This window comes from Molossus molossus, unplaced genomic scaffold (assembly GCF_014108415.1).
Source record: "Molossus molossus isolate mMolMol1 unplaced genomic scaffold, mMolMol1.p scaffold_m16_p_2, whole genome shotgun sequence".
NCBI classification, from domain to species: domain Eukaryota; kingdom Metazoa; phylum Chordata; class Mammalia; order Chiroptera; family Molossidae; genus Molossus; species Molossus molossus.
Window position 1 is genome coordinate 33,211,718 of NW_023425355.1, and position 72,089 is coordinate 33,283,806.

Consider the following 72,089-nt stretch of genomic DNA (forward strand, 5'->3'; position numbering starts at 1 on the left):
ATTTCCATTTGCCTGGAAAAAATTTTTCTACCCCCTCACTTTCATCCTGTGTGAGTCTTTTGTTGTGAGGTGGGTCTCTTGTAGACAGCATATATGGGTCATGTTTCCTTTCCAATCAGCTATCCTGCATCTTATTAGTTGCCATTTTTATTCTATGCCTGTGTTTCTCTCTCTCTCTCTCTCTCTCTCTCTCTCTCTCTCTCTCTCTTCATCTTCTTACATCAGTCCCTTTAGCATTTATTGCAGTTCTTGTTTTGGAATGATAAATTCCTTTATCTTTTTTTTTTTTTTTTTGTCTGTGAAGCTCTTTATTTCACCTTCAATTTTCAACAATAGCCTTGCTGGATAGAGTAGTCTTGAATTCAGACCCGTGCTTTGTATTACTTTGTATACTTCATGCCACTCCCTTCTGGCCTGCAGTGTTTTTATTGAGAAATCAGCTGACAGTGTAATGCCAGCTCCCATGTAGGTAACTTTCTCTCTCTCTCTTGTTTTCCTTAAGATTCTTTGTTTGTCTTTAGTATTTGCCATTTTAATGATTATGTGTCTAGCTGTGGGTTGTTTTGGGTTTATCTTACTTGGAACTCTTTGTGTTTCCTGGACTTATGTGACTTTGTCCTTCACCAAATTAGGGAAGTTGTCTGTCATTATTTCTTCAAACAGGTTCTCTGTTTCTTTCTCTGATTCTTCTCCTTCTGGTACCCCTATGATGCAAATGTTGTTATGTTTCACATTGTCCCAAAGCTCCCTTAAACTCTCCTCCTGCTTTTTAATTTTTTCCCCCATTTTTGGTCTATTTAGACGTTTTGTTCTACGTTGTCTTCTAAGTCACTGATTCAGTCTTCGGCTTCTTCTAATCTACTATTGAATCCTTCTAGGTATTGTTTATATCAGCTATGTCATTCTTTATTTCCTCTTGATTTTTATCCACAGCTTCTACCTCTTTTTCTAAGTTGATGTGGTTCCCACTGAGCTCTTTATAATTCTCATTGAGCTGCTTGCAGTTGTCACAAAATTGTTTGAGGACGCTTAAAATCATTGCCTTGAATTCTTCTTTTGTGTGTGTGTGTGTGCATATCTTCTGTTTTTAATGATTAAATTCTTTATATATTTGTACCTTTTTTCTCTAATTTTTATTAATTTATTTTGTTACCGATGTTTCTCCTTCCCCCCCCCCAAACCTGCTCTATGCCACCCTCAACCCCTAGCATTGTTGTCTATATCCATTGGTTATGCATATATGCATATAAATTATTTGGTTCATCTTATCCACCTCCCCTCCTTACCCCTACTCTGAGGTTTTTTTTTTCAGTCTGAACCATACTCCTTTCTATGTCTCTAGGTCTATTTCATTCATCAGCCCACCTTGTTCATTTTATTCCATAAATAACTGAGATCATGTGGTACTTGTTTTTCTCTGATTGGCTTATTTCACTTAGCATAATACTCTCGAGGTCCCTCCAGGTTGTCTCAAAGGATAAGAGATCTTTATTTCTTAAAGCTGCATAGTATTCCATTGTATATATGTACCACAGCTTTTTTATCCACGCATCTATTGATGGACAATCTGGCTTGTTTCCATATTTTAGATTGTAAATAGAACAGCCATGAACATAGGGGTATATATATATATATATATATATATATATTTTTTTTTTTTTTTCTAATTGGTCTTTCAGGCTTCTTAGAATGTATTCCTACAAGTTGGATCATTGGGTCAAATGGCAATTCAATTTTTAGTTCTTTGAGGAAACACCATAGTCTTTTTCATAGTGTCTGCACCAGTCTGCATTTCCACCAGCAGTGTAGTAGAGTCCCCTTTTGTTCACACCCTTGCCAGCACTTCTTGTTTGATGATTTGTTGATAGCAGCTATTCTGGCAAGTGTGAGGTGATAACTCATAGTTGTTTCAATTTGCATCTCTCTGATGATTAGTGATGTTGAGCATTTCTTCATATGTCTCTTGGCCATTTGTATGTCCTATTTGGACAGGTGTCTCTTTAACTCCTTTATCCATTTTTTAAATTAGGTTCTTTTTCTTCCTTTTGTTGAGTTGTATGAGTACTCTATATATTTAGGAAATTAACCCATTATCTGATGTAGCATCTGTGATTTTGCTCTCCCATACAGTGGGTTGCCTTTCCATTTTGATGATTGTTTCTTTTGCTGTGCAGAATCTTTTTAGCTTGATGTAGTCCCATGTGTTCATTTTATCCTTTGTTTCTGTTGTCTTAGGTGATGTATCAGTGAAAATTCTGCTGCGTATGATGTCTGAAAATTTGTTGCCTATATTTTCCTTTAAGATTTTTATGGATTCCTGAGTCACATTTAAATCTTTCATCCATTTTGAGTTTATTTTTATGTATGGTGTAAGCTGATGGTCTAGTTTTATTTTTCTGCATGTAGCTGTTCAATTTTCCCAACACCATTTATTAAACAGGCTGTCTTTATTCCATTGTGTGCTCTTGCCACCTTTGTCAAATATTAATTAAGCATAATGTTTTGGGTGCATTTCTGGGTTTTCTGTTTTATTCTATTGATCTATATGCCTGTTCTTCTGCCAGTACCAGGCTGTTTTGATTACAGTAGCTTTGTAGTATAATATGATATCCGGTATTGTAATCTCACTTACATTGTCCTTCTTTTTCAAGATTGCTGTGGCTATTCATTCTGTTTATTTGGTTCCTTATGAACTTTTGAAATATTTGTTCTAGTTCTGTGCAATATGTCGTTGATATTTTGATGGGGATTACATTGTATTTATAGATTGCTTTGGGTAGTATGGACATTTTAATGATGTTGATTCTTCCAATCCATGAACAAGGTATGTTCTTCCACTGTGTTATGTCTTCCTTTCTTTTTTCAATGTCCTGTAGTTTTCTGCAAATAGGTCTTTTATTTCTTTGATTAAGTTTATTCCTTGGTAGCTTAGATTTTTTGCTGCAATGATAAATGGAATTGCTTTTTTAGTTTCTCTTTCTGTGAATTCATTATTGGTGTATAAGAATGCTGTCAACTTCTTGATGCTCATTTTGTATCCTGCTCCCTTGCTGAATTTGTTTATTAAATGTAGCAAATTTTTGATGGAGTCTTTAGGATTTTCTACATATAATATGTTATTTGCGAATAATGGCAGTTTTGCTTTCTCCTTTCCAGTTTGGATCCCTTTTATTTTTTCTTCATGTCTGATTGCTGTGACTAAGACTTCCAGTACTATGTTAAGTAAGAGTGGCGAAAGTGGACACCCCTGTCTTGTTCCTGTTCTTAAGGGAAATACTTTTAGTTTCTGCCCATTGAGTATGATGTTGGCTGTAGGTTTTTCATGTATGGCCTTCATTGATATAATCATATGATTTTTATCTTTAATTTTGTTTATGTGGTGTTTCATATTTATTGACTCGTGAGCATTGTACCAGTCTTGCATCCTTGTGATGAATCCTTGGTCATGGTAAATAATTTTTTTTAATGTATTGCTGGATCCAATTTTCTGGTATTTTGTTCAGGGTTTTGGCATCTATGTTCATCAGCAATATTAGCATGTAGTTTTCTTTCTTATAGTGTCTTTTTCTGGTTTTGGAATTAGAATTATGCTGGCCTCATAGAACAAGTTTGGAAGTCTTCCTTCTTATTGAATGTTTTGGAATAGTATGAGGAGAATGGGTGTTAGTTCTTCTATGAATGTTTGGTCAAACTCTTCCATGAAGCCACCCGGGCCTGAGCTTTTGTTTGCTGGGAGAGTCTTGATTACATCTTCCATTTCTGTAGTTGCTATTAGTCTGTTCAAGTTTTCTATCTGTTCCTGGTTCAGGTTTGGAAGACTGTGTGTTTCTAGAAATTAGTCCATTTTGCTTAGATTGTCCAATTTCTTGCCGTATAATTGTTCATAGTGTTTGTTAACAATTCTTTGTATTTCTGTGTCAGTTGTTATTTCTCTTTTATTTCTGAATTTGTGCATTTGGGTTTGTTTTGAATTCTTTATCTGACAAATTGCTTGCTTCCATTTCAGGTAATTATTTTTCTGGTGATTCCTCCTTTTCCTTCATTTGGGTGTTGTTTATTTTTCTCATTATTTTAGCAGTCTGGTAGTTCTAGCCCCAGTGAGGGTTGTTGGAATGTGTAGGCAGGTTGATTTGTATCAAATAAAGCTGCTGTGCCTCCAGGACTATTTTGCTGTGTGGCATCTTGTCTGCTTCGAGTCTTGGAGGATTGACAACTGGTGGCTGGTAGTGGTCTGTCGTGGTATGTACTGCTGGAGTGTGTGCGTCCCACTGGTGTGTTGCTGAGGTTCACTACTGCCTGGTGAGGCTCAGCTTCTGATCAGTCCCTGCTGATGTTACTGGCAGCATGTCAGCTCCTGGTTTATGCTGTTATTGCTGCTTCTGTTGCCAGGGGCTGCACTCAGCTTCCAATCCTCTATTTCTGTTGCAGGCTGAGAATCCTAAGCTCTGAGGACTTTTCTGCTCCTGGGGGAGGAGCCTCACTCCAAATCTACTGCTGTAGTTGTCAGGGGCAGGTCATGGTAGCCCAAACCTTGAGTCTGCTTGAGCTGGGGCACCACTCTTGATCAGCCTCTGCTGATGTTGCTGGGGATAGTTCTCAGCTGCTGATCTGTGCTGCGGATGCTTCCTTGGGATGGATATCTGCTCCTTAGCCTCTGATGCCAGGGGTGTTTTTTGGCTCCCGAGCTTCAGTTGCTGTTGGGGGTGGGGTTCCACTTCTTTCTAGTCACTGCTCATGTGGGGGAAGGTTCTGGCATCCCAAGCTGGAGCTACTGCTGCTGGCAGTGGTGCTTAGCTCTGATCAAGTTGCTGCTATGGGGGATGGTGCTCAAATCCTGGCCAGTTGCAGCTTCTGCAGCCAGCACCTTGACAGCACCATTACTGTGCACTGGTCTGCATTGACACAGAGGGGTCCACCGGTTTGTTGATGCAAGGCACACTGATGGACTTAGGTCACTTGGCCCTAGCTGTTCCCTGCTGCCTCCTCCCAGAGAAGGCCAGAGATCTTCCAAAATGGTTGGGCTTTCTGGCCATTTAAGAAGAAGCACCCTGACAAGCTACTTATGGCAGTAGCCGGCTTCTCCCCATCCACAGCACAGGAACCCTCTGCTCCACATTTCTGCACTGCTGGAGGTTGCTTGTCCACACTCTCTCTCACTCTTGCTCACACTCTGACAAACAAACACTCTATCACTCTGGTTCTGCCCACCACCTGTTAACCAAGACACTCTTTTTTTTTTTTTTTTTATCCTCACCCAAGGACATTTTTCCATTTTTTGTTCAGATAGAGTGGGAAGGAGAGAGAGAGAGAGAGAGAGAGAGAGAGAGAGAGAGAGAAACATTAACATGAAAGGGACACATCAAGTGGCTGCCTCCTGCATGACCCAACCAGGGCCGGAGACAAACTGCAACCGAGGTATGCACCCTTAGCAGGAACCAAACCCGGGTCTTTCTTGACTGCAGGCCAATGCTCTATCCACTGAGCAAAACCAGCTAGGACTACCCAAGACACTCTTAAGTACAGACCACTTAATGGAGATTTAAGCTAATTAAGACTTGTCACTGGACAGAACAGATCCTTGAATTGCTTGCCCCTTCAAATGGAACTTCTATTGTTAAGCCCTTAGAAAGTTTCCAGAACTAGAATAGGCATGGCACATTTTTTAACGTCTGTTTTTTATAGTAAGATGTAACTGGGTGCTGATCAAGTTGTCCAAATATCATGCTGTTTTGATTATTATCACTTTGTAGTATTATTTCAAGTCAGGGAATGTGATATCTCCAGCTTCATGTTTTTTTTCCTCCTATGATTTCTTTGGCTAGTTGGGGTCTTTTTTGGTTCTATACATATCTGATGATTTTTTGTTGTTGTTCAATGTCTTTAAAAAAATTTCATTGGGCTTTTAATGGGGATTACATTAAATGAGGATATTGTCTTTGGTAATATTGCCATTTTAACTATGTTGATTCTTTCAACCCATGAACACTGAATATCTTTGCATTTCTTTGTGTCTTTTTCAATCTCTTTTAATAGTGCTTTGTAGTTTTCAGTATATAGGCTCTTCACATCCTTTGTTAAGTTTATTCCAAGGTATTTTATTTTATTTTTGTTGCAATTGCAGAAGTAATTGTTTTTGCCATTTCTCTTTCTGAAAAGTCTTTGTTAGTATATATAAATGCAATGCATTTTTTGTACATTGATTTTTTTATCCTGCAACTTTACTGCATTTTTTATTGTTTCTAAGAGGTTTTTGGTAGTGTATTGAGGGTTTTCTATGTAAAAAATAATGTCATCTGCAAAAAGTGCTAATTTTATTTCTAATTCTCAATATAAAGGACTCATACAACAAACAAACAAACAAAAACAATCCAATTATAAATGGGCAAAGAACCAAACAAACACTTATCTCAAGAAGACATACAGATATGTCCAACAGATATGTAAAAAGATACTCAACTTCACTAACTATTAGGAAACTGTGCAGTGAAGGCCAAGGAAGAGTGGGGTGGGGACTGTGTAGAGGTGTGCAAAGAGGGGGAAAATGGGAAACGTCTGTATAGTGTCAACAATAAAAAAAACTAGATTCCACCTCACACCTATTAGAATGGCTATTATCTACAAGATAACTAATAACAAATGTTAGAAATGTTGTGGAGAAAAAGGAATCCTCATTCATTGCTGGTGGGAATGTAAACTGGTATAACCATTATGGAAAACAGTATGGCAGTTCCTCAAAAAAATAAGAATAGAGTTACCACATGACCAAGCAACTCAGGGTATCTACCTCAGCAATTTGAAAACATTTATTCACAAAGATATATGCACCCCTATGCTCATTGTAGTATTATTCATAGTGGCCAAGACAAGGAAACAACTTAAGTGCCCATCAATAGATAAATCGGTAAAGAAGATGTGATGCATATATAAAATGGAACACTACTCAGCCATAAGAAATGATGAAATACTGCCATTTGTGACAACATGGATGGATCTTCAAATGCCATGCTAAGTAAAATAAGTCAGACAGAAAAAATTTAAGGGCCAGATGATTTCTCTCCTATGTGGGATATAAAACTGAAAACAACAAATGAACAAACAAGAAAATAAAACTCATAGACACAGAAAACAGTATGATGCTTACCAGAGGGAAGGGGGTAAGGGGTAATGAAAGGGGGTCAAATATATGATGACAGAAGAAGTTCTGACTTTTGGTGGTAAACACATAATGCAATGTACAGATGATATATCATAGAATTGTACACTTGGACCTATATAATCTTATTAACCAATGTCATCCCAATAAATTTAACTTTCAAGTTATTCTTCACATATAACTTTAGTGTCATTAAAGTAGTCACATCTGGTAAAGTAATCTGTTTCCAACACTGGCCCCGATTGTACTTCCTTTTTTTACCCAGTGATCACACCCCAGATAGTGGAATACAAGGAACTTTTTATCAAATTCCTTCCAAAGACTGTCCCATAACCAAGCAAAATATCAAAACATCTTAATATTTCCTGAGCAAAGCAGAAAGGAGCACGATCTTTATTTAGAAGGAACACAAAGTGTTCATGGTTGAAGGACTCACTGGGAACACATTTTTAAAATGTGAAAATAAAAAACTCCACAAATATCCAGAGAAACAGGAAATGCTGGGAATGTGCCTGACCTTATTTAAGGACCAACTCTCAGAGACTTCAAGGAGCTTGTTATGTTAGGGCTATAGCATACCTCTCAGGGCAACAAGTCTAACTTGTGCACATGGATATGGGAGAGGAAGTAAGACCCACAAAGGGGAACATTATTGACCAATATTTCCCAGCTAAAGAGAAGCAGAAGTGAGGCTACAATCCTTCTACCCATAACTCAATGTTCTTTGTTGTTTCAGAAGTTAAGACTTCCTGAATAAACCAGGAGTATTGCTGTGGAAGTACCCTTAAAAGTCATTTGGTAAAATCATGTCTTTATACTGGTGGGAAAACACAGGCCTAGAGAAGAGAAGTGACTTGCAAATCTCATAGACTGATGCTAGAACTTGGTCTTCAGATTTTTTTTTTTTCTTATCCCACCCAAGGACATTTTTTTGATATTTTGTTAAGATAGAGTGGGAGGGAGGGAGAGAGAGAGAGAGAGAAACATCAACGTGAAAGGGACACATCAAGTGGCTGCTTCCCGCATGACCCAACCAGAGCCGGAAACAAACTGAAACCGAAATGCATGCCCTTAGCGGGAACTGAACCCGGATCTCACCGGACCACAGGCCTACGCTCTAACTGCTGAGCCAAACTGGCCAGGTCTTGGTATTCAGACTTTAAACACTTTACTTGACATTATATTTATGTTTTTAACTCAAATTTCTCCATTTTAGTACCAATCTGTCTCATTGTCAAGGAGTTTTAGCTACAAAGTGACAGAAACACCTCTCAAACTGACTTAAGCCCTAAAGAAATTATTGGCTTATATAACTGAGAATTTCAAGGGTATATCCAGTGGTTCAAATGATCAGGTCACTTTTCTTCTCTCTTTATTTTTCAGTTAGGATTTATTTGTAGGGCTTATTTTCTATTATGGATGTGATTTCTTTAGCACTCGAGTGGAACAATAACTACTTATAAAGAACTTACATTTCAGGCCCAGCCAGTGTGGCTCAGTGATTGAGTGTCAACCCATGCACCAAGAGGTTGCTGGTTCAATTCCTGGTCAGGGCACATGCCCAGGTTGAGGGCTTGATCCCCAGCCAATCAATGTTTCTCTCTCATCGATGTTTCTATCTCTGTCTCTCTCTCTCTTCCTATCTTTCTAAAAAAAGTCAATAAAACATATTTGTTTGAAAAAAGAACTTATATTTCAGGAGAGAGCTCTGATAAACCCTTGCTGGATCATGTGCCATCACATAGTTGTGCCCTCAATTAAGGTGACTCTCACCATTTTGTTCCCATCATGCTCTTGTCATAGAAGGGGCAAATGTCAATTCATTGTAGAATGGGTGTTTAACTGAGTAAGACAAACATTATTGTCACACCACTCATAACTGTCTTTGAAAGAAAAGGAAATGATAGATGGGAAAGTAGGATAACAATGAATATCACTTATGCGTTTTTCCTAATAGGTCAAGGGTAAAGGGTTGGATCTTCTATTTGAAAATTAACAGGGCATACATTGAACTATTCATTGTGTGACATCATGAAAGTTATTTCATCACTCAAATGAAGTAATCTCCTCCCTTTCTCTTACATTTTCTCATCAGATCAATGAGGATGAGAATATTTGTGTAGTCTACTATAGATGTCTGTGGTGACCATGACTGCCAAATTGTTCAACTCCAGGGAAGAGCTGCAGTCCCATCAAAACTTGAATTCCAGGATAATGAAAGTAATGCTGGTCAATGCATGACTATATATGGTTGTGATAATTCAATGAAATGGTGAATATGAAAGCATTTTGTAAGCTGTAAAAGTTGTCAAAATTTGTCAAAGGCATTGTATTTTCCCTCAAGCTCACATTCAAGTTTAGTCAGGAAAGCAGAACTACAGATGAATATTTTTATGCATGGATTTGTTACAGGGATTTGACTACTGTGAGGACTGATTAAACAGTCACTATAGCACTGTTATCTGTGCATCTGATTTTGTATCTTAAATCCTATGAATTAGGCAGCAGGGAAGGGAAGATGAATGCAAGATATGGGGAGAACAAGAACAAGATGGATCCCACAACCATGTTTTGGAGTTCACAAGAATAAACTGAAACCATGTTTGCTCTTGTTTCCTCTGACCTTGATAGTGTAAATATTTTGGACAAGTTGAGGCCTTTTGTCATTGAACTAAACACATCCTAGTTCAGAAGTCAGAGAAGCTGAAATAGGATCCAAGAAAAGATAGAGTAGTTTCAGCCTGAGTGCTGACTTACACAAACAAGATGAGAAAACAGACATGTGACAAATTTTTTTTTAAACATTTTCCATAGACAGTTACATTATTATTTTTTTTGGGGGAAGGATGTATTATTTTTATTTATTTATTTTTAATTAATTAATTAATTATTGTTACAGAGGTTTCCCATTTTTCACCCACTAATTCCCCCTTCCTCATCCCTCCCTACCCTGTTCCAAACTTTGTTGTCCATGTTCACTGTTCATACATACATGCATATAAGTTCTGTGGTTTATCTCTTCCCCCCACCTCCTCTTCAGGGGATTGTCAGTCTGTACCCCACTTCCACGTCTCTGGGAATACCCCGTTCCTCAGAATGTTGTGTTCGTTATATTCCACAAATTAGTAAGATCATGTGATACTTGTTTTTCTCTGTTTGGTTTGTTTTGGTTAGGATAATACTTTCCAGGTCCCTCCATGTCATCTCAAAGAATAAGAGATCTTTCTTTCTTACAGCTGCATAGTACTCCATTGTGTATATGTACCACAGCTTTCTTATCCATTCGTCTACTGATGGACACTAGGGCTGTTTCCAGATCTTAGCTATTGTAAATAGTGCTGCTATGAACATGGGGGTACATATATTCTTTCTGATTGGTGTTTTAGGCTTCTTAGGGTATATTCCTAGAAGTGAGATCACTGGGTCAACTGGAAGTAAAATTTTTAATTTTTTGAGGTAACACCATATTGATTTCCATAGTGGCTGCAACAGTCCGCATTCCCACCAGCAGTGTTCTACAGTCCCATTTTCTCCACACCCTCGCCAACACTTGTTGTTTGATGATTTGTTGATGGAGATTATTCTGACAGTTGTGAGGTGATACCTCATTGTTGTTTTAATTTGCATCTCTCGAATGATTAGTGATGTTGAACATCTCTTCATATGTCTCTTAGCCATTTGTATGTTCTGTTTGGAGAGGTGTCTATTTAGCTCCTCTGCCCATTTTTTAATTGGGTTGATTGTCTTCCTTTTGTTGAGTTCTATGAGCACTCTCTATATACTGGAAATTAACCCCTTATCTGATATATCATTGGCAATTATGCTCGCCCATACAATAGATAGCCTTTCCTTTTCGATGATTGTATCTTTAGCTGTGCAGAAGCTTTTGAGTTTGATGTAGTCCCATGTGTTCTTTTTCTCCTTTGTTTCTGTTGCCTTAGGTGATGTATCAGTGAAAATTCTGCTGCGTATGATGTCTGAAATTTTGTTGCCTACATTTTCTTCTAGGATGTGTATGGATTCATTTGTCACATTTAAGTGTTTTATCCGTTTTGAGTTTATTCTTGTGTAGGGTGTAAGTTGATGGTCTAGTTTTTGGGTTTTTTTTTTGCTTTTTTTTTTTTTTTTTGCATGTAGCTGTCCAATTTTCCCAACACCATTTATTAAAGAGGCTGTCTTTACTCCACTGTGTGCTCTTGCCACCTTTGTCAAATATTAATTGAGCATATTGCCTTGGTTCCATTTCTGGGTTCTCTGTTCTGTTCCACTGGTCTATATGCCTGTTCTTGTGCCAGTACCAGGCTGTTTTGATTACAGTGGCTTTGTAGTATAACCTGAAATCTGGTAATGTGATCCCTCCAACTTTGTTCTTCTTTTTCAAGATTGCTGTAGCTATTCAAGGTCTTTTTTGGTTCCATATGAACTTTTGAAGTATTTGTTCTAGTACTGTGAAGCATGTTGTTGGTATTTTGATGGGGATTGCATTGAATCTATAGATTGCTTTGGGTAGTATGGACATTTTAATGATGTTGATTCTTCCGATCCATAAACAAGGTATCTACTTTCACTTTTTTATATCTTCCTCTATTTCTTTTTTCAAAGACCTGTAGTTTTCTGCGAATAGGTTCTTTATTTCCTGTCTGATTGCTGTGGCTATGAATTCCAGTACTATGTTAAATAAGAGTGGTGAAAGTGGGCATCCTCTCCTTGTTCTTGTTCTTAAGGGAAATGCTATTAATTTTTCCCCATTGAGTATGATGTTTGCTGCTGTAGGTCTTTCATATATGGCCTTTATTATGTGGAGATATGATCCCTCTATTCCCAGATTGCTGAGAGTTCTTATCAGAAATGGGTGCTGGATTTTGTCAAATGCTTCTTCAGCGTCAATTGATATGATCATATGCTTTTTATATTTCATTTTTTATGTGATGTATTACATTTATTGATTTGTGAATATTGTACCAGCCCTGCATCCCTGGGATGAATCCCACTTGTTTGTAGTTTATAATTTTTTTGATGTATTGCTGGATTTGATTTGCTACTATTTTGTTCGGGATTTTGGCATCTATGTTCATTAGGGATATTGGTCAGTAGTTTTCCTTTTTTGTGGTGTCTTTTTCTGGTTTTGGAATTAGAATTATGCTGGCCTCATAAAATGAGATTGGAAGTCTTTCTTCTTCTTGAATTTTTTGAAATAGTTTGAGTAGAATGGGTATTAGTTCTTCTTTGAATGTTCGGTAACACTCCCCTGTGAAGCCATCCGGGCCTGGGCTTTGGTTTTCTGAGAGAGTCTTGATAACATTTTTAATTTCTTTTGTTGTTATTGGTCTGTTCAAGTTTTCCATCTTTTTCCAGTTCAGTTTTGAGAGATTGTGTTTTTACAAATTGGTCCATTTTGCATAGATTGTCCAATTTGTTGCCATACAATTGTTCATAATATTTGTTAACAATCGTTGTATTTCTGTGGTGTCAGTTATTATTTCTCCACTTTCATTTTTGATTTTGTGTATTTGGGTTCTCTCTCTTTGTTTCTTGGTGAGTCTAGCTAAGGGTCCATCAATCTTGTTTATCTTTTCAAAGAACCAACTCTGTTTCATTGATCCTTTGAATTGTTTTTTTCGTTTCCGTGTCATTTATTTCTGCTCTGATCTTTGCTATTTTCTTCCTTCTACTTGCTCTGGGGTTTTCTTTATGTTTGCTTTCTAGTTCTTTAAGTTGTAAGGTTAGATATTCTGTTAGAAATTTTTCTTGCTTCTTGAGGTAGGCCTGTAGTGCTATGAACTTCCCTCTCAGAACTGCTTTTGCTGCATCCCATAGATTTTGTGTTGTTGTGTATTTTCATTGGTGTCCAGAAAGTTTTTAATTTCTTTCTTAATTTCCATGGTAACCCATTAATTGTTCAATAACATGCTATTTAGTCTCCATGTTTTCAAATATCCTTGCATGTTCTTGTTGCAGTTGATTTCTAGTTGCATGCCAATGTGATCTGAGAAGATGCTTGATATGATTTCAATCTGCTTGAACTTAGTTTGTCTTAACATATATCTAGTTTGTCTTAACATATATCTAACATAACATGTGCACTTGTGAAGAATGTGAATTATGCAGTTTTGGGGTGTAATTCTCTGTTGATATCTATTAAATCCATTTGATCTAGTGCTTCATTTAGAGTCTGTGTTTCCTTGTTAATTTTTTGTCTAGAAGATCTATCCAGTGATGTCAGCGGTGTGTTGAAGTCCCCTGCTATGATTGTATTGCTGTCAATTTCTCTTTTGATGTTCTCCAAAAGGTTTTTAATATATGTTGGTGCTCCCATATTGCGTGCATATATGTTTACCAATGTTATATCTTCCTGTTGGAGAGATCCTTTCAATATAATGTAGTGGCTTTCTTTGTCTCTAGTTATGGCCATTATTATGAAATCTACTTGATCAGATATGAGTATTGCTACCCCAGCCTTTTTGCTTTCGGTTTGCTTGAAAGATTTTTTTCTATCTTTTCACTTTTAACCTATGTGAGTCTTTTGTTGTGAGGTGGGTCTCCTGTAAACAACATATATGTGAGTCATGCTTTTTTTATCCAGTCAGACACTCTGTGTCTTGTTATCGGAGCATTCAAACCATTCACATTTAAGGTGATAATTGATATGTACTTATTTATTGCCATTTTTGTTTAGTGTGGTTCTATTTTTCTTCCTATTTCTTGCTAATTACAGCAGTCCTTTTAGCATATCTTGCAGTTCTGGTTTAGTGTTAATATATTCCCTTAGCCTTTTTTTTTTTTTTTGTCTGGGAAGCTCTTTATTTGACCTTCTATTTTGAATGATAGCCTTGCTGGATAGAGTAGTCTTGAATTCAGATCCTTGTTTTTCATGACCTTGATTACCTCATGCCATTCTCTTCTGACCTGTAGTGTTTCTGTTGGGAAGTCAGCTGAAAGTTTTATGGGGTTTCCTTTGTAGGTAACCTGTTGCTTATCTATTGCTGTCTTTAGGATTCTCTCTTTGTCTTAAATTTTGGCACTTTGATTACTATGTGTCTTGGTGTGGGCCTTTTCGGGTTCTTCTTACTTGGGTTTCTCTGTGCTTCTTGATTTGAATGCCTTCTTCCTTCACCAAGTTAGGAAAGTTTTCTGTCATTATTTCTTCAGATATATTCTCCAACCCTTGCCCATTTTCTTCCTCTTCAGGGACCCTATGACGCGATTGTTTTTACATTTCCAGTTGTACCACATTTCTTTGAAGCTATATTCCTGTTTTTTAATCATTTTTTCCTTTTGGTTTTCTGATTGGTTGATTTTTTTCTTCCCTGTCTTCTAATTCACTGATCCTGTCCTCAGCTTCCTCTACTCTGCTGTTTAGTCCTTCCAATGTGTTCTTTATTTCTGTTATGTCATTGTTCCTTTCTTCTTGGTGGTTTTTAATTTCCAACTGGTTGATTTTCAACATTTCTATGTTTTTACTCATGGTGCTAATGTTTTTTCACATACTGTTGAGTTTTCTCAAGATCATGGCTCTAAATTCTTGTTCTGTTAACTTGGTGCTTCTCCACATTCTGTTAACTTCTCCACATTTATCTCATTTTTGGTAGAGTTCTCTTCTTCTTTAATTTTGCTTTTGCATCTGTGTTTCACCATTTTGGCTATCACAGTGTGCTTTGGAGCCTGCAAAGGATTTCCTGTGGGTGTTGGTGTTCTGCTGTTTGTGACTCCCTCTACTGCGTTTGGATGAGCCTGGGTGGGCCCACATTAAACACCACTGTCAAGTCTTACTTTCCTGGGTAGATTTGCAAGCCCAGGAAAGGTTCAGTTATCCTCTAGCTTTTTCCTGGTGTGTAGTAGTCTCAGTTACTCAGTGCCTTGGAATATAGCCCTGGTGTTTTGCCTAAGACGATTTCCAGAGTGTGGGATAGATGCTGGTTGTTAATGAGCCTCAATTTTTATTTCTTTGCCTCACCTAGAAAAGGCTGAATCTCCAAGGGTGTGGTGGGCTGCTGCTTTTCCCCACAGCTCGGGGAAGGAGCACACTGGCCACCATCCCTTGTGGCTGCAACTCAGCAAAAACTCTGAGTGTCCTCCAAATCCCGGGTGTCCCCACAGAGTTCCAGCCCAGTCTGCCCTCCCTCTGCAGAAGCCCCCAGGTGAGTGGTTTGGCTATTTTAGTGGTCTGTCTTGGCTCTCTGGGTTGTGAAGTGGACTTGGTCTTTATTCCCCAAGGGCACTGCTCACAGCTTAGACTGCTGCTGTCAGTGGGCTCCCAGTCCACCACCCTCTCATGCTTTCGCAGATCCTACCAGTGTCCCTGATTGTATTGTCCTTTCCTGCTGCTTTTCTGTTGTTTTTTTTTTTTCCAAGGATTTGTCTTTATTTTAGTTGTAATTCCCATTTGGTCCTGGGAGATCGTCTGTGTGACTTCTATTCACTCCACCTCCTTTTTCATATCCTCTAAGCCTATCTTGTGTGCAGCTGGGTCACACAGGCCTCTCTGCTGCCCCCGCACGGTGCAGTTCCTGTGGGTAAATGGATTGCACAGTCCCTTTGTGGACCTGGCTCTATGCCTATGTTATGGGCTGCTGGGTTTCACAGGCCTCTCTAGTGCTTCATCTCCCCACAATTCCTGCGGGTAACTGGATGGCACAGTCCCTGCTTGGTCAGGAAGGCTTCTCTGGTGCTTGAGCACCCCGCAGGTCCTGCAGGAGACTAGATGGCATACACCACAGTTCCTGCTGGGTCATGCAGGCCTCTCTGTTGCTTCTTCACCCCACAGGCCCATGGATACCTAGATCATGCAGTTCCTGCTGGGTGGCACAGGCCTCTCTGGTGCTTCAGCACCCTGCAGGTCCTGTGGGAGACTAGATGGCACAGTCCCTGCTGGGTCACACAGGCCTCTCTGGTTCTTCAGCACCCCACATGTCCTACAAGTAACTGGATCACACAGTCCCTGCTGGGTGTCACAGGGCTCTCTGGTGCCCCTGCACCCTGCAGTTCCCGCGGGTGGGCTGATGGATAACACCAGTCTCTCTAGGGCTAGGGCTTCCAACTGCTTTTGTGGGCTACTGGACCACAAGGCCTCTGTGGAGCCCCAGGTCCCACTGCTGGTGGCTGGGGAATGCTGCTGCCCCATGGGGCTCAACTCCTGCTCAGCTTTTGCTGTAGTTTTTGGGGATGTGTTTCATCTGCTTGTTTGTGCTTCTGTTGCCTGGGGATGGTTGTCTGCTCCCCAGCGTCTGTTGCTGGGGGTATATCTGGACTCTGATAGGGCTGCTAGTATGGGGGATGGTGCTGAGCTCCAGGCTGTCTGCAGGTTCTAAGACCAGCACCTTGGGAGCTCCGCTACTGTGCACTGGTCTGTGTTGACAGGGTGTTCACTGGTCCAATGGTTCCAGGTGCCCTGGTGGACCCTAGATGCTCCCACTGCCTCCTCCTAGGGAAGATCCGGGATCTTCCAAAATGGTGGGACCTCCCCGAGGAACAGGGAGAACCCCCCTGCAGGGCCGCTTACCTTGGTAGCTGGCTGCTTCCGTCCACAGCACGGGAACCTTCTGCTCAAAGGCTCTGCACTGCTCAGGTTTGGTCGTCCACCTTTGTGTCCACTCACACTCTCTCATATACTCGCTCACTCTCTCACACACTCACCCTCCCTCCAGTCCTGCCCACTGCCATCTTTTCAATCGTGACAGTTTTTATTAGGTAAAAAATTGCTGCTGTTTCCTTTCTACCGTGCAAGTCTCCCACAGAAATCTCTCTTGTGGATCACCCTAATCCACAGAAATGGAAATTCTGAGAAACATAGCTTAGCTTAGCTTAGCCAACTTGCTACATTACAAAGCCAAGTGCTATGGGGAAACACTGTCTGATTGAAAGGAGGAAGGAATTTCAGGCACAGGGGATAGATTGAACAAGGGCATAAATGTGAGTTATGGGTTATATTTGAGAATCAATAAGTAGCTTAGTTTTTCAGGCCCTTGAACTCTAGGAATAAATAGATATAAAGCTTTAAAAGGAAATTTGGGGCAAAAAATTAAGTGACTCTTGAACTTCAGGTAATGAAACTAATATAATGAATAAAGAAATGATTGAATACTACTGAGCACATGAATGACATTATAGGAAATTTAATCTGTAAGCAGGTACAGGATAAATCAGACGAGAGGGAGACTATAAAAGGAGAGAAACTTAGTGCTAATCAGAGGAATTTAGCTTATTTTTGGCCCATATAGCCCTCAAACATTGGAGAGTTTGGGAAAGAAATGTGAAGTACTCAACTGCTCCATGGCACACACAATTGCCAGCTCTTCTGATATGCGTGATTTTTCAGACTCTTTGACTCTAGTCACAAATTACTCCTGTCTCCTGAATATTCCTCTCCATGCCCAGAAGGTCTTTTGAAATCATTAGTGGTTGTTCTGAAATGAGAGAGGCAAGGTTTTTTTCTGAGAGGATGTGTGTCCAAGGATATCTGAAGGGGTTGTAGGATGGTGATTGCACATCTGGATCAATTAAGCTTTGTTCTTGGAGGCATGAATGGACACATTTGCGCATTAGGGAGAAAGAAGATGAAAGAATAAAGCTTCTACTGGCTAGAGACTTAACAATAGCTCCTTAGCTCCCATCTCAGCAGGTGGTGAAGTGCAGCCACCTCCTTGTTATGTCCACCACACTTAGTGTGAAATTGGAAAGTTCAAACAAAGCAGCATCCCAGCCCTAGCCATGGAACTTGGAGTCAGGGCCACAGAATCTAACCTTACTAAATGTAGGACCCTGGAAAAATCCTCCTACACTCAAAGCCTGGATTTCTTTATGTGCACAATTGAAGTAATGATAACCCCTGCATTGCCTAACAAAGCTTCAGTAAGCCCTCCATGAGAGGGCAGTTGTGAAAGCACATGGTAAACTGTAAAGAGCTGTGCTCAGGGTATGAATCATCATTGCGGTTATTATAAAAGGATCTTTATTGGCCTTAGTAATGCTGTGGTCATAGTAATACTTACTTAATAAATAATTCCTGGCCTTTACTTCTACCTTTTCTCTTTTCAACTGAGTTTACCTCTCCACTCTCTCCCTGTACCCCTCTCTATTTCCCCTTTACCCTAAATGGCTCTCATTCTCTCTCATTTCATTTATTTTTTTAAATTTTTTGTTTATCAATAAACTTTCTCCTTTGCCTGCCTGCCCATCTCTCTGAATTTCACTTTCTCTCTCTGTCCCTCTCTCTGTGCTTCTCCACCCCTATCTCTCTCACACACGTTTTAAACCAAGTCTGTCTACCAAGAGACTCAGGAAGAGAGCCTTTCAGTGTTGTTAGGCAACCTGGTATCACATGACCAATCCCATATTTTCTGTCTGCTTCTCCTTTAGAGTTCTGCTACTCAAATTCTATACTATAACTCAGATTCAGCAAATCGAAGAAAATAACAGGTCTGGTTGAGTCACTTACAGTTGACCAAAGACGTCAGCTTTACTCTGAGATATCTAGGTTGCTGGAAATACAGCAGGAGAAAAATATAAGGAAATAAAAACTATTAAAAGATGACATGCATTCCAATATAAAGCTCTCCAGAGTAGGGGATTTTTAACTTAGTGTCTGTGGAACTTCTACATATACTATGGAGAAGTCACAGGGGCTAAAATGCCCTTGAAAAATCATGCAAAAATAAAATATTTATATTTACTTGTGCTTTTTGTTGTCATTATTTGGAACATTTCATAGCTTTTATCAAATTATTAAGGGGGGGCAAGGCTTTCCAGGAAGTTCTTATGTGTTTTTCCAACTCCTGTTGAGTTGCCTGTGCTTAATGCTTTCCATTGTTGCCCTCACCCCCATACCACACTTACCACTTCACCCTGATCTGACCTGCATAGACTGCTTCAATGGGCCTCCTCACCCTAATGTTTCAGGTTGGTTTCAGCCAGTGGGAGGAACTTCCAGTAAATCAGTGAGAAGTTGGAGGAGAGTGAGAACAGAGTAGTTACTTCCCTGCCTACTTCTCTGACAGCTTGCCAAAGGTTTGTTTTGTCCCTGTATTGAATGTCACAACTGTCAAGCAGCCCTCTTCATATGGCTACCATCTCTTTTTAGATTCTTGTGAGTGCACTCTCCTCTTATTCCTTAAGACCTAAAGAAAGTAAGGGACCTAACAGTTAATAACCCCAGGGACCGTTTTTGGTTTCCTTAAGCCTGGTCCATAACTAAGTAAATAGTCCGTTTATTAAACCTTTCTCAATTATCCAGTTTGAGAGAGCCAAGTGTTTCTGTTGGAACCATGAGTAATAAATGCAGTCATATAAAATTAGAAAATGGAGGCTAGAAATAGAGATTTGGAATTTACCCAAAAAGCAAGTATTTGAATATGTGTAGCCATTTTCAAGACCCAACTGTAATGGCCAGAGCATTCCATTTTAGATGGTTTCATACTGTTCTACTAAGATTCATTGCTAGTAATGGATAGAGCATGACCATTTCAGGGTTCCTAACCCTGACATAATAATTCCAATGTATCAACTGACATTATTTACCCCCACACTAATGACTACTTGACATTAAAAGGAAATTAAAACAATGGGTATTTCACCAGATTTTTTATTCTATAGGAGATTTCAAGGCAGTTATTTATCATCCCACCTTGCTCAGGAGTCCATGAATGCTTAAGAGGCATGCATTGCTGAATGCTAGTAGGTAGGTGTTATTCCTGTTACACACTTGATCAATGAGAAATAGGCTCCTTGAAACATGTCTCTCTGGAGCAGGTCACCGATTGGGTTTGATCCAGTAAAATAATATTTTCTCCCTTTTGACTCCACCACTTTCCATGTGTTTTTTTTTTTTTCTCCTCTTTCCTCCCCAGCCTGTGGAATCTGGGTAGGATAAGAAAAACAGGGTTACAAAAGCTTCCACATTTCTGAGTTTATATCTTTCAAAAAATCCAGAAGCCAAGATTTTGACACTTTTGTTTTATGACTACATTTTGACAATTTGCCCTGAAGCCATAGGTGACTCATGTCTAACATTTTGGGGGGTTGGAGAGGGTCTCATGTAAAATTCAATTAAGCATAGAAGAGGAAAATGCTCTGCTTACGGTTCCAAAATTTTTCTTGTCACAGGTATTTCTGGAATGAGGTGAAGAGCACCTTATATTGCTTATAGATGGCATGAGCACTCAGGACACCTTAGAATTAAATGTCTCACACTTTATATTTTCTCAGTTGGGAAACTTTTTTGAAAAAGACTATGAGGAATGATTTTATTCACAAAGAAAAATATAGGGAGCCCAGCCAGTGTGGCTCAGTGGATTGAGCATCATCCCATGGACTGAGAGGTCCCTGTTTGATTCCTGGTCAGGGCACATGCCCGGGTTGTGGGCTCAATAACCACTAGGGGGCGTGCAGGAGGCAGCTGATCTGTGTTTCTCTCTCCCTCTTACTTCCTCTCTCTCTCGAAATTTAATAAAGAAAAAAATAAAAACATATTTTAGAAATATATATATATATATATATGGAAAAAAATGGGGCAATAATTTTTTAGTTCCTCATATGTGTGGGAGGGTCCCAACTGTAACGGAGGACACTAATTGGGAAATCATCTACATACAACCCGTTAGGCAAGATAATATAACTCGAAGATTTCATTTTTCTGAACCAATTTTACATTTCCACATTTGAATTTTTCTGGTTTTGTGACCCCCTGGCCATTCTAGAGATGTTGTTGTAGAGTTTGTGGCTGTTTTCTTTGATGGACAAGAACTTATCTGGACAGACAATGATGCACTATTTTATGAAATCTCTTGGAATTATGTTGGGAGACTGGGGAGTTACATAGCACAAACAGCATGACACTGTATACAAAGTGTCCATGTCTCAAGAAATCACTGTCTTCTATATATTTCTTTTGTTTACCCAGACTTGATTATAGGTTCTCTGGAGCTTTTTACTTTGTAAACTATCTGGCCCATCAAAAATTAATAATTCTGGTATGAGTGAAAGCACTTACCCATTTGTATGAAAGAACACATTTCTTTTCCTTTCTACAAGCACTTTAGCTGGTGTTGTATGTGTAAGTTGTTTTTTCTTATACATATTTCTTATTTTTGATAGACTGTTATCATAGGGGTAGGGGTGAAAGATAAAAATACATCAACTCCTTCTGAAAAGTTGTATATTACAACTAATGTTTCAGTCATTTGTGTTTTCCATGAAGCAGACACTGTGTTGGAAATGTAGGAATACAATAAGTTTATTAGGGGGCATCTGTGTGTAAATAAAAGGAGGGGTGAAGCTGGATCAAGCAGGGAAAGCCTTAGATCTCAATGCACATCTGATAAAATCTCTGCCAGTCTACTAGGGAGCTGTGGAACAAACATTTCCTAATAGAAACATTATGTGTTGAGCAGAAATCACCATGCCTTTGGTAGTCATTGTCTGGGGCATGCACAGGGAGAGTGTGACTTTAGTTCAAAAGCTGAGATGGATCCTGAAAGTGCAAATAGGTGAACACTTTGAGTCAAATGGCAAGTTCTTACCTGAAATGAAATCCAAACAGTATGCCTCATGGATGCCATAATGATCCATTATTTTTTTATCGTTCACCTTATTTCACAAACACTTGACTCTGTAGTCATCGAGTGATGTGAATAACCTATATAGGGCTCAGAGTTTTCAAATAAATATCATGTTCCTTATGCAGTTTTTTATTTGAAGGCCCAAATGAGTCATTTGTTCACAGGGATAATGCACACAGAGTAAGACTCTGCTCCAAATAGTGATAGTGTCCAAGAGTCTTAGCACCATGGAGAATGCAAGATTTAGAATATCTGGAATAATATACCAAATATTGGGAGGGTAGCAAGTCCAGAGATGAAGACACCCAAACAGTCTCTCTCATATCCACAAAGAACCATCTGGGCCACAGACTGATGTCTACCTTATAAATCTGACATCCACAAAATGGGTCGGGGCCTGGGGCACTCGAGGCCAATATAAATTCTGTCTTCTCAGGTCCAGTATTCAAACCCACATTGACATAGGATTTCTATCTTTATGAAATGATGACTTTCATCCTAACCATATATTCCATGATATAGCTTTGGAGCTCTAAGATTGCAGGGAGTAAAATATTTATAATAATATGGTTCTTTAGAAGTCCATTTTGCCAAGCCTCTGAGAAGCTTTGTTTTCCACTATTTGGTTCCAGAGTTACCAGTCTCTGTGATACACAATTGTAGCAAAGACATTTTCAAGGGAACTACTCTTATACCTATTTCACCAGCTTAATACAACTAATGTTAGTCTTAAGTCCCTTTAATTCTAGGATATGGTAATGTGCATGGGCTCATTCGTTATAATCTAACAGGCTCAACCGATTCCATAATGTATAAATAGTTAGAATGAACTCAGTATACTTGGCTAACAATACTAATGATACCTAATAATTATTGAACACATTGTTTGTCAAGTACTGTGTTAACACCTTTACTTAATTTTCTTATTTAACTCTTCAACTACCATATAAGGTATACACAACTATTATCAAAGTTTACATATAAGAAACTGGAGACACAAAAGTCAAATAACTTCTCCTAATTCATACTATCTGAAATGGAACTTAGTTTCAAGCTCTAGATATCTGGCTCCAGAACCCATGCTCTTTTAATAACTATACTGTAATACATGTTACTTTCTTAGATGAGTGTATTTAGGTCCTCCCATCCATATGAAGTGCATCCACCTTTCGGAAGATGTAGAAAACAGTAAAGGAAAAATAAATAAATAGTTTAAATTGAAATCATTAGATGTAGAAGCCTGTTCTGACTCTATTAGGGCAGAAAGTTATTTGGGGAGGCCATAAAGCTGGAGGTGCCAGTGAAAACCAAGCAAAACAGTAAAAATGATACAGTGTGAGTAGGCACAGGTAAATGACTGCCCATGGAAGTATATACCTTTACCATAATGGTACTTACAAGGTATACTCTAAAAGGCAAGATTATTTTACTTCTTACCTGGGCCTAGAGAGTGCCATGCCAAAGTATTGTCAGTAATGGGACAGGGATACTTCGAAGGTCCTACTTATAGGAGAATTCCATGCATAAAATTATGGCAGAACCCCAATTCCAGATAAGCCAAGAGTCGAGTCTAGGGGAGTTATGAAAAGTAAGAAGAAGCAAGCAGGTGTTATAGGTCCAAGTTGGTCAGCAGGTAGGATCCAGTTCACAAGAACAACACCAGCAAATAAACTGAATGCTGTTCCAAGATAGAAGCTTTATAGGCTTTTCTCAGTTGCAGCCTGTCTTTTGAATCAAGCCCTATAAAGCCACCAAGTATGAATAATAATTAGAATGTGACAAGCCTATCTTTGAGTATTGAGAAGTAAACCAAGATTCTTTCATTTCCAGATATGGTGGGGTTTCCCGGTGCTAATTGCAGTTTATTCATACATGTATACGTGTGTGTGTGTGTGTGTGTGTGTGTGTGTATATATATATATATATATATATATATATATATATAGAATGATTTTAGTCATATTTATGTCCAAAGACTGCAAATACTGAATTTGTTTTATTTTACATCACTACATCAATGTTAACACTAGCCTTGGTTTTCAGTAGGTTAATCTCTCACAAGAGTAAAAGTACAATTTTCAGTTTGCCAAAATTGAGGTAACATGGTTAAGAAGTTGAATAATACATCCAATAAATAAAATATTTCAACCCAAATGTAATTTTGAGACAACAAAAGCTTGAAGGTAGAAGTCAAAGGTAGATTCATCAGAAATAAATTTTGCTGCAAAACATAATTTGAATATAAATATAACCAGATGGAAGATCAGAGTTGGGTGGGTACCTTGGAAGAACTTTGGGAATGTATAGGTTAAGCATTGTTCAAGTCAGTGCAAGCATTTAGAAATAAGTGTAGAAACATCTTTTCTCAAAATACACTCTTCCCAGAAAATAGTCAAGCCTCACATATTACTGTTTGTCTAACTTGGACCTGACCATTATAACCATCTGAAAAAGTAAAAAATCAGACCAAGGACCTGAATTTGAGTTTTCGGAACTAAATGATGTCAAATAACAGATTCTGATGATTTTAACGAATGCCTCTTTCACCATCTCTTCCTTGCCTTTGATCTTTTTCCTTTCTCCAGCCTCCTATGCTTCAGCCCTTGACTTTTTGGTGATATATCTTAGAGTAGTTAATCCATTCTATTTCACATTGTTTTTGGCTTTCTGGTAATGCCTGCATTAAAGAGACATTTAGTTTTCCAAATTTCTTTAGTCAGAAAATATTCTTAGAAAAAGAATGAATTAAATTGGGGGGGGGGGAAGACCAACATTGTTCTTACTTCTTTTGAAGTATTTAGAAATATTTTGTACTTATTAAACACTTTGTGTTTCTCTTGGTGAATCTGGACCTGTCCCTATTAGAATACTGTTAATTTCATTTTCCAATGGACTTTAAGCATCCTGAGGGTAAAGGTTTTATCTTATTATTTTCTAATTTTTCAGCCCCTAAAGCATTAATACATGCTTAACAAAGTATTGTTGAATTGTTAATACTATCATATTCCTACTCCATCACAATATTTCTATTTTTGAAATGGTTAACCGATAAACTTTTAATTAATTACTTTCAAGTGTTTACTTTTGAATTTATTACTATGTTAAGGATTCTGCTCTTATGAATCCCACAGGCAATAAGGGAAGTCAAATAAGCAATCTATTCCAGTATGGTAAGATAACTGTTATAGTGATATGAGAGCATGTAGGAACAGAACCTAACTAGGCAAACGATGTCAGAAAATGTAGATGATATTTCATTTGAGTCCTGAAGAATGAGTAGAATTTAATTAGTCAGGTGAATCAAGGAAGAAGTGAGCAGGGGAGCAGCATGAATAGATGCACAAAAGCAGGAGAAAGCATAGAGAATGTAGGAAATCGCATGTTATTCAAGATGACTGGATAGTAGAACAAAGAATGAAGAGATGAAGCTGGAAACATAGTCAGGGCTCAGATAATACAGCACATATTATAACAATTTTAGGGGATTATACTTTACTATATGTACTATAGGAAATGACATAAAATGTAACTTATCACTCTGATAGCATTATAATGAATAGACAGGAGAGAGTTGTACCAGTGACAGAGAACTGGGTAGAAGGCTACTGTAGTAATTTTGGTGAAAAATGGTGCCTTGGCATGTATGCATAACCAATGGACATAGACAACAATGCTGGGGTGGGGTGGGGTGGGGAGGAGGGGGTCTAGGAGGAAATGGGGAGAAACGTCTGTAACAAAAATAAATTAATAAAAACTGGAGGAAAAATAAATAAATAAATAAAAATAAAACATCATGCACCATGAAAAAAGAAAAAGAAAGAAAGAAAGAAAGAAAGAAAGAAAGAAAGAAAGAAAGAAAGAAAGAAAGAAAGAAAGAAAGAAAAATGGTGCCTTGAACAAAATAGTAGCAATTCATATGGAAATGAATAAATGGGATCAAGAAATACTTAGTACTTCATTCCCAAACCACAGAATACACATTCCTTTCAAACTCACATGGAATACTCACCAAGATAGACCACACTCTAGGCTATAAATCACACCTCAGCAAATTTAAAGGAATAGAAATCATACAATGTGGGATTATGATGGAACTAAATTAGAAATCAATAACAGAAAGACAATTGGGAAATCCCAAAATATGTGGTGATTAAACAACACACTTCTGAGTCAAATGAGTCAAAAGAGTCTCAAGAAAAAATAAATATTTTGAAATAAATGAAACTTAAAATACACTTATGAAAATATGTGGGATGTAGGAAAAACAGTGCTTACAGAGATATTTATACCATTCAATGCGTATTTTAGAAAAGAAGAAAGAATTAAAATCAATAAGTTTCTAAATGAACAAATAGAACAAAAACAGAATTGTAGATGCAGAGAACAAACTGATGGTTGCAGAGAGGAGGGAAGTTTGGGGGTTGGGTGAAAAACGGAAGGGATTAAGAAGTACAAATTAGTAGTTACAATATGGTCACCCGGATGTATAGTACAGCATAGGAAATACAGTCAATATTATTGTAGGAACTATGTGTGGTGTCAGGTGGGTAGTTGAATTATCAGAGGGACCGCTTTGTAAATTATATAGTTGTCTAACCACTATAGTGTATACCTGAAATTAACATTGAATATTAAAAATAAAATAAATAATTTTCTACCTTAGGAAAGTAGAAAACGAGAAAGTTAAATTCAAAATAAGCAGAAGAAAAGAATAAAAATTACAACAGAAATCAGTGAATTTTAAAATAAGCAATCAGCAGGGAAAAAAATCAATGAAATCAAAAGCTGTTTTTTTAGAGTTACTTAGAAGGTTGTATATGAAACCTTCCAAATATGTTAGATATGAAAGAGTGAGTTAGATATGGAAGGGTGAAAGAAATAAAGAGAGTCATGGATCACACTCAAATGATGGTGCCAATAATTAAGCCAGTGAATTCAGAAGGAAGAATAGAAGAAGGCAGGGGAAAGATGAGTACAGTTTGAACATGTTTGAAGCAACCATAGTTATCAAAGTCAAGGTGGTGCATTAGAAAGTTTGATAGGAGAAATAGGAGCTTGAGAAATAAATAAGGCATAAATGAATTTGCATTTCACCAGTATAGAGGTGATACTTGAAATAGTGATAGCTGAGATCAACCAGGGAGTGAAAAAAGAGAACCTTGAAGAAGGCTCTGATAAAGACCAGAAAGAAGAATAAAGCTACTGAAGTAGAAAGGCCAGAAAGTATGTCAGCCGTTAAAATCTAAAACTATAAATTTTCTAGAATTGGCATATAATTCCATATCTCTTGTGTCTCTATGTTCCCTTGCACTTTAGTTTTGTCCTTTGGGGGTTTCCTTTACTTTCTTGCAAGTTCAGCTGTGCATTTACAACGAAATTTGCTGTAATTTATCCAGCAACTTGGTCTTTGCAGGAAAAACACACAAACAGTATTTTAGAATACCTAATCCACCACCCTGTCAGAAACATTTCATTGTATTGCTTATACAATTAAAAACAGTTTATTGCAACCAAATAAAGGGCATTTATGAAAAAAACTTATAGCTAACATCATACTTGATGGTAAAAACTGAATCTTTTCTGCTGGCTTCAAGACCAAGGCAAGGATGTTCATTTCACCGTTTATAATCAACATTGAACTGGAGATTCTAGTCAGAGCATTTTAAGAAGAGGGGTAGGGGAGGAGGAAACTGAGGGGAGGAGGAGGGGGAGGGGCGAAGAAGGGAAAGAAGTGGAAGTGGAAAAAGAAAAGGAGGAAGAGAAGGAAGGAGGGGGGGGGGGAAAGAGGAAAAAAATAAGAAAGGAAATCAGGCCTGGTCAGTGTGACTCAGTGGTTGAGCATCAGCCCATGCATCAAGAGGTTGCTGGTTCAATTACTGGTCAGGGCACATGCCCAGGTTGTGGGGCCGATCCCCAGTGGGGGGCATACAGGAGGAGGCCAATCAATGTTCTCTTTCATTGATGGTTCTGTCTCTCCCTCTCCCTTTCTCTCTCTCTTAAATCAATAAAGAAAAAAATTTTTAAAATAAAGGAAAGAAGGAAGGAAGGAAAGGATGGTCATTCATATTAGAAAGGCAGAATCAAAACTCTCTTTTTTGTTGGCTGCATGTTCATCTATTTAGAAAATCCTATAATTTATCAAAAATGTACTAGAAGTAGTAAGGTTAGTAAGTTTGCAGAATATAAGATCAATATACAAAAAAAAATCAAAAAAACAAAAACTAAATTTCAATATATAAGCATATAAAAATTGGAAAATTAAATTTTAATAATTCCCAGATACAAGGACATCAAAATATATAAAATACTTAGGGATGAATCTAACAAATGATATAAATGACCTGTGCAATATGAAAACTACAAAACACTACTGAGATAAAGTAAAGATTTAAACAAATGGAGAGAGATATCATGATCATAGGCTGAAAGAACCAATATTGTTCGGAAACCAGTTCTCCCAAAATTCATCTATAGAGTATATGAAATTCCATTCAAAATTCTAGCAGACAATTTATTTATTTATTTAATTTGTTTATTTATTTTTGTTACAGATGTTTCTCCTTTTCCCCCCACTGATTTCCCCCCTCTCCTTCCCTCTCAATCTTGTCCCCAGGTTTGTTGTCCATGTCCATTGTTCATGCACACATGCATATAAGTTCTGTGGTTTATCTTTCCCCCACCATCCCCTCTTCTGGGGATTGTCAGTCTGTACCCCACTTCCACATCTCTGGGACTACCCCATTCCTCAGACTGTTATGTTCATTATATTCCACAAATAAGTGAGATCATATGATACTTGTCCTTCTCTGTTTGGCTTGTTTCACTTAGGACAATACTTTCCAGGTCCCTCCATGTCGTCTCAAAGGATAAGAGAACTTTCTTTATTACAGATGCATAGTACTCCATTGTGTATATATACCACTGCTTTTTTATCCATTCGTCTACTGATGGATATTTGGGCTGTTTCCAGATCTTAGCTATTATAAATAGTGCTGCTACAAACATGGGGTACATATATTCTTTCTGATTGGTGTTTCAGGCTTCTTAGGGTATATTCCTAGAAGTGGGATCACTGGGTCAAATGGCAGTTCAATTTTTAATTTTTTGAGGTAATACCATATTGTTTTCTACAGTGGCTGCACCAGTCTGCATTCCCAACAGCAATGTTCTAGAGTCCCATTTTCTCCACACCCTCGCCAACACTTGTTTGATGCTTTGTTGATGGCGGCCATTCTGACAGGTGTGAGGTGATACCTCATTGTTGTTTTAATTTGCATCTCTCTGATGATTAGTGATGTTGAGCATTTCTTCATATGTCTCAGTCACTTGTATGTCCTGTTAGGAGAGGTGTCTATTCAGCTCCTCTGCCCATTTTTTAATTGGGTTCTTTGACTTCCTTTTGTTGAGTTGTATGAGTACTCTATATATTTTGGAAATTAATTCCTTATCTGATATATCATTGTCAATGATGTTCTCCCATACAGTGTGTTGCCTTTCCACTTTGATGGTTGCTTCTTTTGTTGTGCAGAAGCTTTTGAGTTTCATGTAGTCCCATGTGTTCATTTTCTCCTTAGTTTCTGTTGCCTTAGGTGATGTATGAGTGAAAATTCTGCTACGTATGATGTCCGAAATTGTGTTGCCTACATTTTCTTCTAGAATTTTTATGGATTCACAAGTCACATTTACGTCTTTTATCCATTTTGAGTTCATTTTGGTGTATGGTGTAAGTTGATGATCTAGTTTCATTTTTTTGCATGTAGCTGTCTAATTTTGCAAACACCATTTATTAAAGAGGTCGTCTTTACTCCAATGTATGCTCTTGCCACCTTTGTCAATTATTAATTGAGCATATTGCCTTGGGTCCATTTATGGGTAATCTATTCTGTTCCACTGGTCTATATGGCTGTTCTTGTGCCACTACCAAGCTGTTTTGATTACATTCACTTTGTAGTATAACCTGCAATCTGGTATTGTGAACCGACCTACTTTGTCCTTCTTTTTCAAAATTGCTGTGGCTATTTGGGGTCTTTTTTGGTTTCATATGAACTTTTGAAGTATTTGTTCTAATTCTGTGAAATATGTCATTGGTATTTTGATGTGGATTGCATTGAATCTATAAATTGCTTGGGGTAATTTGGACATTTTAATGATGTTACTTCTTTCAATACATGAACAAGGTATGTGCTTCCACTTTTTCATATCTTCCACTCTTTCTTTTTTCAATGTCCAGTAGTTTTCTGCAAATAGGTCCTTTACTTATTTGGTTAAGTTTATTCCTAGGTATCTTAATTTTTTTTGCCGCGATGGTAAATGGGATTGTTTTTTCAGTTTCTCTTTCTATGAGTTCATCATTAGTGTATAAGAATGCCGTCAATTTCTTGACGTTAATTTTGTATCCTGCTACTCTGCCAAATTCATTTATTAAATCTAGTAGATTTTTGATGGAGTCTTTAAGGTTTTCTATGTATAATATCATGTCATCGGCAAATAATGACAGTTTCACTTCCTCTTTTCCAATTTGGATCCCTTTCATTTTTTCTTTATGTCTGATTGCTGTGGCTAAGACTTCCAGTACAATGTTAAATAAGAGAGGTGAAAATGGACATCCCTGTCTTGTTGCTGTTTTTAAGGGAAATGTTTTTAGTTTCTGCCCATTGAGTATGATGTTGACTGTAGGTCTTTCATATATGGCCTTCATTATGTTGAGATATGATTCCTCTATTCCCACATTGCTGAGCGTTTTTATCAGAAATAGTTTCTGGATTTTGTGGAATGCTTTTTTAGCATCCATTGATATGATCATGTGGTTTTTATTCTTCATTTTGTTTATGTGGTGTATCACATTTATTGATTTGTGAATATTGTACCAGCCTTGCATTCCTGCAGTGAATCCCACTTGGTCATGGTGAATAATTTTTTTGATGTATTGCTGGATCTGATTTGCTAGTATTTTGATCAGGATTTTGCCATCTAAGTTCATCAGAGATATTGGCCTGTAGTTTTCTTTGTAGTGTCTTTTTCTGTTTTTGGAATTAGCATTATGCTGGCCTCATAAAACGTGTTTGGAAGGTTTCCTTATTCTTGAATTTTTTGAAATAGTTTGAGGACAATGGGTGTTAGTTCTTTTTTGAATGTTCGATAAAACTCCTCCGTGAAGCCATCTGGGTCTGGGCTTTTGTTTGCTGGGAGAGTCTTGATTACCTCTTCAATTACCTTAGTTGTTATTGGTCTGTTCAAGTTTTCTATCTCTTCCTGGTTACAGTTTTGGGATACTGTTTCTAGAAATTTGTCCATTTCACTTAGATTATTGAATTTGATGCCATATAATTGTTCATAGTAGCTGTTAACGATCTTTTGTATTTTCGTGGTGTCAGTTGTTACTTCTCCTCTTTCATTTCTAATTTTGTGCATTTGGGTTCTCTCTCTTTGTTTCTTAGTGAGTCTAGCTAAGGGTTCATCAATCTTGTTTATCTTTTTAAAAAACCAGCTCTTTGTTTCATTGATCCTTTGAATTGTTTTTGTTTTTGTTTTTTTTTTTTTGGTCTCTATGTCATTTATTTCTGTTCTAATCTTTACTGTTTCCTTCTTTCTACTTGCTCTGGGGTTTTCTTTTTGTTTGCTTTCTAATTCTTTAAGTTGAGAGGTTAGACACTCAATTAGAAATTTATCTTGTTTCTTATTTTGTTTCTTGAGGTAGGCCTGTAGTGCTATGAACTTCCCTCTCAGAACTGCTTTTGCTGCATCACGTAGATTTTGTGTTGTTGTGTGTTCATTTTCATTGGTTTACTGGAAGCTTTTAATTTCTTCCTTGATCTCCGCGGTAACAGATTCATTGTTTAGTAACATGCTTATTAGCCTCCATGTGTTCAAATGTATGTGCATGTTTTTGTTGCAATTGATTTCTAGTTTCATGCCATTGTGATCTGAGAAGATGCTTGATTTGATTTCAATCTTCTTGAACTTGTAGAGATTCAGTTTGTGTACTATCATGTGGTCTATCTTTGAGAATGTCCATGTGCACTTCAGAAGAATGTTAATTCTGTAGTTTTGGGGTGTAATTCTCTGTAGATATCTATTAAATCCATTTGGTCTAGTCTTCATTTAGAGTCTCTGTTTCCTTGCTAATTTTTTGTCTAGAGGATTTATCCAGTGATGTCTTTGGGGTGTTGAAGTCCCCTGGTATTATTATATTGCTTTCGATTTATCCTTAGAAGTCCTCCAGAAGATTTTTAATATATTTTGGTGCTCCTATATTGGGTGCATATATGTTGATCTAGGTTATATCTTCCTGATGAATAGATCCTATCGATATTATGTAGTGGCCTTTTTTGTCTCTAATTACGTTCTTCATTTTGAAATCTATTTTATCAGTTATGAGTATTGCTACCCAGCTTTTTTTTTGCTTTCCATTTGCTTCAAAAATTTTTTCCATCCTTTCACTTTCAACCTATATGAGTCTTTTGTTCTGAGGTGGGTCTCTTGTAAACAACATACAGATGAGTCATGCTTTCTTATCCAATCAGCTACTCTGTGTCTTTTTATCGTAGCATTCAGTCCATTTACATTTAAGGTGATTATTGATCTGTACTTATTTATTGCCATTTTGTTTAGTTTGGTTATATTTTTCTTCCTATTTCTTCTAATAATCACAACAGTCCTTTTAACATTTCTTGTAGTGCTAGTTTTGTGCTAATGTATTCCCTTAGACCTTTTTTGTCTGGGAAGCTCTTTATTCTACCTTCTATTTTGAATGATAGCCTTGCTGAGTAGAGTAGTCTTGGATTCAGATCCTTGTTTTTCATGACCATGATTACTTCATGCCATTCCCTTCTGGCCTGTACTGTTTCTTGTGAGAAGTCAGCTGTGAGCCTTATTGGATCTTCTTTGTAGGTAACCTGCTGCTTATCTCTTACTGCTTTTAGGATTCTCTCTTTGTCTTTAATTTTTGACATTTTGATTACTATGTCTCTTGGTGTGGGCCTGTTTGGGTTCTTCTTACTTAGGGCTCTCTGTGCTTCTTGAACTTGAATGCCTTCTTCCTTCACCAAATTAGGAAAGTTTTCTGTCACTATTTCTTTGAATATATTCTCTAACCCTTGCTCATTTTGTTCTTCTTCGGGGACTCCTATGATGCGAATATTATTACGTACGTTTTCAGTTGTCCCAAAGTCATCTTAAGCTGTCTTCCTGTTTTTTAATCTTTTTTTGTTTATTTGTTTGTTTTTTTTTGGCTTTCTGATTGGTTGATTTTTTTCTACCCTGTCTTCTCTTTTGCTGAACTGGTCCTTGGCTTCCTCTACTGTGCTCTTTAGACCTTCCAATGTGTTCTTTATTTCTGATATGTCACTCTTGATCTCTTCTTGGTGGTTTTTAATTTCAATTGGTTCATTTTCAGTATCTCTACGTCCTTATTCATACTGTTGAGCTTCCTCAAGATCATGGCTCTAAATTCTAGCTCTGTTATCTTGCCTAACTGCTCCATGTTAATATCATCTTCAGTGGAGGTCTCTTGTTCATTCATTCGGCTTTTGTTTTTGTGGTTCACCCTTTTGGCTATCACAGTGGGCTTTGGAGCCTGCCAAATTTTCCCTGTGGGTATTGGTGTTCTGCTGTTTGTGGCTCCCTATCCTGGGTTTAGATGAACGAGGGAGAACCCACATTAAACACCACTATCAAGTCTTACTTTTCTGGTTAGAGTTGCTAGCCCAGGAATGGTACTGTTATACTCTAGTTTTTTGCCTGGAGTCTAGCAGTCCAGATTACTTGAAGAGTTTTGGGTTGTTGATTGAAAAACTCCCTCAGGTGCTCAGCATAAGGGGATTTCCCGAGGGTGGGGCAGATGCTGGTTGTTTGTAATCCTCAATTTCCCTTTCAATGGGTGGGGTTGAATCTCCGAGGGAGGGTCTGCTGCCTCTCCCCAGAGCCCTAGGAAGGAGCAATATGGCCACCGTCCTGCATGGCTGCAATTCAGTAAAAGCTCTGAGCGCCCTCCAAATCCCAAATGTCCCACACAGTTCCAGTCTAGTCTGCCCCCCTCTGCCAGAGCCCAAGGTGAGTGATTGTGGCTATTTTAGCCTCTGTCCCAGCACAGTGCTGTGGAGCCGCTTGGGAGTTTAACCCAAGGGCGCTGTTCACAGCTAAGGCAGCTACCGAGCTGCTGACTGTGGGCTCCCATCCCCCATCCCGCACCTTCCCAATCCTACCAGGATCCAGTCAGTGTCCCTGGTTATATGGTCCTCGAAAGCTGCTTTTCTGTTGTTTTTTCCCATCGATTTGTCTGTGTTTTAGTTGTAATTCCAATTTGGTCCTGGGAAAAGGTCTGTGTAGCTTCCATTCACTCCGCTGCCATTTTGGAATCTCACCTGTTCTTCTTTTTCAAGATTGTTGTGGCTATTCCAGGTCTTTTCTGTTTCCATGTGAACTTTTGGAGTGTTTGTTCTAGTTCTGTGAAGAATGTCATTGGTATTTTGATGGGGATTGCATTGAATGTATAGTTTGCTTTGGGTAATATGGACATTTTAATTCTTCCAATCCATGAACAAGGCATATGCTTCCACTTTTTTATATCTTCCTCTATTTCTTTTTTTAATGACCTGTAGTTTTCTGTGAAGAGATCCTTTACTTCTTGTTTAAGTTAATTCCTAGGTATCTTAATTTTTTTGCTGTGATGGTAAATGTGATTGTCTTTTTAGTTTTTCTTTCCGTGATTTTATCTTTGGTGTATAAGAATGCCGTCAATTTCTTGATGTTAATTTTGTATCCTGCTACTTTGCCAAATTCATTTATTAAGTTTAGTAGATTTTTTATGGAGTCTTTAGGGTTTTCTACGTATAATATCATGTCATCTGCAAATAATGACAGTTTCACTTCCTCCTTTCCAATTTGGATCCCCTTTATTTTTTCTTCATGTCTTATTGCTGTCGCTAAGATTTACAGTACTATGTTAAATAGAGTGGCGAAAGTGGGCATCCTTGTCTTGTTCCCGTTCTTAAGGGACATGTTAAATATTTGCCCATTGAGTATGATGTTGGTTGTAGGTTTTTCATATATGACCTTTATTATGTTGAGATATGATCCCTCGATTTTCACATTGCTGAGCAATTTAATCAGAAATGGGTGCTGGATTTTGTCAAATGCTTTTTAGCATCTATTGCTATGATCATATGGTTTTTATCTTTTTGTTTGATTGTTTATGTGGTGTATCACATTTATTGATTTGCAAATATTGTACCATCCTTGCATGCCTGGTATGAAACCCAGCTGGTCATGATAAATAATTTTTTGATGTATTGCTGGATGTGATTTGTAAATATTTTGTTAAGAATTTTGGCCTCTGTGTTCATCAGGGATACTGGACTGTAGTTTTCTTTCTTTGTAGTGTCTTTATTTGCTTTTGGAATTAGGATTATGCTGTCCTCATAAAATGAGTTTAGAAGTGTTCCATCTTCTTGGATTTTTTGAAATAGTTTGAGGAGAATGAGTATTAGATATTCTTTGAATGTTTGGTAAAATCCCCTCGTGAAGCCATCCAGGCCTGGGCTTTTGTTTGCTAGGAGAGTCTTGATTATATCATCAATTTCCTTTGTTGTTATTGGTATGTTCAAGTTTTCTATCTCTTCCTCGTTTGGTTTTGGAAGGCTGTGTGTTTCTAGAAATATGTCCATTTCTCTTAGATTGTTTAATTTGTTGGCGTATAAATGTTCATAGTATATTTGGATGATCCTTTGTATTTCTGTGTTGTCGGTTGTTAGTTCTCCTCTTTCATTTCTGATTTGGCTTATTTGTTTCTTGGTGAGTCTGGCTAAAAATCTGTCGGTCTTGTTTATCTTTTCAAAGAACCAGCTTTATGTGTTATTGATCCTTTGAATTGTTTTTTTAGTCTCTATGTGGTTTATTTCTGCTTTGACCTTTACTGTTTCCTTCCTCCTATGAGCTCTGTGTTTATCTTTATGTTTCCTTTCTAGCTCCTTAAGTCATAGGGTTGGAAAGTCAATTAGAAATTTTTCTTGTTTCTTGAGGTAGGCCTGCAATGCTATGAACTTCCCTTCAGGACTGCTTTCACTGTGTCCCATAGATTTTGTGTTGTTGTGTGTTCATTTTCTTGGTTTCCAGGTAATTTTTAATTTCTTCCCTGATCTTGTTAGTTATTTGTTGTTTAATAACATGCTCTTTAGCCTCAAGTTTCTGAATGTTTTTGTGTGTTTTTATTGTAATTGAATTCCAGTTCCATGCCACTGTAGTCTGAGATATGCTTAATATGATTTCAATTTTCTTGAATTTGTAGAGACTTGCTTTGTGTCCTAACATGTGGTCTCTCTTTGAGAATGACCCATGTGCACTTGAGAAGAATGTATATTCTGCAGCTTTGGGGTGAAATGTTCTGTAAATATCAATGAAGTCCAATTAATCTAGTTTGTCTTGTAAGAACTCTGTGTCCTTGTTAATTTTTTCTTGAAGATATATGCAGTGGTGTCAGTGGCATGTTAAAGTCACCCACTATGATTGTGTTGTTATTGATCTCTCCCTTGAAGTCCTCCAGAAGTTTTTAAATATATTTTGTTGCTCTCATATTTGGTGCGTATATGTTTACCAGGGTTATATCCTCTTGTTGGATCGCTTCTTTTAATATTATGTAGTGACCTTCTCTGTCTCTTATTATGGCCCTCATTTTGAAGTCTGTCTTGTAAGGTATGAATATTGGTACACCAGCTTTTTCTTCATTTCCATTTGTTTGGAATTTTTTTTTTCCATCCCTTCACTTTCATCCTGTGTGAGTCTTTTGTTGTGAGTTGGGTCTCTTGTAGACAGCATATATATGGGTCTTGTTTTCTTATCCACTCAGCTACCCTATGTTTTTTTATTGGAACATTTAAGTCATTTACATTTGAGGTAATTATTAATAGATAGTTATTTGTTGCCATTTTAATTTTATGTCTGTGTTCCTCTTTCTCTCTCTCTCTCTCTCTCTCTCTCTCTCTCTCTCTCATTCCTTCTGCTTCTTACAACAGTCCCTTCAGCATTTCTTGCAGTTCTGGTTTGGTAGCGGTATATTCCTTTTGCTTTTTTTTTTTTTTTTTTTTTAATCTGTGAAGCTCTTTATTTCTCCTTCAATTTTGAATGATAGCCTTGCTGGATAGAGTAGTTTTGGATTCAAGCCCTTGTCTTGCCTTACTTTGTATACTTCATGCCACTCCATTCTGGCCTGCATCATTTCTATTGAGAAATCAGCTGACAGTCTAATGGGAGCTTCCTGGTAGGTAACTTTCTGTCTCTCTCTTGCTTCCTTTAAGATTCTTTCTTTGTCTTTAATGGTTGCCATTTTAATTATACTGTGTCTAGCTGTGGGTCTTCTGGCATTCATCTTGCTTGGGACTCTCCGTGTTTCCTGAAGTTGTGTGACTTTTTCCTTCACCAGTTCAGGAAAGGTTTCTGGTATTATTTCTTTAAATGGGTTCTCTGTTTCTTTCTCTGATTCTTGTCCTTCCAGTATCCCTATAATGTGAATGTTGTCCCACAGCTCCCTTAAATTTTCCTCCTGCTTTTAATTTTTTTTTTTTTTTCAATTTCTGCTCTATTGGAGTGTTTTCCTCTACCTTGTCTTCTAAGTTGTTAATTCAACCTTCAGCTTCTTCTAATCTACTATTAAACCCTTCTAAGGTATTTTTCATAACAGCTATATCATTCTTTATTTCCTCTTGATTTTTACGCATAGCTTCTACCTCTTTTTTTAAGCTGAAGTAGTTCTTAGTGTGTTCTTCATAATTCTTATTAAGTTTCTTGTAGTTCTCACCAAATTGTTTGAACAGCCTTAAAATCATTGCTTTGAATTCTTTATCTGACAAGTTGCTGTCTTCCATTTCCTGTAGTTCCTTTTCTGGTAATTCCTCTTTTTCTTTTCTTTGGGTGTTGTATCTTTGTCTCTCCATTTTAGCCGTCTGGTAGCTCTAGACCTGCTGAGGGATGTTTGGATGTATATGCAGCTCACTGTATATCTAATAAGGCTACTATGCCTTCCAGACTGTTTTGTTGTGTGTCACTTCTTGCCTTTTGTGGATCCTGGAGGATTGACTACTGGGGGCTGCTATGGGTGTGTCTTGGTAGGTGCTGCTACTGGATCACGTGGGCCCCTCTGGAGCTGTTTCCCTAGCTGGTCGCTGGTGCCACCTGCAGCTGTATAGCTCAGGCCCTGTTGGAGCCATGCTCCCTGCCCATACTGTGGGCAGCTGGATCGCATAATCCCTTTAAAGACCTGACTCCACACCTATATTGGGGGTATCTGTGTCTCACAGGCCTCTCTGGTGCCACAGAACCTACAGGTCCCGTGAGCAGTTGAATCACACAGTCCCTTTGGAGACCTGGTTCTACCCCTATCTTGTGGGCTGCTGGGTCACACAGACCTCTGTGGTGCCCCAGCATCCTGCAGGTACTTAGGGTAGCTGGATCACACAGGTTCCTTTGGGGCTCTGCTTTCCCACTGCTCTTGTGGGCTGCTGGGTAGCACAGGCCTCTGTGGAGCCCCTGGTCCTGCCGCTGGTGGTTGGGTAGTGCTGCTGTGCTCCTTGTGGCACAGGGAGAGGTGCCCTGGAGTGCCGCTTACTGTGGTAGCCCGCTCCTCCCTGTCAACAGCATAGGAATCTTCTGCTCTGCATCTCTGCACTGAACAAGTTTGGTCATGCACCTTCACATCCACTCACACTCTCTCACACACTAGTTAACTCTCTCACACACTCACCCTCCCTCCAGTCCTGCCCGCTGCCATCTTTCCTTTCATAACATATCTCACCAAGAATATTCTTAAAGGAGATTCCAAAAATGGCAGCAGATTGAGTGGAAGCTACACTGACCTTTTCCCAGGACCAAACTGCAATTACAATTAAAATATATAAAAATTATACTAAATAACCAACTGAAGACTAGCTGGAAAGAACTTTTATTACCAAGTATGTAAAGAGAAGCCCACATCAAGTCTGGTAGGAAATGTGGAGGCACAAGAAGGATGGCTGGGCTCTCACAGGCAGCTAATGAAGTTCTGAAGGGATATCACAGTTGTGGGAGGTTCCCCCTGAAAAGTCTGGAGTCTAAATCCCAAACTGGGCTGCCTAGCCTAGAGCAATTGAACCAGAAAAGGTGACTATATAATAACTGGATGTGAAAAGCACTAGATGTACTGAATGGCACAGAGGGAAAACTGGAAACACAATAAACCTCTTGAAGGTCTAATGCACTAAATGTCATTGGCAACCACTCACCGTGAGCTCCATCAGAGGAAGGGCAGAATTGACTAGGGCTATGTGTGGATACTCTGGTGTTTGTGGATCTGGAAAGAGAGCTGTTAAGGCCTCTGCCTGTATCCCTGTGCTGAAACATTACACCACATCACAGAAGCCATCTTTCTCAATCAGAGTTCTTCCACCAAGGAGAACTTTAGCCAAGGGAGAATCAATAGCCACACCTGTTAGAATTTCTTTCACCTGCCTACTGGATGGAGTTTATGTCTAGATGAGGACTACAAGCTGAGGCTCATTAAGTGATGAGACTAACAGTTACCCTGCAAGCAGAGGCAGATCTCTGAGTGCTATGAGAATTTGCCTGGCCCACAGACTCTGGGGTTCATTCCTCTCGGGAGAGAGCTGCGAAGTTCACAGCCTGAATCCCTGTGCTAAGTAATTACCCCATGGTGCAGAAGCCATCTTTTCTCAGAGTTTTCTCATCAAAGCAGCTTTTTCCCATCAAAGTTTGGGGGGAAGCAGTTGCTCCACCCATTGGAAATTATTTCATCCTGCCCACTTGGTGGAGTTTATGTCTAGATGAAGACTACAACCTGAGACTCATTAAGTAACTGAGACTAATAGTCACCCTGCAGGCAGAGGCAGATCTCTGGGTACTTTGAGTCTTTTCCTGGCCCACAACTCGGCCCCAAGAAAGTAAAACCAGACCTTGGAGTTCAGCGTGATCCTTTCCATAGACATCCAGTCCTGGCAGAGGGTGCCAGAAACTGCATATCATTGATATCCACGGGGAGGTGAAATGCACTTTACATGATAAGAAACTGCACAACAGCCTGCTAGATATGTTGGGGATAGGTATCACTGTCATCTAACCAGAGGGTTGAGCCCATGCACACAAGGAACATTAATATAGCATCCAGGTCTGGTGATCAGAGAGACTGTGCCACTAGATCCCACACGTCACCTACTATATAAGACCACACTATCCAGATTGGGAGTCATAGCAGACCTACCTAATATATAGAAACAGGCAGCCAAAATGTTGAAACAAAGAAACAAGCCCCAAATGAAAGAAAGAAAATATTTGTTCAGAAGAAGGGCAAAGTGAAATGGAGATCATCAATTTATCAGATACAGAGGTCAGAGTAATAATTATAAGGGTGCTCAACAGCATTAGAAAAGACATAGAAATGATGAAAAATCACCAACTAAAAATAAAAAGCAACCAATCAGAAATGAAGAATGATGTAGCAGAAATAAAGAATACACTGGAAGGAATAAACAGCAGATTACAGAAAGCCAAGGATTATATCTGTGAATTAGAAGACAGAATAGAAAAAAACTCACTCAATCAGAGAACCAGAAAGAAAAAATAAAAAAATAAAAACTAGGAGGACAGTTTAAGAGAGCTGTGGGACAACGTGAAGCATAATAACATCTGCATAATAAGAGAATAAGAAAAAGAAAGTGAGCAAGAATTAGAGAACCTGGTTGAAGAAATAGTGGCAGAAAATTTTCCTAGCATGGTGAAGGAGAAATTCACATAATTTCAGGAAGCACAGAGAGTCCTGAGGAAGAATCCAAAGAGGTCCACACCAAAACACATCATATTTAAAATGCCAAAAATTAAAGACAAAAAGAGAATCTTAAACACAGCAAGAGGAAAGAAACAGGTTACCTACATAAGAGCACCACAGGGCTGTCAGTTGATTTATCAACAAAAACATTAGAGGCCAGAAGGGAATGGTATGAACTATTCAAGATAATAAAAAAACAGGGGTCTGTAACCAAGACTACTCTATCCAGCAAGGCTATTATTCAAAATAGAAGGTGAAAGAGCTTCCCAGACAAAAATTAAAAAAAAAAAAAAAAGGCTAAAGGAATTTATTACCATCAAACCAGCATAGTAAGAAAAGTTAAAGGGATAGCAATTATAATAGGAAGAGAAAGAAACATAGGTATAATGAATAAAAATGACAATAAATAAGTACCTATCAACAATAACCTTAAATGTAAAGGAATTAAATGATCCAATCAAAAGACATAGGTTAGTAGAATGGGTAAGAAAGCATGACCTATATATATGCTGTCAACAAGAGAACCACCTAAGAACAAAAGAATCATGCAGGATGAAAGTGAAGGGATGGAAAAAAATTTTGAGGCAAAAGAAAACAACAAAAAAAGCTGGGGTAGACAGCGTCCGCATGGAGAGCCACCCGCTACTCCCGCCAGGTGGCTGCTGGGACCCGAAGGCTCGCCCGCCCAGGGCCCGCTGGGGGAGGGGGGGCGGGCCCGCTCGCACCCCCGGGGCCCGCTCCCCTCGCGACCCCCGCCCGGCGCATGGCTCCATGAAGCAGGAAGAGGCCGAGCGCTAGAGGCCCTGTCCACCCCTTCTGCTCCTGGCCCAGCAGAACAGGAATAGGAAGAAGGAATGGACTCGGAAGGAAGAAAATTCATTTCAGAGACAAAATAGCTCCCCTCCTCTGTTCTAGCTGTTCCCCTGGCAATACAAACTTTCTGCTTTCAGGTTCTGTAGCATTTCAGACTCGAGCACTGAATCAGGATGGGAAAAAGACGTTATGTTCCTCCACTCGAGCCCAAGTTGGCAGCAGGCTGTTGTGAGGTCAAGAAGCCCAAGCTGTCTGGAAGCAGAACACACACTCACGGGAACCAGTCCATAAGTGTCCCTGGCTCTAGTTCAGGACCTCTTCAAAACCACCAGCATGTGGATGGCAGCAGTGGTCGGGAGAATGTGCCGGACTTAACTCTGGGACCTAGAAAATCCCATTACACGCATGAATCCCGCATCGGGGGCTCTGAGCCCTCTGCCACGACCCAATGGAACTGCCAACACCACCAAAAATCTGGTGGTGACTGCAGAGATGTGCTGCTACTGCTTTGACGTCCTCTACTGTCACCTCTATGGCTTCCCACAGCCGCGACTTCCTAGGTTCACCAATGACCCCTATCCGCTCTTTGTGACATGGAAGACAGGGCGGGACAAGCGGCTTCGTGGCTGCATTGGGACCTTCTCAGCCAAGAATCTTCACTCAGGACTCAGGGAATACACGTTAACCAGTGCACTTAAGGACAGCCGCCCCCCCCACCCCCCCACCCACCCACCCGAGAGGAGCTGCCTAAACTTTCCTGCTCTGTCTCCCTCCTCACTAACTTCCAGGGTGCCAGTGATTAGCTGGACTGGGAGGTAGGGGTCCATGGGATTCGAATTGAAATCCTCAATGAAAAAGGTGTCAAACGTACAGCCACATATTTACCTGAGGTTGCTAAGGAACAAGACTGTGACCAGATCCAGACAATAGACTCCTTACTCAGGAAAGGCGGCTTCAAGGCTCCCATCACCAGTTAATTCAGTAAAACGATCAAACTCACCAGGTACCGGAGTGAGAAGGTGACGATCATTATGCAGAATATATTACTTCTCGACAACACTGTTTCCAGAACGGCACTCTCTATGCCCCACCCCTCTACAATCATTACTCCTGACACAGGGCTGCATGACCAGCCCCACCCCCCTGTGGCCACCAATGGCTATGACATCATTGGAGCAGATGCCTCGTCCTCCTGGTCCAGTTAAGTCTATTACTGCACCATTTTGTGACGCCAGCTTCCGTTGCCAAGTCTGCCTCCAGCTGGCTCGGGGGTGGGTGGAGGGACTGGTTAGATAGAATGAAACAGAACTTGAGGGGCCCAAGCCTTATCTCAGCCTTTCCTCATTATGGGGTTCCGTTGGATTGGGGCTCCTCCATGATGAGAGAGAATTGCCTTGTGGGTGCAGAAGACCCTCCGCGTGCACGTGATCACCTCTTGTTGGCCACACAGTGGAAGTTGGAGTCGTGGTTTCTGAAGGCTTACCCCACATACACCCTCACAGCCTCCCCAGATCAAGTAGGTGTTCCCTTGGCAGTCTGGGCAACGGAGACCAACAAGAAACATTTTTAGGTTGTTTTAAATTCCTTTTTTAAAATTCCAGTTTATTGCATACCAACAGTTGATTACAACTTCCATGCTTCATAAGTGGACGCCATGTCAGGGTTGAACGTGGGCACCGTGAGTGCTTGGAGGCTCCCGGACAGAGACCCACCTTAAGATCGAAAGCCCTTTGGATGGCGTGGCAGATCTCATTGCTCAGTCCGCCTGGAGGTTTACTCTCAACTGCTCTCGGTTGGAATTTCTGGCACTCTTCTTGCATTGCATCTCCTGGTACTGAACAGAGCTCTGGTGTGCCTACTGAGGAAAGAGCTGGGATGCCTGCAGGAGAGCCTGGCGTCATTGCAGCACAGTGTGAAAGGAGAGACCCCTTCCTTGCCACCCGGCTACCTCACTCCTCTGCTGGTAGCAGTGCCTACAGCTGCCTCTAGGTTCACAGGAGATGTAGATGTTTGACAAGCGCCTAGGTTGGGCTTTAGAAAGATACATTGTCACAGGAGAGAATCCAGGGTCTCCAAGCTGTTTTTTTCTTTTCTGGCAAACATTTTTGAGGAACTTAAAAGCAAAGGGGTTCCTTTTTCTAGTTTCCCTGTAGAAGTGAGAAGACAATTGATGATTCAGTCCTTTACAGGACTTGAGAACAAAGCTGTGTAATTAAACAAGGTGAATCGTTATCTTGCCTAATATGCTGGGAACCCTCACCTCACCAGGGCAGAGTTCCAAATAGCGCACTTTATTCTAGGTCATTCAGTTTTTCATGTGGCACATTTGCCGTTGTTGCTGACTCTAGCTGTCAGCAAGTTTCTCTTCTCTCTCACCTATTCTTCACTTGTTTGGTAGCAAAGTTATAGAAGTTGAGGACTTAGAAGATGCTTTGGAAACATTGTCACATTGGCACTGCTGAAAGTATTCACAGGAAGAGGTGGCCAGCTGGGAAGAAAGACCCTCAGGGTGATACACTGGTTTTCAGCAACATGCTTAGAGAACTATTGAAGTGGATTAGATGTCAACCTTGTGGACACAATGTTTTTATTTAATTTATTTTTTAAAGTTTATGTGATGATGGTGTGGCTTTTCAGAATGGGCAGATAGAGAGTCAAGTCAAAAGATCTTTCAAGTTTTCCTCTGCCAGGCATTGGGGGTTGGAGGTGGGCAAGGACACAGTCTAAGAAATGACACCTGCTATTATAGGTATTGATGTCCCATTTCTTAGAAGAGACAAATAAAGATGGGCAGATTTGCTTGGCATCATCCTCTGTCCGTGAGACTGTGGAGTGCAGGGGCCGTGGGCCATACCAGCCTGCCAGGCCAATTGCTTTCTCACACCCTGCCACTTCCCTTGCAGAGGAATGAAAGAACTATTGCAGATGAAGGGGTCGTTTCATGATTTCTTGCTGCTGAGAATAATAAATGTCCTGTTACATATGCGAGGACAGTTACTTTCAGGTGCCACGAACTGATGTCGGGTGGTCCATTGGGACTAAACCACCCACCTTCAGTTTGTACAACAGTATTGCTATATAGGGCTACACTTCATTACTGTTTATGTGTTCCATGTTAAAAGTTGTTTAATTTCTAAAGATTAAAAAAAGCAAAAAAATTGGTGCTAAATTTTACCCCTGAGCATGCTCAGTGAAACTGGTCATGCAAGCATTTACAGTGCCATGCTCTTCAAGCCTTTGTACAAATGTTGCCCCACTTGTCTTCCCCAATGTATAGTGTGTTACTTTATTTTATTTTATTGAGGGTGGGGTAGGAGACCTACCATTTAAGAAAATGAACAGAAAATTTGAACCCACAAAATGAGGAGGAGTGGGATGAATGCACAGGAACCAGGCTGGTCATGCCCAGCACCATGCAGTGGGCTCTGGTCTTGTGAAGCCTTACCCTGCACATCCCCTCACACTCCATACCGGTCCAGCAGTGCAGGTACTCTAGTTCCTCTTGCTTGTCAAGGGGACTCAAGTTGACCAAGGGAAATTTGGCCCTGTCAAGAATGGCACTGTCATGGGGCCTTATCAGGAAGCAGTATGGAAGTGTGTGGTCATGGTCACCTCATGAAAATGGGTGGCTGGTGGCTCTCAGGAAGAATACTAAGTCTGGATCATTCGTGTGGCGGCTTTGCGTAGGGGAATGGTGGCTCCGAACCAGAACTGACTGCCTTCCACATACTTGACCAATGAAGCGATGAGGGCCAGTGCATGTGTGAGTGGTAGGTGTAAAGAGAAGGAATGTTTTTCCTTGGTGTCTTGTTTGTCCTTGGGCTGCTCAAGCTGAACAGTAGGTGACTGCTGTTTTCCAGCAACTGATCCAATTTGGCTGGTTTGGTTCAGAGTTTGTTTCATCCCTAGCTGTGAGTGCCTTTTGGTCTGGAAAGTTAGCTTGTCTCATAATACCCACAGATAGGACATTCTGTAATTACGAATTGTGTTTGTTTCACATTAAAAGAGAATTCCTGATCACTAAAAAAAAAAAAAAAAAAAAGCTGGGGTTGTAATATTTATATCTGATAAAATAAGACTTCAAAATGGAGGCAATGACAATAGACAAAGAAGGTCACTACATAATATTAACATATTGATCCAACAGGAGAATGTAACACTGGTAAATATATATGCATCCAATATAGATACACCAAAATATATTTAAAATGTATGGAGGACTTCAAGGATATCAATAGCAATACAATCATGGTAGGAGATTTTAATACCCCACGGACATCACTGGATAGATCTTCTAAACAAGGAATCAACAAAGAAACAAAGACCTTAAGCAGCACACTAGGTCAGATGGATTTAATTGATATCTAAAGAATATTTCACCACACTGCTGTAGAATTCTCATTCTTTTCTGGTACATATGGGACATTCTCAAAGATAGATCACCTGTTAGGACACAAACTAAGTCTTTACAAGTTCAAGAAAATTGAAATCATATCAACCATCATCTGAGATCACAATGCAATGAAACTAAAAATTAATTACAATAAAAACACTCAAAAAATTCAAACACATGGAAGCTAAAGAGCATGTTATTGAACAATGAATAGATTACCAATAAGATCAAGAAAGAAATAAAAAACCTACTGGAAACTAATGAAAATGAACATATAACACAAAATCTATAAGACATAGCAAAACTGATCCTGAGAGGGAAGGCCAACCTCAAGACACAAGGCCGCCGTAAAAGAAGAGATGAGGGACAGAAGAGCAAAGTAGTTAGAGCACAGTTTTCTCGGAACACCGTTCATGGTGTAGGTTCCAGGTGTTTGAACTCCATTACTTTCAGTTTGTCCCTTTGAAGTCACTTCTGCTTTTGGGCGGACACAAGCCAAACCTGTGGCGGGAGTTGGAGATTCTTCAGCAAATACACCAGTGTTGCTTATCAAGAGAATTGCTTAGAAAATGAGATCTGGGAAAGAAAAAAAAAATGGCGGCGGAGTGAATGGAACAACACAGACCATCTCCCAGGACCAAATTGGATTTACAACGAAAATAAAGACAAATTGTCAGGAAGGAGCAACCGAAAGGAAGCCTGGAGGACCACATAACCAGGGACACTGACTCAATCCAGGTAGGCTTGCAAGGATGCGAGAGGGGGCTGGCAGCCCACAGTCCACAGCAGCCTGGGCTGGGACCAGGGGGATCCGCAGGAAGCTGCCACCGCCTCGGCTGTGTGCTAAACCCTCAGCTGGTGCCGCACAGACTCGGCGGGAAACTGCTGCCTCCTCGAATCGTGGGTAATTCCTGCGAACTTGGCTGAGTGCTACGCCCTTAACTGGTGCGGCAGACTCGGCCACCCTTAGCTGGGAGCAGCGCCCTTGGGTTAAAAGGCTCAGGTGGCTCCATGACAGAGTCTGGACAGAGGCTAAATTGGCAGCAGCCACTCACCTTGGGCTCCGGCAGAGGGAAGGCAGACCTGACTAGAACTGTGTGGGGACACTCGGGATTTGGAGGGTACTCAGATCTTTGGCTGAGTGCAGCCGCCACGCAGGACTGTGGTCATCTTATCCTTCCCAGGGCCCTGGGGAGAGGTGGCAGCCCCTCCCTCAGAGATTCAACCCCACCTGGTGGCCTATGAAATGCTAATTGAGGCCTATTAACAACCAGAAGTTGCCACGCCCTCAGGAAATCCTCTTATACTGAGCACCTGAGGGAGTTTTTCAGGCAACTCAGAAACCAAGGTTCTTCAGGTGACCTCTACTAATAGCCTCCAGGCAAAAAAAAGCTAGACGAAAGTTAAGACTTGACAGTGGTGGGTAAAGTGGGTCTTCCCTGCCTCATCCAAACCAGGAGAGGGAGCCACAAACAGCAGAACACCAACACCCACAGGGAAAATTTGGCAGACTCCAAAGCCCACTGTGGTAGCCAAAATGGTGAAACACAGAAACAAAAGCCAAATGAAAGAACAAGAGACTTCTACTGAAGATGAGATAAATGAGGTGCAGTTAAGCAAGTTAACAGAACTAGAATTCAGAGCCATGATCTTGAGGAAGCTCAACAGCATGTGTAAGGACATGAGCACCATGAGTAAAGACATAGAAATGTTGAAAATCAACCAGTTGGAAATTAAAAACGACATATCAGAAATGGAAAAACACATTGCAAGGTCTAAAAAGCAGAGTAGAGGAAGCTGAGGAACAGATCAGTGAATTAGAAGACAGGGTAGAAAAAATCAACCAATCAGAAAACCAAAAGGAAAAAAAGATTAAAAAACAGGAAGACAGTTTAAGAGAACTGTGGGACAACTTGAAACGTAATAATATTTGCATCATAGGAGTCCCCGGAGAAGAAGAAAATGAACAGCGGTTAGAAAATATATTTGAAGAAATAGTGACAGAAAACTTTCTTAATTGGTGAGGGAAGAAGGCATTCAAGTTCAAGAAGCACAGAGAGCCCCAAGTAAGAAGAACTCAAACAGGATCACAACAAGACACATAGTAATCAAACTGCCAAAAATTAAAGACAAAGAGAGAATCCTAAATGTAGCAAGAGATAAGCTACAGGTTACCTACAAAGGAAACCCCATAAGGCTTTCAGCTGACTTCTCACAAGAAACAGAACAGGCCAGAAGGGAATGGCATGAAGTAATCAAGATCATAAAAAACAAGGATCTGAATTCAAGATTACTCTACCCAGAAAGGCTATCATTCAAAATGGAAGGTCAAATAAAGAGCTTCCCAGACAAAAAAAAAAGGCTAAGGGAATACATTATCACCAAACCAGCACTGTAAGAAATGTTAAAATTACTGCTTTAATTAGCAGGAGAAATGGGAAGAAAAATAGAACCTCACTAAACAAAAATGGCAATAAATATGTACATATCAATAATAACCTTAAATGTAAATGGATTGAATGCTCCCATAAAAAGACACAGAGTAGCTGACTGAATAAGAAAGCATGACTCATCTATATGTTGTTTACAAGAGACCCACCTCACAACAAAAGACTCACATAGATTAAAAGTGAAGGGATGGAAAAAAACCTTCCAAGCAAACGGAAAGGAAAAAAAAATCTGGGGTAGCAATACTCATATCTGATAAAATAGACTTCAAAATGAAGGCCATAACTAGAGACAAAGAAGGCCACTACATAATATTGAAAGGATCTATCCAACAGGAAGATATAACCTTGATAAATATATATGTACCCAATATAGGAGCATCAAAATATATTAAAAATCTTCTGGAGGACATCAAAGGAGAAATCGATAGCAATATAATCATAGCAGGGGACTTCAACACCCTGCTGACATCACTGGATAGATCCTCTAAACAAAAAATTAGCAAGGAAACAGAGACTCTAAATGAAGCACTAGAGCAAATGGATTTAATAGATATCTACAGAGAATTAAACCCCAAAAGTACAGAATTCACATTCTTCTCAAGTGCACATGAGACATTCTCAAAGATAGACCACATGGTAGCGCAGAAACTAAGTCTATACAAGCTCAAGAAGACTGAAATCATATCAAGCATCTTCTCAGATTACAATGGCATGACACTAGAAATCAATTGCAAAAAGAACATACAAAGACATTTGAACATATGGAAGCTAAATAGCATGTTATTAAACAATGAATGGGTTACCAAGGAGATCAAGGAAGAAATCAAAAACTTAATGGAAACCAATGAAAATGAAGACACAACACAAAATCTATAGGATGCAGCAAAAGCAGTTCTGACTGGGAAATTCATAGCACTACAGGCCTACCTCAAAAAAAAAACCAAGAAAAATCTCTAATAGACTATCTAACCTCACAACTTAAAGAACTAGAGAGCAAACAAAAAGAAAACCCCAGAGCAAGTAGAAGGAAGGAAATAGTAAAGATCAGAGAAGAAATAAATGACATAGAGACCAAAAAAAAAAAAACAAACAATTTAAAGGATCAATGAAACAAAGAGCTGGTTTTTTAAAACGATAAACAAGATTGATGGACCCTTAGCTAGACTCACCATGGAACAAAGAGAGAGAACCCAAATGCACAAAATTAGAAATGAAAGGAGAAGTAATAACTGACACCACGAAAATACAAAAGATCGTTAACAGCTACTATGAACAATTATATGGCAACAAATTCGACAATCTAAGTGAAATGGACAAATTTCTAGTAACACATAGTCTCCCAAAACTGGACCAGTAACAGATAAAAAATTGGAACAGACCAATATCAACAGAAGAAATTGAAGATGTAATCAAGACTCTCCCAGCAAACAAAAGCCCAGGCCAGGATGGCTTAATGGGTGAGTTTTACCGAACATTCAAAGAAGAACTAACACCAATTCTCCTCAAACTATTTCAAAAAATTCAAGAAGAAGGAAGACTTCCAAACTCTTTTTATGAAGCCAGCATAATTCTAATTCCAAAACCAGAAAAAGACACTACGAAGAAAGAAAACTACAGGCCAATATCCCTGATGAACATAGACGCCAAAATCCTGAACAAAATACTAGCTAATTGGCTCCAGCAGTACACAAAAAAAATTATCCACCATGACCAAGTGGGATTCAAACCAGGGATGCAAGGCTGGTACAATATTCCCAAATCAATAAACATGATACACCTCATAAATAAAACAAAGGATAAAAACCACATGATCATATCAATGCATGCCGAAAAAGCCTTCGACAAAATCCAGCATCCATTTCTGAATAAAATGCTCAGCAATGTGGGAAGAGAGGGATCATATATAGACATAATATAGGCCATATATGAAAGACCTACAGCCAACATCATACTCAGTGGGCAAAAACTAAAAGCATTTCCCTTAAGAACAGGAACAAGGCAAGGATGACCACTTTCGCCACTCTTATTTAACATAGTACTGGAAGTCTTAGCCACAGCAATTAGACAGGAAGAAAAAATAAAGGGGATTGAAATGGGAAAGGAGGAAGTGAAACTGTCATTATTTGCAGATGACATGATACTATACGTAGAAACCCCAAAGATTCCATCAAAAATTGACTTAGCAAATGAATTTGGCAAAGTAGCAGGATACAAAATTAACGTAAAGAAATCGATGGCATTCTTATACTCCAAGGATGAACTCACAGAAAGAGAAACTAAGAAAACAATCCCATTTAGCATTGCGGCAAAAAAATTAAGATAACTAGGAATAAACTTAACCAAAGAAATAAAGGACCTATTCGCAGTAAACTGCAGGTCATTGAAAAAAGAAATAGAGGAAGATATAAAAAAGTGGAAGCACATACCCTGTTCATGGATTGGAAGAATTAACATCATTAAAATGTCCATACTACCCAAAGCAATTTATAGATTCAATGCAATCCCTATCAAAATACCAACGGCATACTTCACAGAATTAGAACAACTACTGCGAAAGTTCATATGGAACCAAAAAAACACCTCAAATAGTCACAGCAATCTTGAAAAAGAAGAACAAAGTTGGAGGAATCACATTGCCAGATTTCAGGTTATACTACAAAGTCACCGTAATCAAAACAGCCTCGTACTGGCACAAGAGCAGGCATATAGACCAGTGGAACAGAACAGAGAACCCAGAAATGGACCCAAGGCAATATGCTCAATTAATATTTGACAAAGGTGGCAAGAGCATACAGTGGAGTAAGGACAGCCTCTTTAATAAATGGTGCTGGGAAAATTGGACAGCTACATGGAGAAAAATGAAACTAGACCATCAACTTTCACCCTACACAAGAATAAACTCAAAATAGATAAAAGACTTAAATGTGACTCATGAATCCATAAAAATCCTAGAAGAAGCTCTAGGCAACAAAATTTCACACATTATACGCAGCAGAATTTTCACTGATACATCACCTAAGGCAACAGAAACAAAGGAGAAAATGAACAGATGGAACTACATCAAACTCAAAAGCTTCTGCACAGCAAAAGATACAATCATCAAAACGGAAAGGCAACCCACTGTATGGGAGAGTATAATTGCCAATGATATATCAGATAAGGGGTTAATTTCCAATATATATAGACTGCTCATACAATTCCACAAAAGGAAGACAAAGAATCTAAGTGAAACTGTCATTATTGCAGATGACATGATATTGTACATAGAAAACCGTGAAGACTCCACCAAAAAACAACTAGATTGAATAAATGAATTTGGCACAGTAACAGGATACAAAATTAACATCCAGAACTAGATGGCATTTTTAAATACCAATAATGAACACTCAGAAAGAGAAACTAAAAATCAATCCCATTTACCATTGTAACAAAATATAGATACATAGGAATAAACTTAATCAAGCTGGTGAAAGACCAGTTCTCAGAAAAGTATAGGCCATTAAAAAAATCAAATAGAAGAAAATATAAAAAAGTGGAAATATACATCATTTCCATGGATTGGAAAAATCAAAATCATTAAAATGTCCATTCTACCCAAAGCAATCTATAGATTCAATGCAATCCCTATTAAAGTACCAATGGCATATTTTACAGATCTACAACAAATACTCCAAAAATGTATACGGAACCAAGAAGACCCTGAATAGCCACAGCAATCTTGTAAAAGAAGAACAAAGTTGGAAGGATCACAATACCAGATATCAGGTTATACTACAAAGCCATTGTAAGAAAAACAGCCTGGTACTGGTACAAGAACAGGCATACAGATCAATAGAACAAAAGAGAGAACCCAGAAATTGACCCAAGATATGCTCAATTAATATTTGACAAAGGAGGCAAGAGCATACAGTGGAGAAATGCTAGTCTCTTCAATAAATGGTGTTGGGAAAATTGGACAGCTACATGCAAAAAATGAAACTAGACCACCAATTTACACCATACACAAGAATAAACTCAAAATGGATAAAAAATTAAATGTAAGTCATGAAACTAAAAAAAAACCATAGAGGAAAATGTAGGCAGCAAAATCACAAACATCTCACATATCAGAATTTTCACTGATGTTATCTATTGCCTAGAGCAAGAGAAACAAAGGAAAAATTAATCAATGGGACTGCATCAAACTGAAATGCTTCTGCACAGCAAAAAACCCAGCATCAAAATGAAAAGGGAACTAACTCACTGTATGGGAGAACATATTTGCCAATGATACATCAGATACGGGGATAATTTCCAAAATATATAAAGTACTCATACAACTCAAGAAAAGGAAGACAAACAATCCAATAAAAAAAATGGGCAGAATACCTGAATAGACACTTTTCTAATGTGGACATACAAATGTCCAAGAGCTATATGAATAAATGCTTAACATCACTAATCATCAGAGAAATGGAAATTAAAACAACTATGAGGTATCACCTCACACCTGTCAGAATGGCTGCTATCAACAAATCTTCAAACAAGTGCTGGAGATGATGTGATGAAAAGGGTACTCTAGCACACTGTTGGTGGGAATGCAGACTGGTGTAGCCACTATGGAAAACAATATGATGTTTGCTAAAAAAAAAAAAAAAAAAAAAATTAAAAATGAAACAGCCATTTTACCCAGTGATCCCACTTCTAGGAATATATCCTATGATGCCTGAATCACCAATTAGAAAGTATATATGCACCCTGATGTTCATAGCAGAGCTATTTACAATAGCCAGTATCTGAAAACAGCCTTAGTGTCTATCAGTAAATGAGTGGATAAAATACTCATGCTACATTTACACAATGGGATACTATGCAGCTCTAAGAAAGAAAGCTCTCTTATCCTTTGAGATTACATGAAGCGACCTGGAGAGCATTATACTAAGTGAAATAAGCCAGTCAGAGAAAGACAAGTACCACATGATCTCACTTATTTGTGAAATATAGTGAGCAAAATACGCTGACAAACAAAATAGATCCAGAGACATGGCAGTAGGGTACATACTGACAAGCCTGAGAGGGAATGGAGGTAGCAGGGTGGGAAGAGACAAACCAAAGAACTTATATGCATGTATGCACAACCAATGGACACAGAAAACAGTGCAGTTAAGGCAGGTGGTGCAGGGACATCAAGGATGGTGTCAATGGGGGGAAAAAGGAAGGACATATTTAATCCTTTCAACAATAAAGATACATTATATATATATATATATATATATATATATATATATATATATATATATTTTTTTTTTAAACACAAATCTGCCAGTAACTGGTATGAGTCTGGAATCCTTGGTTGGGTAAAGTTTATTATACATCGGGATGCCTTAAAGCAGTGAGTGGCTCTCAACCTTCCCAATGCTGCAACCCTTTAATACAGTTCCTCATGTTGTGGTGACCCCCAGCCATAAAATTATTTTCATTGCTACTTCATAACTGTAATTTTGCTACTGTTATGAATTGCCATCAGAAATATGTGTTTTCCAATGGTCTTAAGCAACTCCTGTAAAAGGGTCATTTGACCCCCAAAGGGGTCATGACCCACAGGTTGAGAACCACTGCCTTAGAGTGTTCAAAGCTGCCCTCTACTGGACCTAGTGTAGAAGGCAGTACAGGTCCTCCCATTTCAAGAGCAGGGGGCTATGCAAGAATGTGAATTCTAGAAAGTTGGGATTATTAGGAGTTAGTTTAGAGTCTGCCTTCCATACTTAGACTCCCCAAAATTCTGTTCTAGTGATGTGAGGAGTGTTGATCTCTTGCCTCAGGCTCCTGGTCCATATCCCATTCCTTAAAAACAGCCTGCCTTTTCCATATATACCTTGAGCTTTCTACCATACCATGAACAGTTTCAGAAGTATATACGTAGATAATGTAGCTCACTTGTTCCATTACCTGCATAATCTCTTGGTTATTATCTCTCAGTCCTGGGAGTATAACACTGACAGTGCGCCTCAACCCTCAGAAGCACAGAGTCCGTGAAAAAGAGCATTTAGACCTCTTGGGAATTGGGACATGGAGCCACTTGGGGAGCAAATTCAGGTCACCAAGTACCTGGAGCATGTTTATGGGGAGAAGCATGAATCCACAGTGTGCCCCAAAAAAGCTTATTTCAAAGAGTTATAGATTCATCTGTTGTTTAATGTGAACCCCATAAGATTTTTGAGCCTACATAGGGCCCTTAGTATTAACTATATGAAAACAGAAATGTTTGTGTGTGTGTGTGTGTGTGTGTGTGTGTGTGTGTGTGTGTGTGTGGACATTACCTGGATAAATCCCTACTTGGACTGCTGTTTCATTAAACAACCATGATGAAATGCCTTGTGCCTTTTATGTTCTGGCCATAAGAACTACTGTGTAAGTACATGATAATACATTTTTAAAAGTCAACACCAGTGACAGAAAAGAGTTGTGGACACATTACACTAATTTTATTTTAACAGAACTTTATCAAGCACCTACCAAGAAGAAAACAAAGTTGTTAGGTGCTTTAGGAAATATAAATAAAAATTTTTATGGTTCCAATTATTCAGAAGATCATACTGTAGAAATTTAATAGAGTATGATAAAATAATGTTAATATACTCTAGGATGATATGTGCTACCACAGAAAATAGAAAAAAGTGTTGATACTAACTAGTAAGCACTCAAGGAGCCTTAACTCAATAAGGCCTTTTACCTCCAATGCCTGGTCTTCCCCTTCTCTGATCCTATACTCTGGTCAAGTACTTCACTTTTATTTCTTAAACAATTTCCAGGTTTTAGGCCCATTTTCACCCTTCCTTCCATTAACTTTTTAAAAGAAAATACTTCAGACATACACAAAGGTACAGAGGATACTATATCAATGCACCCATTACCCAACATAAGAAACAAAAATTACAAATAAAGTTGAAATCCACTGTGTATGCTTTCCCAATTGAATTATGCTTCTCTCTCTGTGAGATTAACCACCATCCTAAATAAGTTTATAATTCTCATCCATATCTTTCTGCATGCTAATATATATATATATATATATATATATATATATATGTATGTATATATATATATAAATTCCTGTGTATGCCTTTTACTATAAATATATGTATCTATAATCAATATAATGATTTTGTATGTTTTTAAACTTCACATATGCATAGTATGTTTTTATTCTTTTAAAACTAGCTTTTTGCTTTATCTATTTGTCACATTCACCATCCAATCTTTGCCCTTTTTTATAAGTTGAACTGTGTACTCCAAAAAGATGTGTTGAAGCCCTAACCCCCAGAACTTATAAACGTGACCTTATTTGGAAATAAGGTGTTTGCAGGTGTAATCAAGTTAAGATAATGTCATGACAGATTAGTGTGGGCCCTTAACAGGACATGACTGGTGTCATTATAAAAAGACAAGAGATGCAGAAAGAGACACAGGGGGAAATGTTATGTAACTGTGAAGAAAGAGATTGGAGTCATGCCATTTACAAGCCAAGGGTTGCCAAGAATTGATAACCACCACCAGAATCTAGGAGAGAAGCATGGAACAGATTATCCCTCAGAGACTTTAGAAGGGACCAACCCTGTTAACACCTTGATTTCAAATTTCTGGGCTTCAGAACTAGAAAGAATAAATTTGTTGGTTAAGCCACCTGCTTTATGGTAATTGATTATGGCAACCCCAGGAAATTAACTTCCCTCCAGGAAGTCGTTATGTGTCAGGCTTAAGAGAATTCTAGTCTATTCCTCAGTTCATTAAGGTTGGTCCTACTGAAGATAAAGTTCAATGTTTTACTCTATTGCTCTATACCAGTAGTTCTCAAACATTAGTATACTTCAGAAGCACCTGGAGGATTTATAAACCCCTGATCACTAGTGGCCTACCTTCAGAATTTATGCAGTGAAGTCTGAGAATTTGCAGTTCTATCAAGTTCTTGAGTGATAGTGATGGTGATGTTGATGCTGCTGGCCCATAGGAGTCCAACAGCAGTATTTGTTCTCCAGGCAAGCTAGGTTATCCATTGGTTTCTTTCAACAAAATGCACTAGAGGCTATACCACCATCTCTGCCATTTAATACATGTTTAAAACTTTATATTTTAATTTATTTAGGGCTACAATAGAATAATTTAAACAGACTTACAAAATAATTGAAAGAAATTCCTTTCAATGACAGTAAGGTAAGTCAAAACAAATAGAAAAGTTACAAAGATAGATTTGAGTCAGTGTTATTTATGTTTAAAAAACTTTTAGCTTATTCATCTCAAACTTTTATTTTTAACATGAACAAATGCTGTCAAATAAATATGTGAAAGGTAAGAGTGAATGCAGATATCAGTTAATATCATTTTGGGGCGATGAACTTTGAAACAAAACTAGTGTTTTGGGCGACTGAAAACTAGAATATCCATCAAGAACAAATTCAGTATTTCTTCCACCATCCATTTTTTTCTATGCATTGCAACTGTGGAATATAAAAAAAGGTCAATTAACAATTTATACCATCAACATGCACCAGTAATTTTCTAAATAAAAGTCAATCCTATGCACATCTGTTGTCTCAACAAGGAGAACACAAAATGCTTTCTCTTTGTAACCCAGACCTTTGGATATCAGAATGCGCATGATTCAATCATTTGATCACACCAGCTGTTTGCCTCTTGCCTACAACTATAAAGGCTGCTATTTTGAGAGGCCATGCTTTGATTTAAATAAATCTCACCACCTTAAAAGTCTATGCTTTTAACACTAATTTTAAAATTCTTATACTCCTAGAAGTTCAGTTTCTGTATCTGTAAAATGAAAATAAGGCTGTTATCAGACATCCACAATACTAAAAATTCAGAAAGAGAGAAATAAAAAGAAAGAGAAAGATACAGAAAGGGAGAGATAGATAGGTAGAGGAAATATATATTAAGATTTAATTACCAATTCAATGATAAATAATAATCTTTCTATGATTTTCTTTTCTTTTGAATGCCATGTGAAATACAAAAATGTAAATTGAACTAATATTTTAGAATTAATCCTGAAATGTGGTCTTACTTGAAATCCTTAACTTTTTACTATTTTGCAAGGAGTCACCTTTTCAAAGGGATTGTTATTATAAGAGACTACATTGCTGTGGCCAAGTGATGAAGCAATAGCTAGTGCATGACCTAGCTGCTTCAGCTGCTTCTTCTGGTGATCATTCTCTAAAATATCATTGGTTTCTATTACCAGGTCTGATAAATGTCCCATATGTTGTAGTCTTAGAGCTACAGGACAAAGAACCATAGTCATGAATGAAGTATATTTCAGAACACACTGTCTTCTATAATATGTAGCATAGAAGTACATTATTAACATTAAACTGGTTGTTCAAAACTAAATTTCAATTTTTTTTCTGAATATTTAGTTTACAGAAAAAAAAATTTAAAACATTAAGCTGTCAGTAACAAGCATATGTCTAGAATAGCTAATTAATACTCAAGGATATATCCACTAATACCTGGGTACTCCAGGACTGACCTCTACTAAGTCCACATCCACTTTGAGTCCTCCTTCTGGTTCATTTCATCTTTTTTTACATCCTCACCTCCAGCTTCTTGGGCCTTTTCAGCAGAGTTTTCATACTTATATTCAGTTGCTTCTAAGAATAATAAAAACTTTGAGACCAGAAGATGGTGGAAAAAATATCCAAACATCAAATGCAATAAACTACTATCACAAGAACCTGGAGAATATAAATATGTTAAAAAAAAATCTGGGGGAATAATTTTGAAAGTATATGATGGTTTAATAATTAGGCTGTAAACCCAAAACTAATACAAAATAATATTGAATGTAAACTGTAATTGTAAAAAAGTAATTAAAACAGAAAAAAAAAACAAAAAAAAAAAACAGCTGGGCACATTGCTACTGGTTGGTTCAACATTTCCATGACCCTCACATTTCCACTGCCTAATAGTTTTTCACTGTGACGTTTTTCTCTTCTTACCAGTAGATCTCATGCCTTGTGTTATTGCTTGTTTTGGCCCTTTCTAGAACAAAGGATCAGAAATATTTTGTTCTGATAACATTCTGTATATTTTTAGCAGAACATCATTGGAAAATATTATTTTGAATTAAAGATAAATGCTGCCTCTCCAATATGGCAGCATAGTAGGTAGATATTATACTCACCTCCTTCCAGAACCAAACTAGAATTACAAGTAATACAGAACAATAAAACTGAACAACCGCCCTGGCCTGTTTGGCTCAGCGGTTGGAGTGTCGGCCTGCAGTCCAGAGAGAACCAGGTTCGGTTCCCGCTAAGGGCACGTACCTTGGTTGCAGTTTGTCCCCCCGGCCCTGGTTGGGTCGGGCGGGTGGCAGCCAGTCGATGTGTCCCTTTCGCGTCGATGTTTCTCTCTCTCTCTCTCTCTCTCTCTCTCTCTCTCTCTCTCTCTCTCTCTCTCCCTCCCTCCCTCCCACTCTATCTGAACAAAATATGGAAAAATGTCCTTGAGTGAGGATAAAAAAAACAAAAACTGAACAACCAACTGAAGGCTAGCCGAATATGTCTTTTAACCAAAGATTTACAGGAAAAGCCTCATTGAATCTGGTAGGAAGGGTAGAGACATGAAAACAACTCACCCCACACCTATGTGCAGTGGCTGAGAATCTTGTGAGTGTAGGGTCTCAACCCCTTGCCAGGCTTCCAAGCCCAGAGCACCAGAACTGGGAAAAGGAGCCCACATAACATCTGGCTGTGAAAACCAGCATGGATTGTCAGCCAGGGAGCAACGGGAGTATCATAAATCCCAGGTGTTCTCTTAAAGGGCCAATACACAAAATCTTGTTCAAAGCCACTCATCCTGGGCTCTGGTAGAAGTAGGGCAGAGCAGACCAGAGTCGTGTTAGGAGAACCTGGGGTTTGTGGCTCTGAGAAGAGAGTTGAAGGGACAGCTACAACGATCCCTGTGTAGAGTCCCTCTCCCACACTAGAGAAGCCATTTTCATTGGATTGAGCACTCCCCTCCATATGACATCAGCCTATAGAGATGCAATACCCCCAACCTCCTGACCCCATTTGCCCCACCCTGAAAAGTGCATGTCTAGTGAGAAGTCAGCTGTCTGGGCCTTGAGTGTAGAGGTCCAGACAGACTCAGGGTGTGTCAGTGACTAAGCTGTGTGGATCTGAATAGAGGGACATTCCCCTTAGTTTCCTGAAAGCCTAACCAGTATCACCCCTTGACATGAGAGATCCACTACTCAAACCTTCCTAAATTGGTGGCCCCATTTTGCTGAGCTTGGGATTTCCAGGAACTCAGGGAAGAATCTGGGACAGACTGAGTTGTGTGGCTCTATGATGGTACATTTTTCCCTCACATGCCTGACCAGTGCAGAACCTTCCCTTCACACAGCCAAATCTTGGTCTGTTTGGGCCTAATAAACATTGCTGAACACATCCTGAGAACTCTCTGAGACCCCACGGCACCATAAAGGTGTTCAAACGCCCAGCTGGTGGCAGCTGAATTAGGTATATCCCGGGAACTCTACAGAATGGCCTCAGAACCAGCACTAGCACCAAGATTGAACTTGTGTCAATCTGATGAACACCACTTGTCCCTACATGATGACTCACTGTAAACCAGCCTTACACAACTCACATATCACCAGAAGCTGTTTCAGTGACCAAGCCTAACAGGCAGCCAGCATGTTTAGACAGGCAGAAGTGAATTTTAGAGTGCCTTGGGCCTTTTGCTGACCTACCTCCAGGCTTGATGAAGGTAGAAGCTGGCTTGATATGCCACTAGGCATTTCCCATACATTTTCAGGTCAAGAAGAGGCATCCACAAACTTTGGATCACTTTGTAGCTTCAAACAGGGGGGCCAAGACCAGTGACAGGCAGCATCGGATATTGACCTGCACCAGAGACCCTCCCAAGAGGCCAGAGAATCAACACACCTAGTGGTGGGTGTCAGACAACATCAGAGTAGGATCTAATTAGTTCCACAGTGGCACATCCAAAGGAAGTTTTCAGCAGGCATGAGACTATGCTGAGAGGAATTCTGCTTCATGCGGTCAGCACCATCAGAGCAGCTACACACTGTGGTGAAGATCAATATTCAGAGTCAGCTAGCCTGAAGGTCGACCCTGTATACGAAAAAACCAACAGCAATCAAGACTCAACTACAACAACAGGAGAGTTCATATAACTCATTCAAGGGACATTCCTGGAGCACTAAGCTCAGGGGACCAGGAAAACTGTGCCACTGGGACTCACAAGACACTTATTACATAGGGCCACCCTACCAGGACTGGGTGACACAGCAGATCAACCTAATACAGGGAAACAAAAACAGAGATGCAGCCTAAATGGGGAGACAAAAAAAAAGTCCCAAATGAAAATAGAAAAATCATCAAAAAGAACGAAATGAAATGGAGGCAAGCAATCTACTAGATATAGAGTTCAAAACAATAGTTCTAAGGATGTTCACGGAACTTAGTGAGAACTTCAACAGCATCAAAAGGTACATAGAAACCATAAAAAAAAAAACAGTCTGAAATGAGGAATATTATATCATAAATAAAAAATACGCTAGAAGGAATAAACAGGTAAGATAAAGCAGGCAATCAAATCAGTGATTTGGAAAACAAGGTAGCAGAAAATACCCAATCAGAGCAGCAAAAAAAAAGTTAATTAAGATAGTTTCAGGGACCTTTTGGACATAAATCACAATGACATCTGCATCATTAGGGTTCCAGAAGGGAAGAGAGAGCAAGGGGAAAACCTATTTAAAGAAACCATTACTGAAAATTTTCCTAACCTGGTGAAGGAAAAAGACACACAATTACAGAAATAATGGAGAGTCCCAAACAAGATGAACTTAAACAGACCCACACCATGCCACATCATAATTAAAATGGCAAAGGTTAAACACAAAAGTAATTTTTGTTAGTTGCTAATCCTCACCTGAAGACATGTTTCTATTGATTTATTGATTTAGAATGGAATGGAGGGAATGAGGGGAAAGACGGAGAGGGAGAAGGAGAGAGAGAAAGAGAAAGAAAGAGAGACATCGATGTGGAGAGACACATCGAATGGTTGCCTCCCGCATGCTCCCTAACCAGGAAAGAACCTGTAATCCAGCTACATGCTCTTAACTGAAACTCAAACATGTGACTGTTCAGTGCACGGGCTGACATTCTAAACACTGAGCCATTCCAGACAAGGCACAAAAACATATTAAACCAGCAACAGAAAGACAGTTATTCACTTACAAGGGAGCTCCCAAAGACCGTCAGCAGATTACTAAACAGACACATTTCAGGCCAGAAGGTATTGGCATGAAAAATTCAAAGTGATAAAGAGCAAGGACCTACAACCAATACTACTTTACCCAGCAAGGCCATCACTTAAAATGGAAGGAGAAATATCAAGCTTCCCAGACAATAAAGGACTAAAGGTGTTCATTACCACCAAACCAGTATTACAAGAAATGTTAAAAGGTACAGATCATATACCATAGAAAAATATACTTGAAAACTATATGACCCTATTAACCAATGCCATACCAATATATTTAATTTTAAAATAAATAAATAAATCAAATATGAAGAAGAAAGAAAAACATGAACATAATTACAAAGAATAAAATTATAATAAATCTGCACCTATCAGTAATCATTTTAAATGTAAATGAACTAAATGTTCTAATCAAAAGACAGAGGGTAGATGAAAGAAGAAACCAAGAGCCATATATATGCTGTCTTCAAAAGATCTGCTTCATAATTTAGACACATACAGACAGAAAGTAAAGAAATTGAAAAATGTATTTCATGCAAATGGAAATGTAAAAAAGCAGGGATAGCAATACCTATATCAGACAAAATAAACTTTAAAACAAAGGCTATAATAAGAGACAAAGAATTACACTACATAATGATAAAATGATCAATTCAAAAAGAGAATATAATCCTTGTAAACATTTATGCACCCAATGTAGGAGCACCTAAATATATTGTAAAAAATATTGATGGATTTAAAGTGAGAGATCATCAGTAATACAATAAAAGTAGGGAATTTAAAACTTTGTTGCCATCAATGGATAGATCCTCCAGACAGAAAATCAACATGGAAACAGTGGCTTCAAATTACATACTAGATCAGATGGATTTAATTGATATCTTCAGAGCATTTCACCCTAAAGCAGCAGAATATACATTATTTTCAAGTGGACATGGAATGTTTTCTAGGACAAACCATATGTTAAAATATAAACCACATCTCAATAAATTTAAGAATATTGAAATTATATCACACATTTCCTCTGCCTACAATGGCATGAAACAAGAAATCAATCACAAGAAAAAAACTGAAAACCAGACAAAGACGTGGAAGTTAAATAACATGTTACTAAACAATGAATTGGTTAACAATGAGATGAAGGAAGAAATCAAAAGATATCTTGAAACAAATGGAAATGAGAACACAACAACCCCAAATCTATGGAACACAACAAAAGCAGTCCTAAGAGGGAAAGCATAGCATGACAGGATTACCATAAGAAAAAGAATAATCTCAAATGAACAATGAAACTGTACACTTAAAGGAACTAGAGAAAGAAAAATAAGCAATGCCCAAAGTGAGTGGACAAAAGGAAATAATAGAAATCAGAGAAGAAATAAAACAGAGTTTTAAAAAATAATAATAAAGATCAAGAAAACCAAGAGCTGCTTCTTCAAAAAAATTTAAAAAATGATTGATGAAATTTCAACCAGACTCATCAAGGAAGAAAGAAGACCCAAACAAATAAAATTATAACTGAAAGAGGACATGTAACAACTGACACCAAAGAAATACAAATTTTTTTTTACTCTAAAATGGCGGCAGAGTGAATGGAAGCTACACAGACAGTCGCTCCGGACCAAACTGGAATTACAACTAAGATAGACAGATCATCTGGTAAAACAAACAGAAAGGCAGCTGGAGAGAATGCATATAACCAAAGACGGAATCAGTACACCAAATCTAACCTGGTAGAAACTGCAGAGGCACAAGTGGGCGGAACGAGAGCCCAAAGGCGGCAGCTGTTTGAATGGAAGCAGTTATCTCAAGGTTAAAATCTCAAGCCAGCTCCATAGCACAGAGTGCCAGGACAGAGCACTAAATTAGCTAAAGTCACTCACCCTGGGCTCCTGCAGAGGAAGTGGGGACTGGACTGGAACCATGTGGAGAGACTGCAGGCCAGAAGAAAATGGCATGAAGTAATCAAGGTAAGAAAAAACAAAGATCTGAATCTAAGACTACTCTATCCATCAAGATTCTCTTTCAAAATAGAAGGTGAAATAAACAGCTTCCCAGACACACACACAAAAAAGCTAAGGGAATATATTAGCACAAAACCAGCACTGCAAGAAATATTAAAAGGACTGTTGTAATTAGCAAAAGAAGTAAAAAGAAAAATATAACCACAATAAACAAATACGGCAATAATAAGTACATATCAATAGTAACCTTACATGTATATAGATTAAATGTTCTGATAAAAACACACAAAGTAGCTGAATGGATAAGAAAGCACGACTCATATATATGTTGTTTGCAAGAGACCCACCTCACAACAAAAGACTCATATAGGTTAAAAATGAAGGGATGGAAAGAAAAAGGTTCCAAGCAAACACAAAAGAAAAAGGAGCTGGGGTAGCAATACTCATATCCAATAAAATAGACTTCAAAGTAAAGGCCATAATTAGAGACAAAGAAAGCCACTACATAATAGTGAAATGATCTAGCAATAGGAAGACATAACCTTGGTAAACATATATGCACGCAATATAGAAGCACCAAAATACATTTAAGAACTTCTGGAGGACTTACAAGGAGAAATCAACAGCAGCACAATCATAGCAGGGGATTACAACACCCAACTGACATCACTGGATAGATACTGTAGACAAAATTTAAGAAGGAAACACTGACTCTAAATGAAGCGCGAGATCAAATTGATTTAATGGATACCTACAGAGAATTACACACCAAAACCGAAGAATCACATTCTTCTCAAGTGCACATGGGACATTCTCGAAGATAGACCACATGTTAGGGCACAAACTAAGTCTCTACAACTTCAAGAAGATAGAAATGATATGAAGCATCTTCACAAATCACAATGGCATGAAACGAGAAACCAATTGCGACAAGAACATGCAAAGACATTTGAACACATGGAGGCTAAATAGCATGTTATTGAACAATGAATGGGTTACCATGGAGATCAAGGAAGAAATTAAAAACTTCCTGGAAACCAATGAAAATGAACACAAAACAACATAAAATCAATGGGATGCAGCAAAAGCAATTCTGAGAGGGAAGTCCATAGCACTACAGGCCTACCTCAAGAAGCAAGAAAAATTCCTAATAGACTATCTAAAGAACCAGAAAGCAAACAAAAAGAAAACCCCAGAATGAGTGGAAGGAAAGAAATAGTAAAGATCAGAGCAGAAATAAATGACATGGAGACCAAAAATAAATAAATAATTAAATAAATAAATAAATAAATAAATAAATAAAAAACAACAATTCAAAGGATCAATGAAACAAAGAGCTGGTTCTTTCAAAAGATAAACAAGATTGATGGATCCTTAGCTAGACTCACCAAGAAACAAAGAGAGAGAACCCAAATACACAAATTGAGAAATGAAAGAGGAGACATAACTGACACTACAGAAATACAAAGGATTGTTAACAGATATTATGAACAATTATATGGCAACAAATTTGACAATCTAAGTGAAATGGATAAATTTGTAGAAACATAGTATCCCAAAACTGAACCGGGAAGAGATAGAAAACTTGAACAGACCAATAACAATAAGAGAAGTTGAAGATGTAATAAAGATTCTCCTAGCAAACAAAAGTCCAGGCCTGGATGGCTTCACAAGGGAATTTTAACGAACGTTCAAAGAAGTACTAATACCTATTCTCCTCAAACTATTTCAAAAAATTCAAGAATAAACAAGACTTCCACACTTGTTTTATGAGACCAGCAAAATTCTAATTCCAAAACCAGAAAAATACACTACAAAGAAAGAAAACTATAGACCAATATCCCTGGTGAATATAGATGCCAAAATCTTGAACAACATACTAGCAAATTGATTACAGCAATACATCAAAATAATTATTCAACATGACCAAGTGGGATTCATCCCAGGGGTGCAAGGCTGGCGCAATATTTGCAAATAAATAAATGTGATACACCACATAAACAAAATGAAAGATACAAATCATATGATCATATCAATAGACACTATAAAAGCATTCAACAAAATCCAGCACCCATTTTTGATAAAAACACTCAGCAATCTGAGAATAGAGGGATCATATCTCAACATAATAAAGGCCATATATGAAAGACCTACAGCCAACATCATACTCAATGAGGAAAAATTAAAAACATTTCCCTTAAAAACATGAAAAAGACAAGGATGCCCACTTTCGCCACTCTTATTTAACATAGTACTGAACATCTTAGCCACAGCAATCAGACAGAAAGAAAAAAGTAAAAGGGATCCAAATTGAAAAGCAGGAAGTTAAACTGTCATTTTTCTCAGATGACATGATACTATACGTAGAAAATCCTAAAGACTCCATCAAAAATTTACTAGACTTAGAAAGTGAATTTGGCAAAGTAGCAGGACACAAAATTAAAGTCAAGAACTCGACGGTATTCTTATACACCAAAGATGAAATCACAAAGAGAGAAACTAAAAAACAATCCCATTTATCATTGCGGCAAAAGAATACCTAGGAAAAAAACTTAACCAGAGAAATAAAGGACCTATTCGCAGAAAACTACAGGTCATTGAAAAAAGAAATAGAGGAAGATATAAAAACCTGGAAGCGACAACTCGTAGGTGTTTATCCTCCCGGTCCTGAAACAGGGATTGCAGTCAGTAGCAATAAGAAACAGATTATGATTTAGAAGAAAAAATGGCGGCGAAGTGAATGGAGGGACCCAGACCATCTCCCAAGACCAAACTGGATTTACAACAAAAACAAAGGCAAACCGTCAGGAAAGGGCAGCCGAAGGACACCTTGGAGGACCACTTAACCAGAAACACCCACTCAGTCCTGGTAGGCTTGCGAGGACGGGAGAGGGGACCAAGAGCCCAGGGTCCGCAGCGGCCTGGGCAGGGGCCAGGGAACTAGAGGGGAAGTTAATTCCACCATCTTTCTTCCCACCGTGCATGGCCCTTGAACCTCTGTAGCTGGCTAGACTCTCCACTGAAGCCGCACAGACTCCTGGCCCCCAGGGAACTGGGCGGGATCAGGGAACTCAGAGAGATCCAGGGAACTAGGCGGAAAGTTAATTCTACTGCCTCCCCTCCCGCCGTGCAGGGCCCTGTAGCCGCTGAAGCCGCACAGACTCCTGGCCCCCAGGGAACTCGGTGGGACCGGGAAAAGCGGCGGAAAATTAATTCTACCGCCTCCCTCCCCGCCCAGCACGGCCCTGGAAACTCTGTAGCCACTGAAGCCGCACAGACTCGCAGACCCCAGGCAACTCGGTGGGACTGGGGAACGCGGCGGAAAGTTAATTCTACTGCCTCCCTCCCCGCCGTGCAGGGCCCTGGAAACTCTGTAGCCGCTGAAGCCGCACAGATTCACGGCCCCCAGGGAACTCGGTGGGACCGGGGAACGCAGTGGAAAGTTAATTCTACCGCCTCCCTCCCTGCCGTGCACGGCCCTGGAAACTCTGTAGCCGCTGAAGCCGCACAGACTCCTGGCCCCCAGGGAACTCGGCGGGACCGGGGAACGCGGCAGAAAGTTAATTCTACCGCCTCCCTTCCCGCCGTGCATGGCCCTGGAAACTCTGTAGCCAGCTAAACTCTCCGCTGAAGCTGCACAGACTCGTGGCCCCCAGGGAACTCCGTGGGACCGGGGAACTCAGTGGGAAGCTAATCCTACTGTCTCCCTTACCACCCTGCATGGGCCCTGGAAACTCTGTAGCCAGCTAAACTCTCCACTGGAGCCGCACAGACTCGAGGGCCCCAGGGAACTCAGCTGGACCAGGGAACACAGGGGGAAATTATTCCCACCGCCTCCCTTGCCACCCTGCATGGGCCCTCGTAACGCTATTGCCTGCTAAACTCTCGGCTGGAGCCACACAGACTCCCGGAGAACAGGGGACTTGGCGGGATTAAAGTGGGTCCTCCCTGGAGCATCCAAACCCAGGAGAGGGAGCCACAAACAGCAAAACACCAACACCCACTGGGAAAACTTAGCAGACTCCAAAGCCCACTGTGATAACAAAAATGGTGAGAAACAGAAACAAAAGCCAAATGAAAGATCAAGAGACCTCTACAGAAGATGAAATAAATGAGGTGCAGTTAAGCAAGTTAACAGAACTAGAATTTAGAGCCATGATGTTGCGGAAGCTCAACAGCATGTGTAAGGACATGAGCAACATGAGTAAAGACATAGAAATGTTGAAAATAAACCATCTGGAAATGAAAAACCAACAGGAAGAAATGAAGAATGACATATCAGAAATGAAAAACACACTGGAAGGTCTAAAGAGCAGAGTAGGGGAAGCTGAGGACCAGATCAGTGAATTAGAAGACAGGCTAGAAGAAATCAACCAATCAGAAAACCAAAAGGAAAAAAAGATCAAAAAACAAGAAGAGAGCTTAAGAGAATTGTGGGACAACTGGAAACGTAATAATATTCGTATCATAGGAGTCCCTGAAGAAGAAGAAAGTAAGCGAGGGCTAGAGAATATATTCAAAGAAATAGTGACAGAAAACTTTCCTAATTTGGTGAAGGAAGAAGGCATTCAAGTTCAAGAAGCTCAGAGAGCCCCAAGTAAGAAGAACCCAAACAGGCCCACACCAAGACACATAGTAATCAAACTGCCAAAAATTCAAGACAAAGAGAGAATCCTAAAAGCAGCAAGAGATAAGCAACAGGTTACCTACAAAGGAACCCCCATAAGGCTCTCAGCTGACTTCTCACAAGAAACATTACAGGCTAGAAGGGAATGGCATGAAGTAATCAAGGTCATGAAAAACAAGGATCTGAATCCAAGACGACTCTACCCAGCAAGGCTATCGTTCAAAATAGAAGGTCAAATAAAGAGCTTCCCAGACAAAATAAGGCTTAGGGAGTACATTAGCACCAAACCAGCACTGCATGAAATGTTAAAAGGACTGCTGTAATTACCAGGAGAAATGGGAAGAAAAATAGAACCACACTAAACAAAAATGGCAATAAATAAGTACATATCTATAACCACCTTAAATGTAAATGGACTGAATGCTCCCATAAAAAGACACAGAGTAGCTGATTGGAGAAGAAAGCAAGACTCATCTATATGCTGTTTACAAGAAACCCACCTCACAACAAAAGACTCACATAGATTGAAAGTGAAGGGATGGAAAAAAATCTTTCAAGCAAATGGAAAAGAAAAAAAAGCTGGGGTAGCAATACTTATATCCGATAAAATAGACTTCAAATTGAAGGCCATAACTAGAGACAAAGAAGCCCACTACATAATATTGAAAGGCTCTATCCAACAGGAAGATATAACCTTGATAAACATATATGCACCCAATATAGGAGCACCAAAATATATTAAAAATTTTCTGGAGGACTTCAAAGGAGAAATCGATAGCAATACAATCATAACAGGGGACTTCAACACCCCGCTCACATCACTGGATAGATCCTCTAGACAAAAAATTAGCAAGAAAACAGAGACTCTAAATGAAGCACTAGACCAAATGGATTTAATAGATATCTACAGAGAACTACACCCCAAAACTACAGAATTCACATTCTTCTCAAGTTCACATGGAACATTCTCAAAGATAGACCACATGTTAGGGCACAAACTAAGTTCAAGAAGATTGAAATTATAACAAGCATCTTCTCAGACCACAATGGTATGAAACTAGAAATCAATTGCAAGAAGAACATACAAAGACATTTTAACACATGGAAGCTAAATAGAATGTTATTAAACAATGAATGGGTCACCGAGGAAATCAAGGAAGAAATCAAAAACTTCCTGGAAACCAATGAAAATGAGGACACAACAATACAAAATCTATGGGATGCAGCAAAAGCAGTTCTGAGAGGGAAGTTTATAGCACTACAGGCCTACCTCAAAAAAGAAGAATAATCTCTAATAGACTACCTAAACTCACAACTTAAAGAACTAGAGAGTAAACAAAAAGAAAACCCCAGAGCAAGTAGAAGAAAAGAAATAGTAAGGATCAGAGCAGAAATAAATGACATAGAGACCAAAAAAACAATCCATAGGATCAATAAAACAAAGAGCTGGTTTTTCGAAAAGATAAACAAGATTGATGGACCCTTAGCTAGACTCACCAAGAAACAAAGAGAGAGAACCCAAATACATAAAATCAGAAATGAAACAGGAGAGATAACAACTGACCCGACAGAAATACAAAAGATCGTTAACAACTACTATGAAAAATTATACGGCAACAAATTCGAAAATCTAAGCGAAATGGACAAATTTTTAGAAACACATAGTCTCCCAAAATTGGATCAGATAGAGATTGAAAACTTGAACAGACCAATAACAACAGAAGAAATTGAAGATGAAGATGTAATCAAGACTCTTCCAGCAAACAAAAGCCCAGGCCCGGATGGCTTCACAGGGGAGTTTTACCGAACATTCAAAGAAGAACTAATACCCATTCTCTTCAAACTATTTCAAAAAATTCAAGAAGAAGGAAGACTTCCAAACTCGTTTTATGAAGCCAGCATAACTCTAATTCCAAAACCAGAAAAAGACACAACAAAGAAAGAAAACTACAGGCCAATATCCCTGATGAACATAGATGCCAAAATCCTGAACAAAATACTAGCAAATCGAATCCAGCAATACACCAGAAAAATTATCCACCATGACCAGGTGGGATTCATCCCAGGGATGCAAGGCTGGTACAATATTTGCAAATCCATAAATGTGATACACCACATAAATAAATTGAAGAATAAAAACCACATGATCATATCAATAGATGCTGAAAAAGCCTTTGACAAAATCCAGCATCCATTTCTGATAAAAACGCTCAGCAGTGTGGGAATTGAGGGATCATACCTAGACATAATAAAGGCCATATATGAAAGACCTACAGCCAACATCATACTCAATGGGCAAAAACTAAAAGCATTTCCCTTAAGAACAGGAACAAGGCAAGGATGCCCACTTTCGCCACTCCTATTTAACATAGTACTGGAAGTCTTAGCCACAGCAATCAGACAGGAAGAAAAAATAAAAGGGTCCAAATTGGAAAGGAGGAAGTGAAATTGTCATTATTTGCAGATGACATGATACTGTACATAGAAAACCCCAAAGACTCCACCAAAAGCTTACTAGACTTAATAAATGAATTTGGCAAAGTAGCAGGATACAAAATTAACGTCAAGAAATCGATGGCATTCTTATACACCAATGATGAACTCACAGAAAGAGAAACTAAGCAAACAATCCCATTTACCATTGCGGCAAAAAAATTAAGATACCTAGGAATAAACTTAACCAAAGAGATAAAGGACCTATTTGCAGAAAACTACAGGTCTTTGAAAAAAGAAATAGAGCAAGATGTAAAAAAGTGGAAGAACATACCCTGTTCATGGATTGGGAGAATTAACATCATTAAAATGTCCATATTACCCAAAGCAATCTATAGATTCAACGCAATCCCCATCAAAATACCAACGGCATACTTCAAAGAATTAGAACAATTACTTCAAAAGTTCATATGGAACCAAAAAAGGCCTCAAATAGCCACAGCAATCTTGAAAAGGAAGAACAAAGTTGGAGGGATCACAATACCAGATTTCAGGTTATACTACAAAGCCACCATAATCAAAACAGCCTGGTACTGGCACAAGAACAGGTATATAGACCAGTGGAACAGAATAGAGAACCCAGAAATGGACCCTAGGCAATATGCTCAATTAATATTTGACAAAGGTGGCAAGAGCATACAGTGGAGTAAGGACAGCCTCTTTAATAAATGGTGCTGGGAAAATTGGACAGCTACTTGCCGAAAAATGAAACTAGACCATCAACTTACACCCTACACCAAAATAAACTCAAAATGGATAAAAAACTTAAATGTAACTCATGAATCCATAAAAATCCTAGAGGAGACTGTGGGCAACAAAATCTCAGACATCATACGCAGGAGAATTTTTACTGACACATCACCTAAGGCAATAGAAACAAAGGAGAAAATGAACACATGGGACTACATCAAACTCAAAAGCTTCTGCACAGTGAAAGATACAATCATCAAAACGGAAAGGCTACCCACTGTATGGGAGAGCATAATTGCCAATGATATATCAGATAAGGGGTTAATTTCCAATACATATAGAGTGCTCATACAACTCCACAAAAGGAAGACAAAGAATCCAATTAAAAAATGGGCAGAGGAACTAAATAGACACCTCTCCAAACAGGACATACAAATGGCTAAGAGACATATGAAGAAGTGTTCATCATCACTAATCATCAGAGAGATGCAAATCAAAACAATGAGGTATCACCTCACACCTGTCAGAATGGCCGCCATCAACAAATCATCAAACAACAAGTGTTGGCGAGGGTGTGGAGAAAAGGGGACTCTAGTACACTGTTGGTGGGAATGCAGACTGGTGCAGCCGCTATGGAAAACAATATGGTGTCACCTCAAAAAATTAAAAATTGATCTCCCATTTGACCCAGTGATCCCACTTCTTGGAATATACCCTACGAAGCATAAAACACCAATCAGAAAGAATATATGTACCCCCATCTTAGTAGCAGCACTATTTACAATCGCTAAGATCTGGAAACAGCCCAAGTGCCCATCAGTAGACGAATGGATAAAAAAGCTGTGGTACATATACACAATGGAGT

At 38.9% G+C, this 72,089-nt stretch overlaps 1 pseudogene; it reads left to right on the forward strand.

The window, feature by feature from the left end:
- The first annotated feature begins 41,393 nt into the window (after positions 1–41,393).
- LOC118636363 lies at positions 41,394–42,437 on the forward strand (annotated as a pseudogene).
- Positions 42,438–72,089: the final 29,652 nt, after the last annotated feature.